At 47.3% G+C, this 59,746-nt stretch overlaps 2 protein-coding genes across 6 annotated transcripts; both read left to right on the top strand.

Annotated features, from left to right (window-relative positions):
• Positions 1–5,884: 5,884 nt before the first annotated feature.
• On the top strand, positions 5,885–17,128 carry LIN28A (lin-28 homolog A). The gene is made up of 4 exons (XM_045482386.1): positions 5,885–6,017; positions 6,109–6,293; positions 15,966–16,150; positions 16,834–17,128. Exons 1-4 carry the CDS (start codon positions 5,885–5,887, stop codon positions 17,051–17,053), a joined length of 723 nt encoding a protein of 240 aa, XP_045338342.1. The 3' UTR covers positions 17,054–17,128.
• A 4,342-nt stretch (positions 17,129–21,470) lies between these two features.
• DHDDS (dehydrodolichyl diphosphate synthase subunit) lies at positions 21,471–55,546 on the top strand. Of its 5 annotated transcripts, XM_045476189.1 has the most exons (15): positions 21,471–21,592; positions 22,088–22,205; positions 23,898–24,014; positions 26,835–26,977; positions 30,857–30,973; positions 31,891–31,992; positions 38,105–38,219; positions 40,201–40,308; positions 47,974–50,873; positions 51,490–51,612; positions 52,618–52,662; positions 52,864–52,893; positions 53,257–53,307; positions 54,165–54,260; positions 54,698–55,546. In XM_045476189.1, the coding sequence occupies exons 2-9, from the start codon at positions 22,143–22,145 to the stop codon at positions 48,211–48,213; spliced, it is 1,005 nt and encodes a 334-aa protein (XP_045332145.1). In that variant the 5' UTR covers positions 21,471–21,592; positions 22,088–22,142; the 3' UTR covers positions 48,214–50,873; positions 51,490–51,612; positions 52,618–52,662; positions 52,864–52,893; positions 53,257–53,307; positions 54,165–54,260; positions 54,698–55,546. The 5 variants fall into 5 exon arrangements, with proteins under 5 accessions (XP_045332145.1, XP_045332144.1, XP_045332148.1 ...); XM_045476188.1 differs by having other exon boundaries at positions 47,974–51,612; XM_045476192.1 differs by having other exon boundaries at positions 47,977–51,612.
• The last annotated feature ends 4,200 nt before the right edge of the window (positions 55,547–59,746 follow it).

Below are 59,746 nucleotides of genomic sequence, written 5' to 3' on the forward strand. Positions count from 1 at the left end.
AATACTTTTCTCAAATGCACACTACCATTCATGTTAGATGGTAAGGGCTTTAACTCCAACCATCCTGGCGGTGTCTGGTTGTCTCAGTTGACAGAGCATGAGACTTTTGATCTCAGGGTTGTAACTTCGAGCCCCACTTTGGGTATAGAGATTACTTATAGAGATTACTTAAAATCTTAAACACACACACACGCACACACACACAACCATCCTGGACCTTACCAGAGAATTCTCAAAACACCTCCGAAGTGGGAGTTGGATGTAGATGATTGCCCCGCTCTGGTCAGCTCTTTGATTTATAAAGCCAAGGAGTTTGGGGGAGGGTGATAACTACAAATGACAGATGAGCTGTGGCTCAGGGACAAGCTTGGGTCCTATTTACTAATCATATTGAATATGTAGTTTTGTTTCACAGCCTTTTTGCTTGTACATATCTTGTTCCTTATTGGTAAAATGGGGACAGTACCAGTCACAACTTTCTAGGACTGTGGAAAGAATGTGAGTTTTGGAGTCACGTATGTGAGTTAAATCTGCTTCTGCCATGTATTAGCTGAGCTACATTAGGCAGGTTATATTGATTCGTTGAGCTTCAGTTTCCTCTCCTACAAAGTGGGAATATTAATACCTATTACTCAGAGTTATTGACAGGCTTTAATGAGATAAGAAATGTGCTTTATTCTTTTTATTTATTTATTTTTTTTCAACGTTTATTTATTTTTTTGGGACAGAGAGAGACAGAGCATGAACGGGGGAGGGGCAGAGAGAGAGGGAGACACAGAATCGGAAACAGGCTCCAGGCTCTGAGCCATCAGCCCAGAGCCTGACGCGGGGCTCGAACTCACAGACCGCGAGATCGTGACCTGGCTGAAGTCGGACGCTTAACCGACTGCGCCACCCAGGCGCCCCGCTTTATTCTTTTTAAAAAATATTTTTGGCTTTCCAAGTTTTTATTTTAATTCCAGTTAGTTAACATACACTGTTATATGAGTTTCAGATGTACAATATAGTAAAGAAATGTGCCTGTATTCTTGACAAATAATAGCTCTTGTTATGATAAGGTGTCAGGATATAAGCTCCACAAAGGCAGCATTTTTGTTTGTATTGTTTACTGATGTATTTCCAACACTTAGAACAATGCCTGCCACATGGGAGTGCTCAATAAATATTTTTAAAATGTTGAATGAGTTATTACTAAGACCAATTTCGGCTCTTCCATTTATGAAGATATGTACCTACACAAGAGGAACTTGGTAAAATATTTTAAAGAGATATTCAAACAACAACAACAACAGATGTTTTGTGTTAATACTAGACCTTTGTCTAAAGACCCCTTTTTCTTCCCACCTAGATATTATTATTCCCAGAAATACACAAAAAATTGTAATACTTAGCTATATCAGGCCTTGTCTTCCTAACCAGACTGTAACTTTTGAGAAGGCAGGGAGTCTTTCTTTCTTTCTTTCTTTTTCTTTCTTTCTTTCTTTCTTTCTTTCTTTCCTTCTTTCTTTCTTTCTCTCTCTTTTTTTTTTTAAGTAAATTCTACCCCCAGCATGGGGCTCCAACTCATGAACCCAACATCAAGAGCCACATGCTCTACTGACTGAGTCAGCCAAGGCATGCACCTGGACATGTTTCTTCTTTACTTTTTGGGGGTACATTTTCAGTCATCATACTACCTAGTGCATAATACTTACCTGGTTCTTCCACCAAACTTGTGAGCTAACACATTAACTGGTTCGCAGTAGGAAACTAACAAGTTTTCACTGAGACAAGGACCCAGGAGAAGGTTTGGTCAGGAGTCCCCACCTCCCACATAGAATCAACCCACTGGGGATGCAGAGTCAGTTATATTGGGAGCCATATGCCCTTTCCTAAAGCAGCCTCTGTCTCTACATGTGCAACTTTATGGGGTCCTGAAACCCTCCTGGGTTTGTATTGTTTAGACCTGAGAGAGGCAGTGAGGAGAATAAATATTAAGACTATTATAACATTTTTATTATTTCAGTTAAAGGTTATTCTGGAGACTCTTCTTGAGTGCCTTCTATGGGCCAGGCACTGTGCTAGGTACTGGTAAGGATGTGGGAAAAGATGCAGAAAGAAACAATACATGAATGGCCCTAGTCCTAAGAAGCAAATGATCCAGCAGGTTCTGGTTCATAGAGACAATCACATTCACAATAGCTACACTAATAGTTATAGTTTACATTATTAAAAACTATTACAGGCACTATTTCAAAGGTTTTAAGTGTGTGATCTAACTTTGTTCATAATAAAACTCTGAGAGTTAAATATTCTCATTATCCCCATTGGACAGAGGAGGAAACTGAGACATAGAGAGGTTAAAGAATTGGCCCCCCCCCCCAAAAAAAAAGAATTTGCCCCAGATCGCTGTGTAAGTAGACCCAATATTCAAACATGGGCAAGCTGGCTCCAACACCTATGCTCCCATTTTCCCATTAATTAGGAAAATAACTTGAAAACAAAGATTAGTCTCTCTTCTACTCTGGTTTCCTTTGTGGTTTTTGTTTTTGTTGTTGTTATTGTTGTTGTTGGTGGTGGTTGGTTGGTTTGGGTTGTTGTTGTTTTGCTTTGTTTTGTTTTGTTTATAAAGTTTATTTATTTATTTTGAGGAGGGGGAGAGGCAGAGGGAAAAGGTACCAAGCAGACTCTGCCATCAATGCAGAGCCCTACATGAGAATCGATCCCACCAGCTGTGAGATCATTACTTGAGCCGAAATTAAGAGTTAGAAGCTCAACTGACTGAGCCACCCAGGCGCCCCCACATTTTTTAAGATCATATTTTTATTTGTATTTTTTTGGTATATTTTAAAATATTTGTTTATTTTTGTGAGGGGGGGAGAGAGAGAGAGAGAACAAGTGAGGGAGGGGCAGAGAGGGGGACAGAAGATCTGAAGCAGGCTCTGTGTTGATAGCAGAGAGCCTGATGTGGGGCTCGAACTCACGAACTGTGAGATCATGAACTGAGCTGAAATCGGACGGTGAATTAACCTATCCACTCGGGGGCCCCTAAGATTTTCTTTTTAAGTAATCTCTACACTCAATGTAGGGCTGGAACCCACAACCCCAAGATCAAGAGTCATATGTTCTATCAACTGAGCTAGCCAGGTGCCCCTACCCTGTTTTCCTTTGAATCAGAAAATATTATGTCCTCTTTCCTCACCCTTTGTGGCCAAATGAATACTTACATACAATTTTCTGAAGGGGAGCTTGAGATACTTGCACTGCTCTCACAGAATCATGTACTGCTGAATATTCCCTCTTTTTTTTTTTCTGGCATTCAAGAGAATCCCTTCACTTGTCTCAAGTGTGTCAGGGTCATTGACGGTTTGAGAAGAGAGGTTTTCTGGGAAGGACTTGGAGGTGGGAAATCAATAAGGCATTCTCAAAGCTGGGAGCGGGGAGCCAGGAGAGCGTGGCTTTATTCAGCACCGTGGACAGGGCTCCTGGAGTTCTCAGGACCCTGGACAGAGAGGCTGGTCACGCCTGCGGAGGGAACAATCCTTATTTGAGAGCGGACCAAGAGAGACCAAACCACCAAATTCCTTTTTCCCTCTCTTCAGCCAGACCTCAGTCACCTGCTCCTGAATCTTAAGAATAGAGATACAGGGAGTGAATATATTTTAAAGGCCCTAATACCGAGGGGAGATAAGACTTAGGTGGGGAGGATTATATAAACAAAAATGGGTTTGGCTGATGTACTTGGAAGAACTCTTGGAAGAACGAAATTAAGGTTCTCAACTGGGAGTGGGACATTACTAATGATATTTGTTTAATGATATATATTTTTTAGGCTGAGTAGTGAAGGGCCACATTTGTCCTCTTTATCACCCAAAGTCCTACCCCCTATCCCGTACACTCAAGTTTTCGTCTTTTGGAAAGCACTCTCCATGTAGGAAAGAGAAAAAAAATCTCTTCCACAACCCCTTGCTCTCCCCTCTTTCCCTTCCCTACCCCCACTCATTCTCTTTCTCTCTTAAATATACACGTGGGCGGGCGGGCGCGCGCGCGCACGCACACACAGACACACACACACGTTCAGGGTGAGAAGCGCGAGAGGTTCTACACACTTGGTGGAGAAGACTGAATTCAGAGCAAGCGGATGCCCCCGAAAGCAGGCTCTGTCTCTTTAAATGGGTTGTAGCAGTGGGGGAGGGGAACTGGCCGGAGCTGGCATTGTCCAGTTTGAACTGAGCACCGGAAGTGAAGGGGCAGGGCCAGGGCCGTGCACTGAGCCCCCGGCCATTGTCCATCTCCGACCAGGGCACTAGCCACCCCCCCTGACCAACCCTCTTTATCTCCCAGAAGGGGAGCTACCTCTTCAAGTAAGGAGATCGTCTACTCCAGTTCCCCCACCAACCCCACCATGGGGAGGGAAGCGCACTTTAGGATGGGACTCTGAAAGAAGGAAGGTCTGGCTACCCAAGAGTGTCCGGAGGACTGGAAGAAATGCCTCCACCCACCTACCCACTTCGTCCCTCTCCCAGCAACGGATAGGGATGGGATTGGGATAGGAACAGGATGAGGGCAGCTGGAGGAGAGAGGAACACACTTCAAGCCTCTTAGGTTTCCTTCTGCTCTCCCAGGAAGCACCACGTGGAGTCAATTTTAGACACAGATTTGGAAGGAAAAAAGGAAGGATTTTTTACACAGAATCAATTAGGAGCACTTTGAGAGATCTAAAAAACAGTCGGAAACTCAGGGAGGGAGAGACATTCAGTCAGAGACAGCGTCTTGAGAGGCAGCGCCTTGGTCAGGACTGGAGATCAGCCCGGCTGGGTCTCCAGCCACCCCCCCCCCCCCCCCCCCGACTTCCCCATCCCAGGCTTCCTAGTGTCCTGAACTCCAGGTCTATCTAAGCACACGGGGGTGGGGGGTGAGAGCGGGTCAGCTCCAAGCAGCCGGGTCAGCTCGGAGGCCTGAAGGGGAAGGGAGGGGGAGGGGCGCTCAAGAGCTGGGGGAGGGGGAGGGCTCATCCATTTCTCCCTTGACAGGTGGTTTGAGTCTCTGATTGGCCAGCGCTGCCAGGCTCACACCTCCCTCCCCCAACTCTCTGGAATGTATAATTATCTGCGCGGGGGGCGGGGGTGGTGTGTGAGTGTGTGTGGGAGCAGTCACATGGTTTTAAAACTACCCCCCCACAAGCCCCCCCACCTGTATGCTGCTTTGGGGACCCCCACTAAGTCCTTAAAGTACAGGATCCCAAATTCCAGGGTCCTCAAGACTTCTAGGGCTGACGGCCCTCATCTCCAGATGTGTGTGTGGGGAGGGGGTGTCAAACCTCAAGGTTCTGAGAAGGGACACCCCAGAGGTGTCAGAGACCACAGCGATGGGGGAGGGCCGGAGCTGGAGCCAGAAGGAAAGGGAGGGGAAAGAAGAGGGAGGGGAGGGGAGGGGAGGGGGCTGCCCGCGGGGGGTTGGGTCATTGTCTTTTAGAATTTGGGAGCCTTTGAAAAGCCGTGGGCCCTCCCACCGCTATTGTGCTGGGGAAGATGTAGCAGCCTCTTCTCCGAGCCACCCCTTTGCCTCCGGACTTCTCTGGGGCCAGCAGCCACCCGACCAGGGGCCCGGGGCCGCGGGCTCAGCCGACTACCATGGGCTCTGTGTCAAACCAGCAGTTCGCAGGTTCGAGCTCGGGACTTACTGGGGACACCTTAGGCTTCAGGGGCGCCCAGGAACCACATGAAAGGGAGGTTGGGAAATGTCCCCCAGCCTGGCCGAAGGACCCTAAGTCTGTGCGGCCTCCTGCTTCAGGGGCCATTTCTGGAGCAAGGAACCCTGGTGTCCCAGCGGCGTGCACGCCGAGGCTACGGGGGCGGGCGGACAGAAGAGGAGGGGCCTGTCCGGCCAGCTATCCCCGGGCAACATGTTGTGGGAAGAGGAGCAAAACTTTTGGGGCAACACTGGCTTCAGTGGAAGCTTGGGGAGCGCGGGAGGCGGCCAGGACAGGTCTTTCCTCGCCAGCTTCTTGGTAGCTACAGCCACCTGGGTGCACACCCGTGGGCTGGACACTCGGGTCTCCCTGCTGGGTCTCGAGAGGGCCCTCCCGATTCCGTGGCCCCCCCAGTTGAGTGCCCTCCCAACCTCCAGGTGGCTGCGCCAAGGCGCCGGAGGAGGCGCCGGAGGACGCCGCCCGGGCGGCCGAGGAGCCGCAGCTGCTGCACGGTGCCGGCATCTGTAAGTGGTTCAACGTGCGCATGGGGTTCGGCTTCCTGTCCATGACCGCCCGCGCCGGGGTCGCGCTTGACCCCCCAGTGGATGTCTTTGTGCACCAGGTGAGACCGATTCTGGCAACTTTGCCGGGGGAAGGGGATGTTGGCGCGCATATTCAAGGTTGGGCGGACGGACTCGGCTGTTGGATTGAGGGAAACCGTGGGATCTCATTGTGCGCTGGCACCCCAGTTCTGAGTCCCCATTAATTCCAACGGGATGGGGGGCGGGCAGAGCCGATTATCAGCACGCCCACCCCCTTCCCGGAACCCCTCTGGCTTACCACGTGTCTGTTACCTCTTTCCCCTGGGAAGGGGGCAGGGGGCAGGGAGGTGACCCCATGTGGCAGAAACTAAGGTTGTATTGTGCTTGCCGGTGGGGGGAGGGCCAGCAGGCCGGCCAGGGAAGCACATGCCGGTTCTGAGTAGGGCCCTGAGCGCCCAGCGTCTTTCACTAACATGTGAATGGAGCTCCCTGGCGGGAGAGAGGCAGGCAAACCACTCTAGGATCAAACGGGTAAAGCTGAAAAGTCAGCTAGGTTCCAGCACCCAGGTGGTCACCCAAAACTAAAGCCCTGAGGCCTGAGTGAGTTTGGCAGATCCTTGAAGAATCTGTTTGGGGGCCTGAAACCTCTTCAGAGTACCCGCCTCTGGCACACAGTTCACCTACTGGGCTTTTGCCGTCCACTTCTTCCAGGAAGGAAAACCTAAGGAGCCCAGGCCTTAGACTCCTGGTCCAGGCTGGGAGGGAGTTAGGTCACAACCCCAAGTTCTCAGTTAAAGCAAGGCAGCCCAGTGGGGGTGAAATTCAGTGTCGCAGGGCAGGGGGTGGAGGGAGGCTAGCCTCTGGACCTATTCTCTGCTTGGCATTTATGGCCCCAGACAGCCATTGATTGCTGTCCTAACATTCCGGCCTCGAACAAGGAGCCAGAGACTTCAGGTTTCCCTCCTCCCTGGCTGCCTCTTCCTCTCACCCTCTCCTAAATATCTTAGAAGTGTCCCAGAGGTCCTGGGACACCAGCCACCCATAACAACCACATAAAGGAAGTTGCTGCTGGTGTCCCTTCCACCTTTGGAGGTTTCAGGTTGGACCTGGGAAGGAGAAATTGATGATCTCAGGTCCAGTAGGTTGACACCCAGGCCGGGCAGGGAGGGGTTACTTCGGGGAGGTTGGCTTTAGGAGCTGAGGGGGAGGGGAAAGGAGGATGTGGGGATTAAGGGTTGGAGCCTGAGGGATGGTATTCTGGAGGGGGAGGGGTGAAGAAGGGAGATCCTGGGTGGACTGGTTGGTCCGAGGCAGCAGGGAAGTCTCCCGAGCCTGGCCTTCAATGAGGACACAGAGTGGGGGGAAACAAGGGAGTTATGGGATGCAGGGAGGCACTTAATGTTGGGTACCTTGGAGTCACAGGACTACTCGAACATCTGCTGGGAGGGTATACAGCAGGATGCTTAGCCACCTCCTTGCTGTGTCCTCGACCTCCCCCCCAGTCTTAACGCCCCCCCCCCCCATCAGACAACTAGTTCTGGCTAGTGGCTTTGCCCCCCTCCCTGTCTCATTTACATATGTGAATGATAACCCTCAGGAAGTAATTGTGGGAGAATGCAGGGAATTGGCCTCTTTAGATCTATTAAATCACTTTATTACAGGAACCAGCTTTGAATGGCCCTCCTCAGCGGGGTAGCCAGCTCTCCCACTCTTCCATTTATCTGATCACAAAGAGATTAAAATCTCTTGGTCTGGAGACGGACTGGACAGCTTCCCCAACTTTGGGAGGCTTGGAGTAAAAGAGACCCCAAATTTTGTTGCCTCCCTTCCCAAGGCTGCTGAATAGGATCTGGGAGGAATGTAGCCCCCCATCATCTGGGTTTCCTTGGTGATATCCAAATCCCAAGGAAGGTGTTCCCGAACAAATGAATCTGTGCCTCAGTCCACTTAACCTTAGGATCAAAAGCAAGTGGAAAATATTGGGTGGCATAGAGGAAAGCAGGGACCTTCAGGTTTTGGGGAGGGGAGCCTGCGCCATGCTCCTTCAGATGGGTTAGCTGGGAGATAACCTGGACTTGGGGATCTTGGAATGTCCAAGGACATTCCACAGTGGAATAAGTTATCAAGAGGGAGTGGGGCTGGGATAAGGACCCGAGAATTTAGTCCCCTAACACCCTCCACGAAACAGTCCTAGAAGGACAATGACTGGAAGTTCCCTGAGCCTATGGAGCAAGCGGCCGGAGCTTGGGGTGATCTCAAAACTCTATGGTAGCGGTTAGACTGGTGATTACAATCCCTGCACTTGAGGAATGTGAAATATCTCTTGGGGGCTCTACTGGAGAAGAATTCAGTAGATGAAGGATGATCCCTAAAAATTTTTCTAGGGAAGGAAAATGTTCCCAGTGTGTGCATGGGGGGTAAGGCACTCTCTTCAGCAAGAAAACCTCCCCTCCTTTGGCTGCTGGTGGTGGGTACCTCGGAGCCTGATGTGGTGAGAAGGATAATTGTCCTAAGATAAACATCTGCCAGGAGGGAGGATCGGGAAGCCCCTTTCTAAGAAAAGAGGAAGAAGGGGGGAAAGCAACTTAACATTTTCCTTTCCAAGGCTGGGCTTATTTGGTTCCCGACACACTCTTCTTTTTCGAATGCATTATGCACCCCCAGCAGTGGATAAGTAGGGAAGAAAACTTGCCCTTCGCCTTAAAGGGGAAAAAAAGAAAAAGGTGAAGAGATTTCTCTAAACAATCCTTTTATTCAGACACAGATTTTCAGATCTAGAACTCTCTGCTTGTCCCCAGGGTTAGGTGAGTTTATGAATCCTAATATTGGCAGATGGTCAGCCCTTAAACCGAGGTTTCTCAACCTCAACACTGTTGACATATTCTGAGAAGGATAACTCTTTGTTCAGAGCATCCCTCGGTTGTGACAACCCAAAATGTCTCCAGACATTGCCAAATGCCCCCTGGGAGGCAAAACCCCCCTCAATTGAGAAACGCAGTTCTACAGGGAACGGAGGTGCAAGAAAGCACTAAACTATTTTCCTAAGATTCACTAAGAATTTTGAAATCTTAATAGCCATTTTAAGAGTTTTGGTTTAACTCATGTTTCCTGTGGCTCAACTCCCAAACCCCCAAGACTTGTAGAAATTTGAAAACAAGAAAATTCCTCCCTGCTTCTACAGCTGCTCAGAACCCAAATATGTTTAAAATGGCTTTCCAGCTAAAATCCTGTATTGGAAGGCCTGGAGGCAAAAGAAGATCCCAAATCTGACCGAGGGACCGAGTTTGGGTCAGGAGAAAAAATTTCAATACAGAGAAACTGTGGAAACAGCTGAAGCCACGTGGCTTGCTTTTTCTGAAAAGGATGAGGGGGAGAGAGCGACCTCAGGCAGGATCTGGATTAGGAATCTTCTGGATGGGGTGGGGAGGGGAGAATGTAGAGGGAGCTTTCTTCCCACCTGGTTTATAACCTTGTTGGTGCCTCTGATTACTCACCTCATATCTAGTTAGTGATGTGCTGGTCTTATCTCTTCCTCTGACCTATAAGCTCTTTGAAGAAAGGGACTAGCTGTCTAGTTTCCTAGTATGGACTTGGTGGGCAGAAGGAACTAATATGAAGAAGTAAGGAGTTCCTGAATTGGGAGGACAAGTTTGGGGTCCTGGTCAGTAGAGGTCTTCCTCCAGAGAGAAAGACTGGACATGATAAGGGAGGGAATGTTATTGTTCTTTCTCTGAACTGAGGTCTAGAATAGGGCTGGGCTCTTCATGCAGCATGAACTGGAGTGAATGTCAAAAGTGTTGAGACCCAGATAGGACTCTCTAATTTTTGCTTATGGATGTGAAGCCACAGGTTTGGTGGTGATTTGTTAGTTTTTCATTTTCACCGTAATAGGAAAGAAATCAGACTAAAGTAAGTGAATCATTTTGATTTTCAGAAAGTTGGTAGAGTTTGAGCATTATGGAATCTTCTTGGGTCCTTGTCTTTCTGAAAAGCGATGCTTTCTTGACCGTGGCCCAAGTAAAGGCTGTGCCACCATCCTGAGCAAGTTTTCAATAGAAGAAACTTGGAACCTTTTTAGCTGGTGACACTGCCTTGCCCCGGAAGTGGTTTTTTAGTGACTTTCCCCAGGGCAGGGTTGTTTCTTGAACATTCCTAACCAAACTATCACCAGGTCCTCACCCTACTAGAATTCCCTGTTATATTTGGGGGAAACTGCTCTAGGCAAAACCACCACCCCTCCCTTCTTCCTGCAAGCTGGAGTAACAATTACTATCTATATTAAGTCTGGGGTCAGGAGGTATGGGAGAGGAAGAGAGAATTTTCAGGAACAGTATGAAATTTGTACAGATTCATTTTAAATTATCCCAGCTTGGAGTTAAATTAATTCAGACAGGAAATCAAAGTCCAAGAAGAGTTAGTGGCTTTTGTAAATGGCAGAGAACACAAGAACAATTGGGTTTCTGGCTTTAAAACTCCAGGACCCTTTCTTCTGCACCCTTCGAGTGGGTGGGGACCTGGTGAGAAGTCAGCGCCCTATCCTTGAAAGTTCAGTCCCCTTAACTGCTTCCTGAGGACCGAGGATGCCTGCCCTAAGAAGCTGGGGAGATAAATCTCTGGTTCACAGTTCAAAACCAAGCAACTCTCCTCTCCAGTCTCCCTCTGGCTGCCTTTATGCTGACAGCTGATGAGCAGCACCATCTGGTGGAGAACTCCAGGCAGTAACTGGTAGTCCTGGCTGTGTCTGAGCAGAGGTGACTGGTGGGGGTTGTCTCTGCTGGCAGCCTTTGGTTCCAGACAGATCTCTTTCCTCAACCCTCCCTGACATATCATCAAATAAACTGCTTCTGGTAGAACCGGTTGGTTTCCTAGCCCCTACCAAACCCTACCTTCAGGAATGAAGCCCAGGTAGGACTATGGGGACAATTCGGGACTGAGTCATTTCTTCCATCTGCTTCCTTTACTTCTATGTGGCTATCAGAAAGTTTTAATATCTACATCTAACATGTTTATTTACAAATATGACTTGCATTATACTGCGTAGCACTGGCTGTAGGGTCAGGCTGATGGCGATCAGTGCACTGAATTTGGAGAACGCTTTACTTCTCTGCTTCCATGACTTCAGCTGTAATATGGGGTCATAATGAGGCCTATCTGACAGACTTGATATGAAGGTTCAATGCATTACAACATGTGATGTGCTTAGAGCTCTCCTTAGCCTATAGTAAGCTTAGATGAATATCAGCAGTTTGGGGCGGTGGACAACTTGGTTTATTCCACAAATATTTGTGTATGGCTCGGCACTTGGAACTGAGTGGATAGACACTCACTCGACAGTCTGGAGCTGGAATGGGCCTGAGTGATGCAGAAAAACCGGGAATGCAACCTTTGATCGCTGGGACCAAAGCAAGTTTCCCCCAAATTCTGCCTGCCACTTCTGTAGAAAGGAGCCATGTGACTAAAACCGGGCAATGTTGGAGCTGGTTATCATGAAGTCTGATCCCCTGCTTTTGCAAATGATTAAAGAACCAGCATGTGTCTGACTTCCACAGAGCAAGTTGTGGGAAACTCGGGTTCCTGTGTGCTTTTCACAACACCATGTTCCCTAAGCTCCTTCGTATCAACTGCTGCTGAAGCCAGCGGTCGATGCTGGATGGAGTATCTGATACGGGAAAGGGTGGTGGAGGCCGTGGTGAGGTATTAAGGAAGCAGAAGGTCGAAGTATTTAACTGGCCTAAGTCCTTCCCTGCCATCCAAAAAAAGAAAGGTCTCCTTGCAACTGTTTTCTGTCTGATTAAATGCCATCCTCCCCTGCGGAGTGGGCTCCTTGTGGGCTGCCTGCCCTCCTGCCTTGAACAAATTGGGTGAGGAAGATAGGAAGGAAGCCTGCTTCCCCCACCAACCTTGAAAATAATTTACCTGCATAAATGGCCCTCATTCGGGTTCCCGCATAGAGGATTTGACCGAAGGTAACATAGAGGGGTTCCTGTGTCCTTCTATCCCTGGAAGCCTGGGATGGCAGGGCAGGGAGAAGTGAGGATGCCTGCTGGCGGTGACTTTGGCCGACCCAGCAGGCTTGACTGGAAGAAAGGTGTCTCTATCCATTTCTCTCAGTGACCATAACCCCATTATGGAGAGGAAGGAACTGATGAATGTGGGGTAGGGGGGAGCCGGGGGAGCCGGGGGAGCCGGGGGAGCCGGGGGAGCCGGGGGAGCCGGGGGAGCCGGGGGAGCTACAGCCTCTGGAACTCCAGGAATCTGACCACCAGAACCAACCAGTGTCAACTCTTTGTTTCCTGGGGCTGGGCTCTATTGGGGGAGCTCAAGTTTTGCCCCTCCCCCCCCCCCAGGCCTTTTCTTTTTTGGAGGGGATGGGGAGAGGGGCGGGGCCCTGCTTTGTGTGTGGTTGGGGGTGGGGTGGGGGTGGTAGCAAGAATTTCAGGCTCCTTTCTGATGCTGGCCCTGTGAGGCCAGCTCAGTGGGGCTGCACGGCGATTACCTATCTGATAAGAGAGGAATTCAAACTATGTGTTGTAGAAAGGGGCGGGGGGGGGGGGGGGGCAGGGAGCCACCCCTGCAGACCACCAGTCTAAATCTCGGACTGGCTGCGGTAAGGTCCCTGCAGGGTTACATTTTTAAATTTGACAGTCTTAAATAAACCTCAAATCCTCCAGTGATGGAGTGGGTGACCTGAGAGGACCAGTCAGTTTCGTATTGCCCCCACTGGTATTCTCTTGTTCTCACAGTGAGCCTAGGAGGTGTAGATGGGTATAAAAACCCATCTGAGTTTCCACAGTTAGCACTAAAAACCCTAGTTAAAATTTTGAGCCTCTTGACACTCCGTTCTCACTGTTACCCTGCCCTGATCCAGTCTGAAGAGGTTGATGATAATTGCCACTCACTGAGGATTTATGTGTGATAGGCTATGTGTTAACTACTCTTCATGCATAAAACCTCATAGGGCCACCATAAAATTAATACTTGCTCCATTTTATAGGTTAGCACGGAAAGGAGGAAACAGGCCTCAGACTCCAAACCCTTGTTCTTAATCACTTATCTGCTGAATCACAGCTGGAACTAGGAGTGTCCCGGCCTCCGAGTCCACTAGGCAAATGCGAGGACCTGGGATTGTACCTCCTGACAACTGGTTTATCCCAGCTGAATAAGAGACCAGGCATATCTGCCTTCAAATCAAGGTCGATTCTGTGCAACAGGAAAGGGGAAAGGGCCCTTCACCTTTCTGCCGTGTTTTTAGTTCCTGCCTTAATGCTCTGCCCCTTGCCTCACATCAGCGTTGGGGGAGGGGAGAGGTCATCACATCCCTGGCTGTTCCTAGGGGAATAAAAAGGAAGGGAAAGGATATTCCTATGGTGGAACTGGTGGACAAAAGCTACAGATAATACATGAAATATTTGCTGAGCACATTCCCGATGTTTCCATGCCCACATAATCTTCATTAGAGACCTAGATGGGTAACTTACTGTTACCCCAATTCTCTGAAGGATCTGAGGTCCAGACCTGCATGATTGACTAAGGTCATGCAGCCAAAAATTGGTACAACCAGCATTTCGTGAACTCTACGGTGTGTCTGGCACTCAGCCCTATGCTCTTTTATCCAATTACCTCCATGGAATCTTTGTCTTAAGCAATGCCATCTAAATTAAAACAACAACGTCCACGATTGAGAAAGTGGGGATCCAGGCTGGCTAAAGAGCACGTCTCACCTAAGTCCCAGTTTGAAATATTCCTCCTACCAACCACCACCTGCGTAATATGAGAGTGCTACCTATTCATGTTCCCTCACGTCAAGACTAGGTGCACAGTGATCCCTTTTGCTTCTCTGATCCCTATTCTCTACGACTACACCTTGTTGACATTTGACACACTCTTTGGATATTTTACTCTAACGGAGTAAGCTATAATGAAGTCTGTTCTGGGGAGAGGCTGTCACTTCCACTAATGTGTTGCTGTTGATGCATTAAGTGGCAAGGTAGAATGGACTGTGAGCTTTGAATCAGGACCCTGGCTTCTTCTGACCCGTTTATTGCCTCTCAACTAGCTATGTGATAACTCCCTATTTCGGGGAAGGCTGCCAGGCTCTCTGCAAGTGTTGATATTTTTAAATTTTTTTTTTTTTAAATTTTTTTTTTTCAACGTTTATTTATTTTTGGGACAGAGAGAGACAGAGCATGAACGGGGGAGGGGCAGAGAGAGAGGGAGACACAGAATCTGAAACAGGCTCCAGGCTCTGAGCCATCAGCCCAGAGCCTGACGCGGGGCTCGAACTCACGGGCCGCGAGATCGTGACCTGGCTGAAGTCGGACGCTTTACCGACTGCGCCACCCAGGCGCCCCAAATTTTGATACGAACATGTAGTCTATTAATGGGGTTGTTCCAAACATGCTAGATCTTTTTTCCTTCATCGGTATGACCCGGTCGTCTTTCCAAGTCAGGCAATTCAGATTTACCTCTTGGTTCATTAATTCATCCAAAAACGTATTAGGCATTATATTCTGTGATTCTTTTTTCCTTACTGATTTATAGTAGCTTTTTATAATTTTATCAGTCTATCTGTCTTGACTTGTACAGGTTGTTCCATACTTTAACATTTTGATATTTAATTTCTCTGGAATGTAGTTTGTATACAAGTGCTATAAAAGTGTAGAATTCTGGCTTGGTAGCTAAAACAGATAGGTAATTTTCTTGACGGTATTGAACTGTTGCCCTTCCCTGTTGTTTTCTCTACATATACTTGAACCTCCTAGTGGGCTTTCCCTTATAAACTTACTGATTCATCAGCTTTGGTCATACTGTCTTTTCCCTTTAACTTGCCAATAACATCGTGTCTTAATCATAGGTTACAGGTATCAAGCACCATTATCACTAAATATTTCAGTGTGTGTTTTTAAAACTCAGGTCATTGTCTTTCACAATCTCAGTGCAAAGATCAAAATCTGGGGGGGGGGCACCTGGGTGGCTGAGTCGGTTGAACGTCCAACTTCGGCTCACGTCATTATCTCACGGTTCGTGCATTCCAGCCCCGCACTGGCTCTGTGCTGACAGCTCAGAGCCTGGAGCCTGCTTTGGATTCTGTGTTTCCCTCTCTCTCTGCCCCTCCCCGCTCATGCGTGCTCTCTTTCTCTCTCTCTCTCTCTCAAAACAAAAACAAAAATTAAAAAAAAAAAGAGAGAGACAGAAAGACAGGGCGTGAGCCGGGGAGGAACAGAGAGAGAAGGAGACACAGAATACGAAGCAGGCTCCAGGCTCTGCACTGTCAGCACAGACCCCGACGCGGGGCTCGAATCCACGAACTGCGAGATCATGACCTGAGCCAAAGTCAGCCGCTCAGCCTTCTGAGCCACCTATCTTTTTTTTTTTTTTAACTCTACACCCAGCATGGGGCTTGAACTCACAACTCTGACATAAGAGTTGCATCCTCCACTGACCCAGCCAGCCAGGCGCCACTATTTGTTGATTTCTCATAAATGTTACGTTTAAGAATTTTCCATCTGTTCTACTTTTGTCTAAATGAGAAGAGCTACAAAAAAGTTATGGCATCTGTTTATGTAATGATTATTCTTTGTTAATGTAACATGGATCGCTTGTTCTTAATTGTGGTAGCTCTTTGAGTGGATAATTTCTTACTGATAACATGGAAATAGTATCACACTTGTACCTTAAAGAACGCGTGTATGCAGTTTTTTGGTGGAAGAATGGAGACTGACATTGAAATCTACCATGTTTCCCTTCTCCAGAGCAAGCTGCACATGGAGGGCTTCCGGAGCCTGAAGGAGGGTGAGGCCGTGGAGTTCACCTTTAAGAAGTCTGCTAAGGGCCTGGAATCTATCCGGGTCACGGGCCCCGGTGGGGTGTTCTGTATTGGGAGCGAGAGGCGGCCCAAAGGGAAGAACATGCAGAAGCGCAGATCAAAGGGAGACAGGTATGGACGGGAAGGTGGCTGGACTAGGGAGAGTTCTCCCAATCTAGCCCCTTTCTTGGGCCAGGATGCCAAAGACACAATGAAGCCTGCAGTCCCTGGCAACGTGTGGGTGTTTGGCGTTTCTGCCTTAGGGTATGGGAGATGAGGAAAGGTCTGTAGGTGAGAAAAAGGCACTTAATTATTTCAGAAGCAAAGAAGATCACAGATGGGAAAGTATAAGTGATGGGGACAAGATGGTGGATGTACCTGTTGCTTCTTCACTAGGTCTCCAAGTGGCTAGTTTCTTTTGTCTTTGCTCTGTGCTGGAGCAGGTCATATAGTTGCCTGACTCCTTTAATTTTCTCTCTTTTTAGTGAATGACCGGTACAGTTTCTTAAGCGTATGGTAGTGTCTTCCCTATCTCGTGAATTGTGGTTCCCAGTTGGGGTCCATGACTCCCGTCCTTGATTATTTCAGAATTTTCAAGTGGACATAAATCTGAAGATCCCATCTAGACAATTACAGATTTGGGAAGAACTTAGAGGTATCTAGTCCTAGTCCTAAGTCTTCCTTTTATAAGTGAGGAAATTGGTTTCCAGGGAGGAGAGTGAGTATAGTAACTGATCAGAGCCCAGGTGTCCTCACTCAGAGGAAGGCTTCTGCTCTCGCTCCTTTCTCAACTTTACCATCCTGCTTTGTACTAGGTGCTACAACTGTGGAGGTCTAGACCACCATGCCAAGGAATGCAAGCTGCCACCCCAGCCTAAGAAGTGCCACTTCTGCCAGAGCATCAGCCACATGGTGGCCTCGTGTCCACTGAAAGCCCAGCAGGCCCCCAGCTCACAGGGAAAGCCAGCCTACTTTCGGGAGGAAGAAGAAGAAGAAATCCATAGCCCTGCCCTGCTCCCAGAGGCCCAGAATTGAGCTACAGTGGGTGGGGGCTATGCTTTTGTGATCAGGAAGTTTTGAGGAGCAGGCATCAATCGGCAGAGTGGAGAAAGTGGGGACAGGGTGGGTAGGGGGCAGCTGGCGCTGCCATGTGTCTCAGGCCGGGGTCCACAGCATCACCCCCTCTTCCTTCTTGGCAGGGTAGGGGGAAGGGGTGAGGCAAATGAACTCCAACCATGCTCTATCCAAATGCTTGTGAGCGTGTTCTGGGGAAAATCTCTCCCCGTGTGCTTTAGCTGAGTCTCCGCCCCCCAGATCTCCAGCTTCTGAAAGTGGTCTGGATAGGGAAGTTGTTTTCCTTTCAAAGAAGGATATGTAGTAATAATTTTTCCCATGCCAGAATGTAAAGATCAAGCATGAGACCAGATTAATGGGCCCAACCCACGGAGCACTACTTTCTGTGGGAGGGAATCTCTCAAGGGTAAGGCAGGGTTTTTTCCACAACTTGTCCCCTACCCCGCTCTTGGGATAAGATGCTGAGAACTCTCCCGAGCAATGGGTTGTGACCGCAGGCAAAGGGATTGTTGGGGGAACAGCTGCAGACCTGCTGTTCCTAAGCTTACTCCCACCCCATTCTGGGCCGATAGAATTTTATTTATTTGCTCCCTTGGATGACCGCACCTTGGGCCCCACTTTCTCCAGGATGCCAACTGCACTAGCTGTGTGCGAATGACGTATCTTGTGCATTTTAACTTTTTTTTTTTTCGTAATATAAATGTTCTGGTTTTGTACTTTTGTGTATTTTAATCTTAAGGCCCTCGTTCCTGCACTGTGTTCTCAGGTACATGAGCGATCTCAGGGATAAGTCGGCAGCAGCTTCAGGTCTGCACGGCAGGAATACTGTTTGTTTTATCATCAGGGAGAACAATTATTTGGAGTGCATAGCCTATTGAACTACCTCATTTTTGCCAAATAGAACTGGCTTTTCTGCCATAGTGTCCTCTTAAAAACCCTTCCGCCTTCAATGTTCCATGGGAGACTAGGTTTTAGCTCAGTTGCCCCCATGACTTGATCTCTTTCTACCGGAAGACTGGAAATTGGTCCGAACAGGAAAAGGTGGTACAGGAAGGTTTGAAGAGGCTGCACCGAGCCAAAAGGTGCAGAGCCAAAGCCAAGGTTAGGAGAGGGCTGTCTATAAGTATAGTAAAGGATTTCTGTTCCAGACTTCTAATCCCAGGGCACGGGACTCACTTTACATACCAGATCCATCCTTCACTGGATTGGGCTAGGCCTACCATGCACAACAGGGTGTGTGTGTGTGTGTGTGTGAGAGAGAGAGAGAGAGTGTGTGTGTGTTTAAAAAAAAAAAAAAGTTGGTAAGAGTAGCTTTAAGAACAATACCTCTGTACCCATCTTGAGCTGCCCAGGGATGGGTGTATGAAGCAAAGGCTAAATTTCTCAACTTTTGTAAATTCTGGGCTTTTCTTATTGGCTTCCAGAGACCATAAGCCATGGCGTTGTGGTGCCCAGAGCCAGTGTCCTGCCCTGCTGTAGCAGTGATTAATGTCGTGGTAGCTAAAGGAGAAAAGGTTTCGTTTACATGCTGTGAGATCACCACAAACCTACCTCACTGTGTTGAAACGGGGCAAATGCAATAGAACGCATTGGGTGATGTGTGTCTGATCCTGGGTTCTTGTCTCCTCCAATCGCTGCTCCCCCCCCCCCCCACTGCTAGTTATATCGTATTTGTCTGGGTTTTGTAGGACTTCACGAATAGCTGATTGGGTGATTGCTAGGTGGTCTGGTTTGTGTAAATATAAAGTGTTGGTCTTCTCCATGTTCTTTTGGGGTTTTATTGTTTACAAACTTCTTTTTGTATTGAGAAAAATAGCCAAAGCATCTTTGACAAAAGGTTCTGCACCAGGAAGAGAATCTGGAACATAGCTTGGTGACCCCTCTTAAAGTGTGGTGGTCTTGAACCATCCTTTCTTTTGTGTTTCCTTCCCCTATTTCCTATTTTGGACCAGATCTTCTATTCTAAAAACTTGACTCCTACCCTATCCCCCTCCCCAAAACAGCCCCCCTCCCACATATACCTTTAAACCCTGAAAAAGCTATAAACACTCCATCCCTTGTTCCTAATATCTTGTGTCAAGACCATTCCTTCATGTGATTCATACCAATACACTTGTACTTGAATGGATCAACCCTACTTTAATCGCTAATCTTAGGGTAGAGAGAAGCAAAAGCAATGAGGGGGGCCTTCCATGTAGAAATAGGGTCTGGAGACCAAGAAAGGGAAGATGAATGTATAATCCAAGTCACTCAGGAATTTTTATGCAGGTGCAAGAAACTTATGTCAAAGCGGCCACAAGATTGTTTAATAGGAGACGAACGAATGTAACTCCATGTTTACTGCTAGAAACCAAAGCTTTGTGTGAAATCTTGAACTTACGGGGGTGGGTTGGGGTAGGAAAGCTTGTACCTATCTGTTCTTTCCCTGATCCCTTCCCCTCATTTCTTGAACTGCAGGAGACTGAGCCCCCTTGGGCTTTAGTGACTCCATCTCTGGGGGGTGTTTATGTGGTTGATTTTGCTGTGCCGGGTACTTCCTTTCCCCACCTGCTATTGTTTTGTAATACACATGCTGACCCTTTTCCCTTCTCTTTTTACCCTGGGAAAATCCAATGAATAAATAAAAAGTTATTGGTACTGAAACTGTCCTCTTGTTGGATATTTAGGGTGTTTTTCTTCCATAATTCCCACCTTCTTGGATTGGGACTCAGAAGTCACGAAGAACCATTAAGTTTCCTGTTCAGCCATTTTGTTAGAAATGAATCCTGAAAATTCAGTCCTCTTAGCACCTCATTACAGTGGATTTTTGTTTCTAGTTAAGGCCTCTTGTCCTTTTCCTTGGAAGCTGCCACATTCAAGAGGGGATTAGGAGCTTGGCATGCATAAGAATGGGGTTGCCTGTGCCACTGGCTGGGATGAAAGGATGGGGCCATGGCTTGGGGCATGAGACCCTAATACTTTCTCCCCTGCTCCTCAAAGCCTTTTACAAATCTTAATTAATTAACCCCCTGTAGCACCCCAGGGAGGGGAATATGTGGAACTAGGGAAATTGAGGCCAGAGGAAGTAACACTGATTAGCTATACAAAAACGTTAACATTTTATTGGAGTGCAAGTGTGCTAGCCTTCTAATGAACATTGTATTTTAAAACATCTAGTTCCCCCACCCCCAAGGGAAGGATTTAAGAAGAAAAAAACTTGCTTGGAGGCATGCCATTTATTACACAAAGTGCACAGAAACAGCAGAACAAGGCCAAGAAATTACATATCCACTCCAGAGATTTCACGCCCAAAAGTCAAAGCTGACCATGGAAGCTGCTAAAAGTAGCAAACTATTACAGGGCTTCAGTAAATGGTCTTTTGCAAAACTGAAGTAATCAGCGAGGCTGAAACTTAGCTCCCAGGATGCAAAGCAGGAAGGATGGAAAAGCTTAAGACTATTCATGGGTGGGTTACTCATCTCTAGGGCTTTCTTTGATCATGTGTGTTAAAAGTAACCCTTTCATCAGACACATGATGAACTGGGAGTTACCAGTGCAGTAACTCTTCCTTACCTTGTTCCTCGGATGAGATTACAAAGTGAGAAACTACAAGGTTCTTCGGAAATTGTAAAGTTGGGGTTTTTTTCCCCTGCTTTTCTAATTTTCAGAAAATTGAACTCAGTTCCTTTTGTGAGTGCTCAAATTCCTGCAACAGTTTTCCTTAAAGGTTTGGTACAGAGCTTAATGCCTATGATTTTTCTATTAAGGTTAATCGATGGCCTCTCAGTTATTTTATTAGTCATTCTTAGAGCAGAGCTTTCTGGCCTCAACCCCATTTTGAGTTGCTCTGGGTAGGTCCTGAGAATCTGAAAATCTTAAAATATGAGTGCACAAATCAGCACAAAATGGATTGATAGTAAGTGGGTCTGAGAGACTGACTAGAGCTAGGAATTTACCAAATGATTAAAATCCACTAAACAAAACTGCAAACAGTAAATACAGGATTTGAAAGACTTGGGCCAGGTCTCTAGGCCTTCCAGCGTCCGGGACACCGCCCAAACTCATTTCTCAGCAGTCCTAAACTGCCACCGGCGGTTGTAACGCCCTTGCGCTTCGGCATGGGGATCCCCGAATTCTCGCTCTTTAGGGGAGCCCGCCCGAGGCCTCCCGATCTGCGGAGAGATACAGACCTCTCCGCTTCCCGAGGCGATCTCGGCCCCGCCTTTCCCGGCCAGGTCCCCAAGCACGTGGCCCGGAACCCGCCCACCCCACTCGGTCACGTGAGCGCAGCTCTTCCCTGCCCCGCCTCCGGGAGTGCGACTTTTGGCCGGAACGTTAGCACCGCCCCTCCTCCAAGCCCGCAGGCGCAGGGCCCGACACCGCCCATTGGGTGGCGGGAGGGGGCGTGTTCCAGCGCCCGGCGATGACATATTCTTCCAGCGCCACGTCGTGAGGAAGTGTCGAGCCACTGGAGCAGTCGGAAGGTTCCGGGTGGAGTGGAGCAGGTGCTGGGTTTAAGCGGTGAGCGAGAGAGGAGAGAGGTGACTGGGCGGGATGGGGGGGGGGGGGGGCGGCTGTGGGAGAAACAAAGGGGCTAGTGGAGGAGATGATTGAGGGAATGATAATTGGGAGACCTCTGAGGTTGGAGGTGTCGGGTGCAACCCCTGAAGGGGTTGGTGTGTTGGAACGCAGAATGAGAAACGGTCTCTGGGAGGATGGAGAAGGAAGAAGCGGGGAAGGATCAGGATGCAGGCACTGTGGTGTGGCAGGAGGGCGACTTGGATGTCCGAGAAAAGTCGGTGCAGTTTCCAAGGAAAAGAGGATAGCAGCAACGTCCACCAAGCCAGAACTAGAGAAAGGCCTCTACCCCAAAGGTCTCATTCGCTATAAACTCTGGGTGGTGAAGAGTTATAGGCTTAGACCAGTGTCTTTGGACCCTAATGCTGGCTACTCTGCACAGTCATCTGAAGCTGTTTGCAAGCTTTGGTGATTTGTTCTCTTTCTTGTTTATCCAAGGTTACCGGGCTGGTGTCTTCTTGTTCTGGGCTCATCCTCTGCCAGGGCAGGAGCTATGTCATGGATCAAGGAAGGAGAGTTGTCACTTTGGGAGCGGTTCTGTGCCAACATCATAAAGGTGAGCACCAGTTGGCCTGCTGGTTAGTTGGGTAATCTTGTGTCAAAACCTGTTATTAACATGGAGTAGTAATCCATGATGTTAAGTGGAATTTAGCAATGGAACTGAAGAGTCTGAATTGCAAGGTAACTTCCAGGTCTGTGTTTCTGGCAGGTAATTGTCCTAATTTTCATGCTTTCAAGAACCCCGGGACCTCCCAATATCATAGACTGTTAGGTCTTCCTTACAGTTCAAAGTTTGTTACTTGGAACTTTGATCTATTTTTCCTTGTACTGTTCTCTGGATTTAGATAGAATAATCTTTCCTTGATGTGGCAGTAGAGAATGATGGTTAAGAGTTTGGGCTCTAGAGACAGACAAACAGACCAAAAGTCCCAGTGTATCATGTATTAACCCTGTGACTTTATATAGTTGTTTTGGATGAGAGGAAACATAACACCAAAAATAGCACTCTGTCTAGCAGTTCTTAATTACTGCTATTACTGGGGCTGTTTTCAGCCATTTGAGGACTATGATCATTCCAGTTTCTACACCCGCTTACTTCCCCAAATCTTGCCTCTGCTTCTTCTCTAGGAATCGCAACAGTGTTATATTTTGTCCATATAACAGGTTTGAGATTTAAGCCAGCCAGCCTGATTTTTGTCTTTCAACCACAGACTGTCAAGCAGTGGGTAGCAGTGAATTTAGGAGTCAGCAAAGCCTTATACTAACCTCCCCCCGCTCCCCTCCCCCCCACATACACACTCACACACATATGCCAAATGATCTCAAGCAGGCAAGCAAGTAGAAAGTATCTTTTTGAGGAACTACTGCAGTCATGTGTTGGGAAGAACAAACTACATGATTTGACTGGAAATTTTTTTTTTTTTTTTTTTTTTTTTTATTCTACAACTTGAGGACAAAAGCCAAAACTGTTGGAGAGGTGCAAAGGAAGCAGTCAGTGAAGAGGCCCTAAGGCCAGTGAAATTAGGCTAAGGAGTGAATTTTTGCTGTGATAGACAACTAAAGGCTGCTATACGCCAGATAAGAAGTTTTGTTGGCCCCCAAAATGTCTTTTTTGTTTGCTTTGAAATGGCTCCTGGCATTTACATTTTGATACAAGTCCTGATGCTTGGCTTCTCTTATGTAATTGGAAGATCAGTGACGTCGGGCCCCCATTCATGTGTGGCAGCGATTGGATCGAGTGGATTCCTCTTTTCTGTGGAGGATACCCTTGCACTGGACCACAGCCATCAATATCGTTCCTGTGCCTGCAGGTGGAGACACGAAACCAAAGTGGTGGTCAGGAGCATGTGGTTAAAAATGAGTTCTAAAAGCATACGGACCTCAGTGTGAATTCCCACTTTGCCTTTTCTTAGCTGTGTGACTTGTGGAAGTCACTTGACCTCTCTGAGACTTTTTTTTCCCACCTGTGAAATGAAGACACTGCTATTTACTTTATAGGTTTATATGAAAAAAAAAAAAAAAAAAAACTTAGATGAAGTATAAAAAGCCTAGCATAGTACTTGGCGTATAGTAAGTGCTCCATATAAATAAATACCTACATAAGTAAAAGTGCTTAATACCCATTTATTGAGCCAAAGCACAGAATACCCAGTTCCCTTCCTCAGGGGGCTTTTATCATAGAACTCAAGCCTATCAGCTTGGGGTTTTGTGGCTCTCTGTGCCGATCATTTGTCTTCTCACTTCCCAGGCAGGCCCAGTGCCCAAACACGTTGCCTTTATAATGGATGGAAACCGTCGCTACGCCAAGAAGTGCCAAGTAGAGCGGCAGGAAGGCCACTCACAGGGCTTCAACAAGCTGGCTGAGGTGAGTGTGGGTGGCAGGGAACGGTCTATGGAGAACTGGACTGTAGCTAGAAAATCAGGTGCTGAGTTTGCTGTGGTTTGAGAGTATTTTTTTTATAGCTCTTTATCACTTCCTTGCTTGTTATGGGTCTCATATCAACATTAACAGAAATCAAATTACAGAGTGAATCATCACAAAATATTAGAAACAAGAACAAAATTGACTTCCCTTACACCTTAGTGTATCAATAGTTTATAGTTTTCTGGGCCTCATCCCAGTCCTTGTAATATGTTCTAACATGACTTAACATTTATAAAAATGACATCTGTATCTTCAGTAACCTTGTTTTACACGAGATTTTGGCAAGTCCTTTTCTAGGTGTATATATACATAGGTTTTCTATCTATATGTTTTAAGCCTGTGGAATATTTTATCATAAGGATCTGACATAACTTGTTTAGCTACTCCACTATTACCAAACATTATAACAGTTCATTTTTTTTAATAATTTTTTTTTAAGCTTACTTGTTTTGACAGAGAAGGAGAGAGAGAGAATCCCAAACAGGCTCCACGCTGTCAGCGCAGAGCCCGATGCGGGGCTCGAACTCACGAACCGTGAGATCATGACCTGAGCCAAAACCAAGAGTCAGATGCTTAACTGACAGAGCCACCCAGGCGCCCCTTAAACAGTTCAATTTTAGAATAAATTTTTTGAAGTGACATTTCTGGAACAAAGGTAGGGTGACTATACCTATCCTGATTTGCCTGAGGCCTTTTAGTGCTTATGCTGGGAAAAGTGCCAGACAGCCCGAGTCATCACTCTAAGCAAAGGTCATGGGCATTTTACAGTTATGATTGTTTTTTGTTTTTTGTTTTTGAGCGAGCACAGCAGGGGAAGGGGAGAGAGAGAGGGAGAGAGGATCCTAAGTGGGCTCTGTGCTGACAGCAGCGAGCCCGATGTGGAGCTTGAACTCATGAACTGTGAGATCATGACCTGGACGGAAGTCGGTCGCTCAACCGACTGAGCCACGCACGTGCCCCGTTTTACAGTTTTAATACCTGTTGTAAATTGGAAAACGTTAAATTTAACAAGAAGAATGGAATATTGTCTGTTTTTGTGAAGCTGACTTTAAGAAGAATGGAAATATGGTCTGGACAGACCTCAGCTTCCCAGCACAAGAACATGGCCTGATGCCAGAGCATTGATATTTTTGGCCTTGAGTGAGTGGTTGTGGGGCTCCCTAACACGCTGAGGTGGTCTTCTGGTTTGTTGACCCCAGCTTCTCTTTTGTGACTAAGTAAGAGGCAGATTTGCCTAGCGCCGAGGAGCTTACGGTCTGGAGTCGCTCAGAGCTCATTGTAACCCTTGCTCTGCCGCTTCTGGGCGCTGCGGCCTGCAGCAGGTTACACAGCTTCCCTTTGCCTCAGTTTCTTCGTCAGTAAAATGAGAACAGCAATAATCTCTACCTCCAGAGATGATGCGAGGAATAAACAAAATGGCACAGTGAAAAGCACATAGCACAGGACTTAGCATAAAGGAAGCGCTCAAAAAGTTGAAGTTGTGATTATTAACAGCTATATTGACTCCAGTCAGTGGTAGGTTCTGATCCAGATGTGCCAGCCGAAGGGTGGCTTCCCTGTAAGGTGTGTAGAGCCTGAGCCTGTTCCGGTGTGAAGCTCTCACAGGTAATTTTCCCAAGGTGGCAACGAATTTCATGTATGTGTGTTAAGGGATTAGAAAGGCAGCTCTTCTGCTTTGTTTCTTCAAGTTCAGTTCTGATTGAATGTCTGTGTCCCCTGTGGAGACAGGCTCCCTGTCTCAACACTGCCGTTCTCAGCTCTAGTCCGCTCTCTGCCCTTAGTGGCTCTGGATTAGAGCAGCCCCAGGGGCCCGGCTTTACATAGGAGTTTCACTTCTCTTTTCACTGAAGTATAATTTCATCCGGTGAAATGCACAGAATGGGGGGTGGGGGGTGTGGTTGACAGTTGCATTTACCTGTCTAATCTGTACCCCTGTCAAGACAGAACATTTCCACCTCTCCAGAAAGTTCCCTTGTGCCCCTCCCTTCCCAGTCAAACCCTGTCCCACTTCCTTTTCCCCCCTTCAGGCAACCACTGTTCTGATTTCTGTCACTAGAGTTGAGGTCTTGCTGTTCTAGAACTTCACAGAACGGACTCGTATAGTAGAGCTGTGGCCTTCTGACACATTTCATCTACTGTCTGAGCCTCAGGTTTTCTCATCTATAAAGTAAGCATGAAAACAGTAATGACATTCTCAAGGGGCTGTTGGGAGAATCGAATGAAATAATGAAAGTGAAAACCCTTTGCAGACTTCACTGCTACACGGCTGTGCACTTGATGCCTGTATTCTTAGAACTCAATCAGCCTCTCAGTCTAATGGAATAATGAAGTTGTGCTGAGAATAATAAAACCTTGTGTTTTATATTGGTCTTCAGCCACCTTGCAAGGGATGCACTGTGCTCCTGTTTTACAGATAAGGAGACTGAGGCCCACAGAGGTTAAATGATTTGCCTACAGTCACATAGCAAGCGCATGGTGGAGTCTGAGACTAGAACCTAGAACTCTCTCAGTGAAGAGTTCTTTCCAGTAAACCAACAATACCAGCATAGCACTCCTCACCAAGTTCACATTTTTCATATTCTCAAGTGGTGGCTTTCTACTTACTTGGTTTGCTGTTCTGACAGAAACACTGGTGTTGTCCTAGCTTTGCCTGGTTTGGGGAGGAGAAGAGTCTGCCTCTCACCTCCAACACTGAGTCGGGGCGGAGGCATCTCTTATTTCCCTTCCTTGTATCCTAGCTCCTTGCCTTCTCCCTCTCAGACTCTGCGCTGGTGTTTGAACCTGGGCATCCTAGAGGTGACGGTCTACGCGTTCAGCATTGAGAACTTCAAACGCTCCAAGAGTGAGGTAGACGGGCTAATGGATCTGGCCCGGCAGAAGTTCAGCCGCTTGATGGAAGAACAGTAAGATGCCATGGGATGGGGGAGTGTGTTCCTACACCACCTCCAGCCCCACACTGACCCTCAACGCTCTTACCTGAGGCTTATTTAGGGACCTCTAAACCCTTTTAATGTTAGTCAGGTCTCTCTCTCTCTCTGTTTTTTTTTTTTATGTTCATTTATTTTATTTTGAGAGAGAAAGAGTGTGTAGAGGAGAGGCAGAGAGAGAGAGAGGGAGAGAGAATCTCCAAACATCTTCATGCTGTCAATGCAGAGCCTGATGTGGGGCTCGATCTCACAAACTACAAGATCAAGACCTAAGCTGAAACAAAGAGTCAGACGCTTAACTGACTGAGCCACCCAGGCACCCCAGTCAGGCCTCTTTGATGGCAAGCTAGTTTTTCTCCACCACCACCACCACCACCACCCCCTTTTTTTTTTTTTTTTTTTTTTAAATTTTTTTTTTTTCTTTTCAAGGTTTTATATATTTTTGGGACAGAGAGAGAAACAGAGCATGAACGGGGAGGGGCAGAGAGAGAGGGAGACACAGAATCGGAAACAGGCTCCAGGCTCTGAGCCATCAGCCCAGAGCCCGACGCGGGGCTCGAACTCACGGACCGCGAGATCGTGACCTGGCTGAAGTCGGACGCTCAACCGACTGCACCACCCAGGCGCCCCAACCACCCCCTTTTTTAAAGGGGGCATTTAATTATCTGAGGATATAGAGGTATTTCACAGAATGCAAGGATGAGTATAGCCAGCCTCAGGCAAAGCTGAAACCAGGAATTGAAATCCATTAGATAGCGCCTCTTCCTCTCTCTGCATTCCACCTTTCTCTGCTTCAAGACAGCAGCCCAGAATGAACTAAAGCCCTTAATTAATAGCCCACTTGCATCAGATTTCTACCCCATGACCGATAAACCGTGATCAGGGAGTAGCATGAGAGAAACATTGAAAAAGTCCTTTTCTGCCACGTAGTCATCCCTGAAAAGTTACTATATTGCTCTGCATGTTCTCTTGGAAGGGACAGATGATGTCTAAGAGGACTTTACGGGGAAGAGTCAGTACGATTCTTAGCTGTCATGAAGTTTAAGCTTACGTAGGGAGCAATGCCAGACAGGGGCAGAGAAGAAGTTTGATGGAGATTATCTGCTTGAAAGTGTGGAAGCCTTTCCAGCCAGGACTGTCCCAGAGTCTTCATAACAGCCCTTTTCTGCCCAGCTCCTCCCATACCAAGACCAGGGAGAGAATAGAGAAAATAGAGAGCCTAGAGGACCAGTGGAGCTGGGCCTAGAACAGTTTTGTCATCTCTGTCCTTGTCTGGGTCTGGTGGTGGGAGGGTGGCCAGGCTTCTCTGTCTATATTGGATAATGAGACTCAGCCAGAGACATTGCTTCCTGGTCCCCAGCAGAGCCCTGTGGCTCAGAGTTCCCACCCAAGGGGCTGGGGGTGGTTCAGATTCTTCTGTTATCCACACTAATTTCATCTTTAAAAAATTTTTTTTTGAGTTTATTCATTTTTGAGGGGGGAGAGAACAGAGCGTGAGCAGGGGAGGGGCAGAGAGAGAGGGAGACACAGAATCCAAAGCAGACTCCAGGCTCTGAGCTGTCAGTACAGAGCCTGGTGTAGGGCTCGATCTCACGGATCATGAGATCATGACCTGAGCCGAAGTTGGACGCGTAACCTACTGAGCCACATGGAATCGGGTGTCTCTAATTTCACCTTTTTAAAGTGCTTATACTACGTGCCAGGTCCTGAGCCTAACATGTATTCTCATTTCATATTCACATTATCCTATGAGACAAATATTATCATCCCAGTTGTAGCGAGGAGGAAAGTAAAACCGAGAGAAGCTCAGGTTTGCCTGCTGGGTCACACAGCTATTGGATAGGCGGAGCCAAGACAGACAAGATCTTTCCAACTCCAGAGCTGAGCTGTGGTCTACTACGCTGACGTCCGAAACACAGGAAGTAATCTTACAGTTCCTGAAAGATCAAAATACACAGAGGTAGAGGAGTTAACTGAGATCGCTGTCTTCATTCAGCAGTAGAGGAAACAGTCTTAGGTTCTAAAGTCCTGGACAGAACAAGAAGAAATTTTAACAGTGGCTTTCCAACAATGTGCCCCAGAACCTCAGAGTTCTGAGCAGTGGGTATACAAAGAAGCCAGAGGGAATAGGGCACAGGGTGCCGTTGGCATTTTACTTGTCGTATATATTGGGCTTCTGAGTAATACTTGTTATGAAGAAAGAGCTCTTAGCGAAAAGAAGGTTGGGAAAACCACTGACCTAATTCAGTTTCATCAGTTGGGAAACAACCCTAGAATGAACAGAAGTGAAAGACTTGCCCATGGTCACACAGCAACCTCATGGCAGAACCGGGTTGGGAACCCAGATCTCCTGGCTCCTTGCCAGGGCTTTTGCCTCTCCTTCCCTATAGATGTCACTCAAGTCACCTGTCTGTGTCTGAGAACGAGCATTTTCACATACTTTATCTTACTCAACACAAGCCAGTGTGGAGAGTATGGCAGGGATGGTTGTCACCGCCCCCCCAGTTCAAGGGGTAGGGGAAACTGAGGTTCAGAGAGGCTAATTGGTTATACAAGGTCCGCTTGTAAGTGCTGGCTCTAGGCCTGAATCTATCTGTTTTCATTCTGGTTTTGCTTTGATCTGAGTATACATTTGTCTACTGTGGCCGCTTCAGTGGATTCTCAAAAATAGGTGGTTAGGTCTTGCTTCACCCTCGAAGAAAAGTGATGAGGGTTATAGAGTGGATAAGCTGTTAAGGTGTGGCCTTGCACTCTGGATCAGGGTTCTCCAGGACATGCCTGATACCCCACCTTACAGTATACCTCTTGCTATTAAGTTCCCATTTTCCAAACGCTGGTCATTGAGTTTCTCCATAGCATCCCCAGGTGAGGGAAGCTGGTTGGGTAACTGAATTCATGCTCACTGTGCAGAGTTTGGGAATTACGGTATGGAGGCAGTGAAATGCCATGATGAAGAGGACAGGCCCTGGAACCAGACTCCCTAGGTTCAAATTCAGCTTTCCACCTACCAGCTGTCTGGGGTTGAGCAAATAACCTAACCTCCCTGTGCCTCAGTTTCCTCGTCAATAAAAGGGGAATGATAGTGGTCTCTGCCTCAAAGGTTGGTGTAAGGGTGGGATGTGTTGATGCGTGTGAAGCACTTAGACCAACATCTGGCACTTAGTAAACATAAACTTAATGTTAGATGTTGCTGTTATTAACATATTTCACCAGAAGGTACAGAAGTAATGAATAATACAGCTCCTCCCCTTGAGTTTATTCTCCTGTCAAAATGGGACTAAGTACATAAAATGCAACTTGCCCACAAGGACACATGAAACGGTGTAATGTGTGGTAAAGAATTTAGGTTCGGGTTCCCAAATCAGACAGACCTGGGTTTCTTTTCCAATTATTTTTTTAAGTTTATTTATATTTGTTTTGAGAGAGAGGGGCTGGGGGAAGAGAGAGAGACTCCCAAGCAGGCTCCGCACTGTCAGCGCAGAGCCCGACGCGGGGCTCAGATTCGCAAAATGGGAGATTATGACCTGAGCCGAAATGGAGTCAGACACTTAACCGACTGAGCCACCTGGGCACCCCAGACAGACTCAGTTCTTTCTGATACCGCGCTTGATGGCCGTTTGACCTTGGGCAGTCCCTGACTATCGTGCCTGAGCCTCAGTTTCCTGCTGGAGAATGGGGAATGTGCTGAACTCCTGTCAGAGTCGTGGAGGGGATGCAGTGAAATACTGCACAGAATACTGCATAGAACAGTGCTTGACACACACAGGAAAGCACTTAGAAACCGGGAGGTGAGTGTCGTTAGTTTTCCAGCTCCACAGGCTCTCTGTTCCAACCCCGCCTCCTTTTCCTGACCAGGGAGAAACTGCAGAAGCATGGGGTATGCATCCGGGTCCTGGGCGATCTGCATTTGTTGCCCTTGGATCTCCAGGAGCTGATTGCACAGGCGGTACAGGCCACCAAGAACTACAACAAGTAAGTGTTCAGATTTCCCCTGAGGGACCTGTATCAATCTTGGACTCCCTGCTAGCTTTAAGGAGACATGCTGGGTCTTTCTGGGTGTGCATTTGGTACAAGAGGCAAAGAGGGGTTTGAGATGCTTAGAGACTTCCTGCATCTGCTGCACAGCCCAGAGATGGTCCTTAATACCGTGTTAAATGTGCACATACTTACAGTTTTTCATTCTCTTCCTTCATGTGTCTATCCCCCCTCAAGATATACATATACATGTATGTTTACATATGCACATGTACATAATAATAATTATTATTTTACTTGTCAGAGGACAGGGCGGAAATGAGGGCTATAGAGTGGATGAGCTGTGGATATGGCCTTGAGCTCTGGATCAGGGTTCTTGAGGACCGGCCCGGACTTGCCAGGACCTGATACCCCACCTTTGTCTACACTGTATCTCTGTCTCTGAAGACAGATCCTTGAAGAAATTTTTTTCCTGTTCCACTCCTTTAACCCATGAATACGTTGATATTGGGAGGTCACGCAGGTGCAGAGGCGAAGAGAGTTCAATAATCCAGACTTCATTATGTGTGCCTTTGGATTATAATATGTGTTTGGCAGTGGATTAGTTTGCATGAGATTTGCCTCGTATTCTACTTTGCTTGTGCTAATATCACAGTAGATTACATCCTCTGAAAACTGGTTGGCAGTAGGAGGGAGACTCGTGTGTGTCATTTAGTGTTCACCCTGTTACAAAACTAATGACATGGTCATTCTAAGAAAACTTGGAAAACACAATTCATCATCTCACCTTTGAGTGATAGCCATGATTGCCATTTGGTATTTTTTGCTCTTGCGGGAAAGCGGTGCCCTGCAAGCAGTGACTCCAGTCCTTAGTCCCTGTCCTCTGCTAAATTATTCTCGTCTTCCTTTCTCAGGTGTTTCCTCAATGTCTGCTTTGCATACACGTCCCGTCATGAGATCAGTAATGCTGTGAGAGAGATGGCCTGGGGAGTGGAGCAAGGCCTGCTGGACCCCAGGTACCCTTAGTTGTTTAGCGTGGTAACTGGTAGGGAAACCAGGCGTGTACTTCCCGCGCCATGTACTTGGGCCAGGAGTCAAATCGGGGATACGTGTGGACAGATTTGGGGCATGATTCCCCTGCCCCCCCGCCCCCTCCATAGAGTTTAGGATTGGCTTGTTATAGCTCACTTCAGAATTTCTGTGTTCACCAAACACTAAGAAGCCCCAGAAAAATGGTATAACAGATAGCATGTCTGAGGCATTCACTAAAAAATGATGTTCTTACACCTGAAGCTAATATAACACTGTGTGTTAACTGTACTGGAATTAAAAAAAAAAAAAAAAATAGGCCTCCATGGGGCGCCTGGCTGGCTGACTTCATAGAGCATGAGACTCTTGATCTCAGGGTCGTGAGTTCAAGCCCCACATAGGTGTAGATATTACTTAAAAATAAAATCTTTAGAATAAAAAAAAAAGAAGAAGAAGAAAAAGACATCCTCCTGGCCCTTTGGCAGTGTTTTTCCTAGAATGATTTTTCAGGAACACAGCTTGTTGGGGGGTATAGTCCTTAGGCCTCTTCACATTACAGTTTCACGCAAGACTCAGGTATTTTTCGAAAAGAAAATTGTTCCTCATAAACAACATGTGAGATCCTAATTTCTAGAGCTGGAAGTCATCTAGCCACTTGGTCCCTCTCATGTTATTATTAGTGTAACCTTTGGTAATAATATTAATAAAGTAATAAGAGCAAGAATAAAATAACAGCATAAAGAACCCAGGCAGTGTGTAATGTGCTGTATTTCATTCAGTCATTAATCTCCTGTGTGAGAGCTTTGAGTGTTTGACTCCATTTTATAGATGAGAAAACTGAGCCGAGCATTAGAGTGACCTTCCCCCAGGCTAGTCTGCCGGTCAGCGCCAGAGGTGACTCCTTTCTAATGCTGTCTGATTCCAGAGTTCTTGTCCTTTACCTCTAGCATCTGGGATCTTGGGACCCAGGAAATTTCTGGATTCCCTTCTTGGGAATAATTTGATTTACCTGGGAAACTTAATTAAAAATCAAAAAGTTGCTCAGGGAGAATAGAATTAGAAGAAAAGGAGATCGGGTTTTTGTGGGGGCTTTTTGGTGTTTTTCTGTTTCTTGGTTTTTTTTTTTTAAATGTTTGTTTGTTTGTTTTGAGCAAGAGAGAGAGAGAGAATGAATGTGTGCAAGAGAGCAGGGAAGGGGCAGAGAGAGAGGGAGAGAGAGAATCCCAAGCAGGATCTGCACTGTCAGCACAGAGCCTGACTCAGGGCTTGATCTCATGAACCCATGAGATCATGACTTGAGCAAAAATCAAGTCAGACACTTAATAGACTGAGCCACCCAGGTGCCCCATAAGGAGACAGATTTTAACATTATTCTATATAAATCCTTTTCCTTTCCAACAGCTGGGTGGTCTTTCTGTGCCACATAGTTCATTCATTGAATCAGTCATTTATTCACTCAACAAACATTTTAAAAGTGCCACATAAAGGCCGAGCACATTGTTGTACAGAGGGAGTACAGTGGTAAGAATAAAAATACATATTTCCTGTTCTCAAGGAGCTCTGGTAAAGGAAACAGACAGTAATCTATTTTGCACATTCATATACAATTATAATGGTGATAAATGCTATATGAGCATTGGCGTATAGTACAAAAAGAATTTATAGCAAGAGGAATAGACCTGGTAGGAAAGGCTTTGCCAAGGAAATAAGTTGTGAAAGAAGGAAGGAAAAGCAGTAACTGGGGACAGAAGAGGTAATGTGAGGAGTTTGTCAGTTGCAGAAAGGTTGTTAGAATAATTCGGGTATAGATTACCCGGAATGGAACTGGGTGGGGGGTGGTGGAGGAGGAGGAGGAAGAGGTCGAATTGACTGCATGAAGTGTTATAGATAAAATCGAGAGGCCTTAATGGACCGGGTCTGGGGAAAGGATGTGTTATGAGTGACTGCAGGGTTTTTGACTTCTGGAACAGTGCAGAGTGGTGCCCTTCCTGTGCCACAGACCCCTGAGGGCGGATCCAGTATGAGGAGGAAGGTCAGCAGTGTGATTTGGGATATATGGTAGATGTAGAACATAGCTCTCAGATCGACAGTTGTGAGGAGGGATGGGGACTGGACATATCAGTGTGGAGGTCATCTGTGAGCAGTTGGTAACCGAAGCAAAGAGGGCATGAGTACATTGAGGAGAGTCTAGAGTGAGAAGGAGAGAGGGCTGAGAATGCAGTTTCGAGAAACTCTAAGCTCTGCTGTCTGGGTAGAGGAGAATGAGCCTTGAGGAGAAAAGAAGATGAGCCACCAGAAAGGCAGGAAGAAAACCAGGCAGTCAGTATTACAGAAGCCAACAGAAGAGGGAATTGGTTGGTGCAGGTTGGGAGGGTGGGAGCATTGGTGGGAGCAACAGGGTCGAATCCTGTAGAGAGGTCAATTAGGTCGTGGATTGAAAACGAACTGTTGGGGGGGAAAAAAATGAAAATGCTGGTTAAGTTGGCAGAGGGCAGGCAGGAAGATGAGATCTGTAAGAAGAAGAAGGATGTGTGAGTAGATGCACATGCATTGTAATTTTCTAATTCTTGACTTGTGGGGTGATTTCATAGTTGTTCACAGTATTATTGTGTTTTATAGTGAATGTTTCATTTAAAGAGACAAATGTTGAGGCACCTGGGTGACTCAGTCAGTTAAGCATCCGACTCTTGGTTTTGGCTCAGGTCATGATCTCGCAGTTCGTGAGTTCAAACCCCACTTTGGACTTTGTGCTGACAGCGCAGAGCCTGCTTGGGATTTTCTCTCTCTTTCTCTCTCCTCCCCTCCCCTGCTCGCTTGCATAGTCTCTCTCTCTCTCTCTCTCTCTCTGTCTCTCTCAAAATAAATAAACTTAAAAAACAAATAAAGAGACAGATGTTTACGCTGCAAAGAAAGAATGCTATTTAGCAAGTAGATTTGTATGTGTTCACGCCCCAAACTAGAGCCTGATCTTGCCTCCTAGTTCAGTGTATTGATACTCAGAACACATTGCTATAATCACTGACCTTTATCTTCTTCTTGCCCCGTAAGTTTTCCCGTATTTGTTTTCTTTGCCCTGCATGGCTTAGTAACTTACCTACATGGGATTAGTCAAGCAGACATGGCATGGGCTGGGCAGGGTCACCAGGGTAAGGAGGCTACAACCTTAGAAAGCTTGGTGTTCTACTCACACTGGGCCGATCAGAGCCCCGGTACACACATACTTTTGTAAAGGCCATACATGTTCAGAGATTTGCAAACTACTGGATATATAAAGGTGAAAATTTAGATCTTCCAGGATCCCACCCCAATGTTCCTGGCAATACTTTGATTTTAAATATATCTTTCTAGCTCTTCCTGTATGCTTAAGTATTTGTGTGTGAGTTTAATCAACGGAGTTGATTTTTCCCATCAAACTGTGATAATGTCTACTACTTATGAGGGGTTCTGGGGTGTTTGCAGGTACGTTGTAAAAAAAAAAAAGTTATTTTTAGTCTTTACTTTTAAAAATTTGTTTGATTTAAGTTTATTTACTTATTATTGAGAGAGAGAGGAAGCGCACAGGCTGAGGAGGGGCAGAGAGAGAGGAAGACCCAGAATCCAAAGCAGGCTCCAGGCTCTGAGCTGTCAGCACAGGGCCCAACGTAGGGCTCAAACTCCCCAGCTGTGAGATCATGACCTGAGCTGAAGTCAGAGGCTTAACTGACAGAGCCACCCAGGCGCCCGTCAAAAACTTTTAGCCTATAAGCTCCTCACATTCCGAAAACAGCATGTATTTATTTCTGAGATCTGTTTTCAGTGATTCATTCATTCATTTATTCAAACACGTATGGAGTCTCTGTCCCAAGAGGGTCCTGTTCTAGAAGAGCAAGAATACAGAGATGAGTGTGTCAAGGGGCTTGCCCTCAAGCAGCTCCACAGTGTGGTTCGTGTATACAAATGAGTAATCCACAGTGCTGTGTACCACAGTAATGGATGCACAGAAGTAGTGATCAGCTATGGTTGGAGGTTAAGCCAGAGTCATCTTTTTAAAACACAAATCTAGTAATGACATAAGTATTTATAACCAAAGAAATCACACTGAACACTTTGCAACCCGAATCATGCTTTGTTCACTTGATGTTGTAATATGAGCCCTTTTCCATGCCTGTTTGTTTTTTTAATGTTTATTTTTGAGAGAGAGGGATAGAGCATGAGCGGGGGAGGGGCAGAGAGAGAGGGAGACACAGAATCCCAAGAGGCTCCAGGCTCTGAGCTGTCAGCGCAGAACTCGACGCGGGGCTTGAACCTATAAGCCATGAGATCATGACCTGAGCCCAAGCTGGTCACTTAACTGACTAAGCCACCCAGGTGCCCCACGTGCCTCATGTTTTCAATAATTTTTCAAGTTATTTTTAATGGCCGCAGAATATATCTTGCTTTAATTTACTTAATCATTCTAGTTGTTGGTTATGTAGGATGTTTTTAATTTCTCCTTATTACAAATAAGGCTCCAACGAAATCTATAAACTTAATTCTTGTCAGCATTTTAGATGGCTTCTTCCAGATTTGGGTCTGGATGTGTCCATGTCACCTTATTCTTGTCAAGCTTTTTTTTTTTTTTTTAATGTGAACTGCTCTAATTTTATAGGTGAAAGTTGGTATTTTACTTTATTTAATAGAGATGACTTCTCGGGGAACCTGGCTAGCTCAGTCAGTTGAGCATGTGACTCGGGGTCGTGGGCTTGAGCCCCACATTGAGTCTAGAGATCACTTTTTAAAAAAATGTATTTCATTTCATTTGACCCTTAAAACAACCTATAAGTAGGTAGGACAGATTTGCCCATTTCAAAGATAAGGGAGTCGAGAAATTACATGGATTATACAGCGTCTCAAATTTCTTAATTAGAGGATTAAGACCATGCTGCTAAGACAGGACTATCAGATTATCAGGGAAATCTGAATTAGAGCCCTTCGTTTTGCAAGTCATAAGTGAGTATCGTTTCCCATGTGATGTTACCAAAAAAAAAAAAAAGCTCCCTCTGATTTGCAGCACTCTCTCTGAGAGATGAAATGACTTACCCAAAGGCACACTGCTGGTAGGTGTAGAGTCTTGTTTTACATACTCTGCCCAGATCTCTCTTTTTCACCCTGCTCCTGGAAGTATCTTCCCACTAAGAACTTTTACTTGCTAGACCCTTCCCAAGATACAAGTCTTACCACTTAGAGATTCCAAATTCTGCCTCATGGTGCTTGGCAAGGACCAGTAAACAGTGTTCTTGGACCCAGCAGACACCAGCCTTGCAAATACCCGCTTTCCACAGTGGCGGTCCCCATCCTGTCTCCATTCCGTCACCTTTCTAAATGTCTGTCTGCTTGAGAAAGTAGCTCTTAACAAACACAGGAGGGGTGGGCGTATTGCTGTTGTTTTAAACCCTAAGTAGTGTGGATTTTTTGCGGTGTTTCAGGGCCCATATGACTTAAAAGTTTTAAAAGATGTTCTTTATAATAAATTCCAACAATAACAAAAGTACATAAAGATAGTCTTTCCTTCTTATCCAACCTTCCAGAAGTGATCACTACTAATAATATGGTGTGTGTCTTTCTAAACTTTTTCTTTGTAGATACATAGATTCATATATGTGAGTATTTGAGTGTGTGCATATGTTTTCTGCATTGTGTATTTTCTGAGGCTTGCTTTTTTCAACGTTAGATCTGAGACATCTTTCCCAATCAGTGCATTTAGATTCATACTTATTAAAAATAGTTGTGTTAGTATTGCATCAAATTGCAGGATCAGATATGTGCATTTTAAAAAACAAGACGTTTTAAGTGAAGGATGTAGTCTCATAGGTGCATCCGATTTTAGGCCTGTAGTGAAATAACCTTGAGCAAGTTATTTATTTTTTCTTAGCCTCAGTTTCCCTATCTATAAAATGAAGATAGAAATACTTTGTGTAGTTGTGAGGATTCAAACCATGCATTCATTTGGATGTTAGGGTCCTTCTGCTTGTATTGGCTAATGGTGTTCTATAAACTGGGAAGCCTTTAGTATGAGTTCACCACGAGAATAATCCAGAAAGAGATGTGTGCTTATCTTTGTCTCTTCCTCACTCACCTTAGTGATATTTCTGAGTCTCTGCTTGATAAGTGCCTCTATACCAACCACTCCCCTCACCCTGACATCTTGATCCGGACTTCTGGGGAAGTGAGGCTCAGCGACTTCTTGCTCTGGCAGGTAAGTCGTTTGCAACCACCTTTGTGTTTATGTCAGTCTGAAAGCCATGACTGTGCCAACAGGGCGGATTAAGTGGGGCTCATCCCCACCCCAAGCTGTGCTAATACCAGAGAACCGGGGTTGTGGGGTTGGGGGAATCTGGAGAAGTGTATCCAGACTGTGCCTGGGAACATTTGCTGTCCCTTCCTCATCTGTCCCTGGCTTTGCCAGCCTGGGTGGTTCTTGCTGTCTAAAGAGCTTAGAGGAAAATCAAGGCTATCCAGCTGTGGTGCAGACCTCACTTGTGCCCCTGTTCAAAGCACTGGACTTCTGCCCTGTCCCTGAGCATAAGCTGCTGCCCTGGCAATCTAGCAGTTACTTCAGCGCCTCTGAGCTGGAACCTTGCGTTGGGTTCGAGCAGTTACTCATCTGTCTCCTTCAGACTAATGTGCGCGTCTATGTAAGCAGAGTCCACAAGGAATATAAACTCTATGCAGACTCTTTCTTAGGGGCCTGCTGTTGCCTCTCAGCTCCATTACCCCAGTGTAAGTGGTCCCCCTAAAGCTCACAGCCAAATCAGTTTGCGTTTGCTAGAAAATCCCCATCATCTGTTAACTTGGCCCCTAAGTGGCACATGACTGTAGGAAGTCCTTGTTCAAGGAGAAGTTGGAGGGACTCCACTTAGAAGCAAGTTCCAGAAATTTTAATGGACTATAGTCTTAAATGATTTAGCTACTGAAGATACTTTCAGCCTTTGGCTATATTGAAAGAAAGCATGTGCAGCTTACGTTTCTGTGGTCTACTCTGCTGGTCAGATCATGTCTGGAAAGTTTACTTCTGGGCACTGAGTTTTAAAAGACTGCATTGGTAAACTGGAGGACTTAACAGAGCCTGTCAACCTGGATGGCAAGGAATCTGGAACTCATGTCATATATAAGAAATGAGTGAAGGATAGTGGTCTGAAAAAGGGAGGCATGGTGACAGTTTATTCCCTCGGAAAAAAATAGAGTTCCTCCTTTGTGCTGGGAATATGGCAATGGCCACGTCAGAAATAATCCCTGCTGTCTTCAAATTTATAGTTGGCAAAGGCAAACTGAACAAGTCATTACAACCTTGAGGACAAATAACAGGCAGCTGTAATCTAGCCTTCAAATATTTGAAAGAATGTCGCTTTGAAGAAGAAACAAACTTGTTCCAGAGAAAAGACCGGAGACCTTGGTAGAAGTTCCAAGGAAGGTGACATTGGTTTTGCATAACAAGCTGTCTGACAACTCAAGTTGTCCCTCTTGAGGCACTGAATTCCTCACTACTGAGGGGATCAAGCAGTGGCTGTCAAGATGTTCCAAAAGGGATTCGTATATCAGTGATTATTATTAAAGTTCACCCAGCTCTGTAGTCTGTTTTACGTACATGATCTCGTTTAAGTTTCACAGTACTGTAAAAACCAGGTATTCTTATTACCCAGTTTTACAGTCAAGGAGACTGAGACCCAGAGAGGTTAAGTAACTTGCCTCAGGTCAAATGGATGGTAAATGGTGGAGCTAGGATCCAAAGCCAGGCAGTCTGGCCCCAGAGCCCACGATCTTAACCACTGTGCCCTGCGCTGCTACTTAAAAATAACAACAGCAGCTACCATTTGTTCGTTGCTGACTTTTATCAGACAACATGTCTCCCAGATGACCTCTAAGGGCCAAGAGCCAATAACATAATCCAGATGTTATTTCATCGTCCTAAAATTGGCTCTTAGAAAAATCCTGGTGGGAATGTTGATCTAGTCTTGCTTTAGTTCTGCCTCGCTGCGGGCAGGTGCCTCAGATGACCCCTCCCCACGAGTGAGGTAAATTGGGGCTGGCAGCGGAGGCAGCGGCAGTTCAAGGTGCCTGTGTCAGCTCATCTCCGGGCTCCTGGGTCATGCTCAGCCCGCTCCTTTGGAAGCCTGACCCAGAGGGTGTTCCAGCAACCTGCTACTAAACTATACTGTCTTCCTTCCCCCGCTTACCAGACCTCCCACTCCTGCTTGGTGTTCCAACCCGTTCTGTGGCCGGAATACACATTTTGGAACCTCTGTGAGGCCCTCCTGCAGTACCAGATGAACCATAGCATGCTCCAGGTAAGAGCTCAGGGCTGGTCTGACTGGATGTGAGAGAAGAAAAGGTTAGCATTGATTGACCACCTACTACTTAACACAAGGCACTTGCTACTAAGCATGTTAGTGATGATAGTAGCTACAACTTATTTACTGTGGTCAGGCACTGTGAACATTTTATAGGTACCATCTCGTTGAATGCCCCCAAGATCCCAATGACATAGGTATTATCAGCCCCACTCGTGCAAGTGAATACATCGAAATTATTTTGTTAAGGACACATAACCAATAAGAGACGGAACTGGGGTTCAACTTGCACATCTTTAGTCTCTTTGCCACAGAAACCCAGGAAAGTCTTCTCAGTGAGCTTGTCCGTTATTCCCTGACGGTATTAAGCTAATCAAAGATTGTAGAAGTGGGAGTATTCAAGCCTCTTCCAGAAGGGATTAAGGTCAAGATAGCACTGTCTTTCTATTATACAAAATTGTGTTCTGCCAAGAGTTGAAGTTCAGCTTTGATCACCAGATCTTGAAACAGGTTTTGTTCGGAGGCAGAGTGGCCGGCATCTGATGAGAGTTCTTAATAATCATAATGGGAGTGTGTGTGATGATGGCAGCTAACTTTGAGGGTCTCCTGAGGCACTTCGTTGTTTTCGCGGAAGTTTTCTCATTGAACCCTTCCAGCAATCCCACAGGTTTGGTGTCTTCATTTTCCAAGTATGGAAAGAGAGGGGCAGAGTAACTGTCTCCAGGCCACAGATTTTTGAACCCTTAGCTGGTGCTGGTGCTTGAGTCTAGAGAGATAATGGCCAGGAGGAAACAATGATGTTAAGTCAAGGCTTCTTAATCCTCTTGGAGAATCTGATGAAAACCGTAGACCATCTCCCTAGAAAAGTTGCATAGATCACACCCAACATGTGGCATTTTGCGTAGGATCCTACCTATCACTGAAACACTTAGTTCGCATAACCCCTAGAACCTGTCCGTGAATCCCAAGTCCAGAATTCCTGGAATAAGTCCGTCAAATCATGAAGCTTTGGTCATACGCTTCGTCAGTTTTCTCAGAATATGAGGAATTGAAAGAGGAAGTTCTGTTGAAGTAAAAGGAAAAACAACAGTCTCAATTATCCACCCTCAGTGGGGAAGGAGTATCAGAATTTTCTACATGACCAAAGCTCCTTTAAGAACCAAAACTTTTGTCTATCCTTTTTGTTTTGTTCTATCCTTCTTTGATGGGAAACTTTCTGAAATGTGTCTTGTACATAATCCTTGACACCTATATACCAGGCCCTTGCTAACAATGATGATGATTAGAATAATCACATTCTAGTGATGCTAATAATGATAATGGCAACTGCCGTCTTGAAGCACTTCCTTGGACAGCGATGCCCTTGATGGGGGGACTGTTTGCCCAAGCTACATGGTCCCCAAATACTTGGCTGTGGGATTTCTTGTATGCTTTTGAACATCTTCCATCTCCTTTTTTTTTTTTTTTTACCAGTCAAGAGGCTAATTTTGGCAGCATCCCCCCTTCTCTTCCTAGTTACTGATTTAAATCAGCCATAGGCAAGGAAACCAGTCAGTCAAGCTTGTTAGAAATATGTCTATGAAGTAAGAGTAAACGGTCTCTGAAGCCCAGAGAATTCTTGGTGCGTGAGCTTTTGTGTATGGGTATTCTTATCTCTGGTTTGGCTGTTCAGAAGCCTTTTATAGTAATTTCGGGTTTCTGAGATGCTTTCCCACATGGCTGTCAGAGGACTCAATTTCATTCATTGCATTCTTCTCTAGTGCCTAGTATAAGTCAGGTACTAGAGAGTCCCTACCTTCGTGGAGCTTATAATCTTACTTGAGGAAGATAATAACCTAGTAAACAAATATGTAAGATTATTTCAGATTGTGATAAAGCCACAAAGAAAGTAGAGTGGTGTGCTAGTAATGAAGAAAGCAAGAGATACTGAATGGAGCAGCCAAGGAAGTCCTTTCTGAGGAGGTGGTTTTTATGCCATGATATAAAAGACGAGAAGTAGCCAAACGTGTGAAAACCTGGGGGTAAGGAATTATTCTCTGCAAAAGGAACAGCAGTGCAAGGATACGGAGGTTATCAAGTTTGGGTCGTGGAAGAACAGACAGGCCAGCATGCGTGAGAGAGAAGGGTGTGGGGCAGGCTGGGAGGGAGTCAGGCCTCTGGTTATATAGAGCCTGTGGGCAGTGGCACCACATCTGAAGAATTTCGATCAAAGGACTGACAGGATCTGATTTACATTTTGCAAAAATCACTCAGGATTTTCAGGGAGGCAGGAGTCAAGGACCAAGCTCCTACAGTAGTCCAGGTGAGAGAATGTGCTTCGAGGCGGGGGGTGGGGGGGGGGGGGGGGAGTGATGTAGGGAGGGGGAGGGCTGAGTGGACTGAGATGGGGAAAAAGAAATGTGAAAACAGAAACAAATGTAAGTAACGCTAAGTCAATAATAGAACCCATAGAGAAAATAATTCAAGTTACCCAAACATAGTTCTCTACCGTACACCTTTAGGGGGATGTATTCTAAGGATAGTACAAACCAAAAGGAAATTTAAACATTATTTAAGAGGTTTTTGTTAGTGATCATGTTGATGATGTAAGTCTGAAACTCTTACGTATCCTGGAGGATAAAACAAATGAGTACAAATATGAATGTTACCAGGAACCAAGACATTTAGGCTTTGGCCTGGGCAGCTGGCGGGGGGACAGTTCTGCTGTTTTCTGGGGCGAGGGGGGACATGTTCGAGGATGACTATTAAGAGTTCTGTCATACACCTGTGAATCATAACCGCAAACATTTATTGAGTTCTTACCACGTCCGGCATCCTTGACATAGATTCTATGTAGTACAAGAAGGTAAGATACTAACGTTACTGGTGCAGTTTTTAAAGTGAGGAAACCAAAGTTCTAGCAGAAGTACTGACTGTCCTGACTCTTTAGCAGCCCCTTTGGGGATCCTGGCCGGGCTTTCTCTACCCAGGAGTCCTCAGAGCTCTGTTCCTAGAAATCTTAGCACCTCAGCAGAAGCTGAGGGTAGATTCCAAACTAAAACATCCTCGCCAGTCTGGCCTCAGACCAGGTTGCTGATCTTTCCAGTGTCTCCCTTCTGTGTACCCTGTATTGTATGACCAAACTGGATTCTTCTTCCCGGTTCCTTGTTCAGTTTTCTGCCTCCATGTCTGTGCTCCCGTCCCATCTCCCAAATTCCCGCTGTTAAAATCTGAGCCGCCGTAGCTCTAAGCCCAGCACGGTGTGTCTTTCTTTCTGCAGGAAGCCAGGGCAGAGGGCAGGAAAGTGGCTTCTAGACCTAGAGCAGCTCACTGGGATGAGCGTACCTGGTGCGTGTTAAGGGACGCAGGGACTCAGCTACAAGTTGTTTGGGGCCAGACCTTGGTATCTGAGGGGACCTTGGCAGTCTCCAGGTGATCACCCATCGGCCCTAGAGAATGGGGGCTGGCAGAAGGAGCAAATCTTGACTCAGATGCAGTAGGACAGGGAAAACATCAGCAGGGGAGGGGGGCTGGCAGTGCAGAGCCTCTGATCCTCAGTTACAAGCTGCATGGTTGGAAGGTCCATAAGGGGTCACTGAAGTGTTTGTTTCACCTAGTCTGTAAGAATGGTGTTGCAGAAGATACACGTTCCCACTAAACTTCCTTTTTTTTGTTTTAAGTTTATTCATTTTTGAAAGGGGGGAGGGGCAGAGGGAGAAGGAAGCACAGAATTGGAAGCAGGCTCCAGGCTCTGAGCTGTCAGCACAGAGCCCGATATGGGGCTCGAACCCACGAACCACAAGATCATGACCTGAGCCAAAGTTGGATGCTTAACCGACTGAGCCACCCAGGCATCCCTTCCACTGAACTTCCTTTGGTGCATTTGTCAGAGATTAAACACAAGGCTGAATCAGTCAACTATTTTATTTCTATTTTATTTTATTTTATTTATTCAGGTAGTCACTATCTTCTTCTTAGGAAAAGTTAAAAGCTTGAACTATCGTCTCAGACATTCCTGTCTTTGAATCATGGCGCTGCCTACTAGTTCTGTGACTGACTGTCACCCTTCAGAGTATCATTTTCCTCCTCTGTAAAACGAGAGGAGTAATGTTAATAATAATACCTGCCTCACTGGTTTGTGATAGGGTTCAGTAAGCTAATACACCTAAAGTACTGAGAGCAGAGCTGGAAAGGAGTTCCTTTTCAGAGAACGGTGGCCAACATCATTTCCCACGTGTGTCTCCGAGCTCTTCATCAGAGTTCTCCTGTCTCCAGAAAAGCCATAGACTCAGGGCACCCTGCTCATCCTGTCCCTGGTACAGTTCCCTAGGCAGGGAGCCCCTGGGGGTGCTTCAGTACATTGTATTTCTGGCAGGGGTAGCTGTCTCAGGCAGCCCTCAGTAATGCATCTCCCGTGCTACTGACCTGGGCATGTTGACTGCGGCAAGTGAGGACTTATGGGAGGACTTGTCATTGGCTAATGAATGTTTTGAAACCAAATGCCTGCAGCCCAGGCCCAGGCAATGTAGTGGAGGACTGAAGGCTTTATGTGCTGGGGGGCTATTACATCTTGTTCCCTCACTCTGCTGAGGAGAAAACAAGAGCAGAGAGGCTTAATGCCCAGGAGAGATTTAGATGAATAGGTTAGAATCCCATTTCTCAAAGCAAGCTCCATGGAGCTCTTGCACCAAGACAGCATAAGGTCTGTACAAAAAGTCTCTAAGGAAATTATTAATGCTCTGACTGGCCATTATACAGGGACAGTGGGCAGTATAGTCAGGGAGAGAGAAATTGACTATTAGGACTTCTTGATCCTGGATTTTCTGACACTGAGTACCTGAGAAGACTTAGAACACCTCTGAATTGTGCAGGTAGATCCAGAGCATTTGGAGGCTGGACAGACAGGCATCCATATGCAGGCCGCTGGTTCTCCACTCCACCCCTAGAAAGTGCAGCTTATCCAGAGGCACAACACACGTTTCCCATAGACCTCTCAAGAAGCTCCCGTAATGGAGAAACCAACAGAGGGAACTTTATCCCTCTGTGTAACCTAGGCCAAGTCCCTCCCCACTTTGGCCTCAGTGTCCTTGTCTGTACAGTGGGGAGGTGGGACAGAATGTCTTAAGGATCTCCCCTGGCTGTGTCATCTTAACAGTGAATCACTGATTCCTGGCAGTTAGGGGCCAGGCTCTCCCTTGACTGCAGTCTCTTCCTTCCCAGCGCTCAGTCTGGAGCTTGCCGTTCAGAAGAAGCCTGTGCCTCACACAGTGACTTTGCACACAGCATGTTTTCCTCCCTCTGTGGCCGGGTACTCCCCTCCTTTCTGGCCTGCCAGAACTTACCTACTTAGCTCTGGCTGCAAGCAGTGATAATGGAAGAGCAGCTAACCATCAATGCCAGCCGTGGGTCAGGCGTTCATTACCTCATCCTTCCTCAGATTGCCCATTGTGCAGAGGACTCACTCTGGCCTGGTCAAGCTCTTCAATCCATTCCGTGTGTCTTTGCCACTATTCTCACGGACCGATGCCCAACCCCCCCCCCCCCGGCCCCCGCGCCCCGGCACCATGCACCCCACCTTTATCCAAATCCTCCGCGTTGGTTCGTGTCCAGCTCAGATTCTGTCTGTCCATGAGGCGTCACTGTTCCTTGACCTCCATCAGCCACAGTGTCTCTCTTTGAGCTACATCGCCCTTTTTCTTGCTTTTCTGATGACCCTTACACATTCCACCTAGTATTATGGGACTTTGTATATAGATCTGTGTCCTCATCGGCCCACAAGCACGTGGATTGCTGAGACCGTATCTTGTACGTCACACACTAGTAAGGTCCTGTATGCAGGACCCAGGTTTCTTCCTGACCAAGGCCAGGAAGAAGCCCTTCCAGCAAGACGGGAGGCATTCACAGCGACTTCTCAAACCCATTTTAGTCTTTGTAGCTCCACATGTGAGTTCATCACCCTAACAGAAGAGTACCCTTGGATGCCTGGGTTCATGCAGGACCCTAGGGAGGGATTTTCCAGAATTTCCACTTGTCATCTTTATTCATGCAGTAAATCTTTATTGCTGAGAGACTCTAGCAAATCACTTCTCCACTCTGAACTTCCAGGTCCATCTCCAGCAGATAAAAAGTAGCTCCCGTGTTGGGGCGCCTGGGTGGCGCAGTCGGTTAAGCGTCCGACTTCAACCAGGTCACGATCTCGCGGTCCGTGAGTTCGAGCCCCGCATCAGGCTCTGGGCTGATGGCTCAGAGCCTGGAGCCTGTTTCCGATTCTGTGTTTCCCTCTCTCTCTGCCCCTCCCCCGTTCATGCTCTGTCTCTCTCTGTCCCAAAAATAAATAAACGTTCAAAAAAAAAAATTTTTTTTTTAAAAAAGTAGCTCCCGTGTGAGGGTCAAGTGCTTGTGCACATGTAAGATATTCTTTAAAGGGGGAAGACAGAGCAATCCAGGTTTACAGGCTGAGCAGGATACAGACAGGTACACAAATACTGTAATACAAGGTAGACTGTGGTAAGGGTCATCAGGGTATGAAATGCCAGGTCGGCAGCAAAGTCTAGTTTCTCACACATGGAATAGGTCTGGCAGAAGGAGCTCTGGTGCAAAGGCTCTGCGGCCGGTTAGGACAGCAGGAGCAGAGCCCATCAGTGAGGCACAGCAAGGCCTTGGTTCTGCTCCAAAGAGATTTTCCCCTCTCCAGGAGCATCTCCCCTGCCGTCCTGGGATCATATGGTCGGCCGATTAAGTATTTCACAAGTACAGGGCACCCAAGTGCCAGAGAGGAAAAGCCACATAGTCTCTGCCTTTTAGGAGTTTGTCTGAAGATACATAAACATATGAGAAGTGCTGCCAGGGAGCACGATCACCTGTGTGAGAGCTGGTTCCAGGAGTCCAGGGTGCTCTGCCGAGCCTTCAAGTGCTGAGTTTCTAACAAAAAATGGACTATGGACACTAAAACCTATTCTACTAGGCAGAAAACAGCAAGTGGCTTAAGAGAGCTGAACCCGTTTCTCACAGTGTGTTCATAGGAGGATCATTTGCTGTAAGAGTCAGGCCAGTCTCTATACAGGAGGCAAGTTTGGAGCCAAACTCTGAAAAACAGCTTAGGGAGCTGGGAGGATGGCACCTTTAGAGTGACCTGGGAAGCCAAAGGAAATGACCCAGCGGACCTGCCCCAGGCAGGAATAGAGCCTTCCCAGCAGCAGAGAATAGACAATAACTTGTGAAATTGCTGTTTCTGTTTGAGAGCCTGCTAATATGCTAGAGAGGATTTTGCATATATTATCGCTAATCCTTAAAACTCTTCAAGGTAGGCACATCCCCCACTTTATAGATGAAGAAATGAGGTTAGGAGAGGATTTGCCCAAAGCCACAAAGCTAGTTTGTGGGGGAACCAGAAGTCAGACTCATATTTGCCTGGTTCCCTTCCAAGTGTGAACCTGAGAAGAATTTCAGGAAATACAGAGGCTCCCACCCAAAATAAACCAAGATGGACCCAGAACCCCCACTGCCGTGCTTATACATCATGGGCACCACCTCTGCACACCTACTCCCAAGCTTTTCCAAATCTGGTACAAACTCCCCATTGTTCCACTTAGCTTGGCCCGCCTGGTGCCCCACCCCCTACCTCCTCCATCCCAGTTCACTCACACCTAAAAAATGATCTCCCAATCCCTGCTTTTCCTCTAGCAGAAGGCCCGAGACATGTATGCAGAGGAGCGGAAGAGGCAGCAGCTGGAGAGGGACCAGGCCGCAGTGACAGAGCAGCTGCTGCAAGAGGGGCTCCAGGCCAGTGGGGACGCCCAGCTCCGACGGACACGCTTGCACAAACTCTCAGCCAGACGGGAAGAGCGGGTCCAAGGCTTCCTGCAGGCCTTGGAACTCAAGCGGGCTGACTGGCTGGCACGTCTGGGCACTGCATCAGCCTGAGTGGGGCTGGCCTCCTGCCACTTTGCCCTGCCCTCTGCCTCCAGGGCCCCACTCCCCTTTCTTTTCTTGGTGAAAGGCACCTCCTTCCTAAGGATGAACTGTGTTTCCTTTACTTTGCAAGGGAGCCCCAGAGGCCAGGTCTGCTGGCCAGAGATACACCTTTTGGGCCGCCCGGGACAGTGGCCCCTGGGGAGGACTGAGGGGATGGTCTCCCACAAGTACACTAAACCCAGCTCTGGTCACCTGTAGCTTTGGAGAGCAGGGAGCCCCAGTTCTTCGCTGCCCTCTCCTTCTGCCTCTGCCACCTCTACCACCTCTACCTGTGTTCTAGATGCATTTCACTTTTCCACCAGCACATCCTTCAACATAACAGAATTTCAGGGAGGAGGTCTCCCCAAAACCCTGGCCGTTTACCCATCCATCTTAGCCTTCCACCCGACTTTCACAAAAGATTTGGCCCCACCTTGGATCTGCTGGTAAATAGCTAATAGGCAGCCAGCGTTATTTGGGCAAGGGAGGGGAGGGAGAGACAGAAAGAAAATTTGCCCATCTGCTGCTCCTCCCCCTGGGCTCTCCACCTGGGATTTGCTATTGAATCTCTACCCCCTCCCACCACACAGTGCTGATTGCTCACTGAAAGGCTCAGCGCCCCCAATGGCGCGCAGAAGCCAGGCGGGTGATTACAATCCAATTACCTATTGTCGACTCAGCCCACACAAGCTTTTCTCCTCCTCTTGCAGGGCACGGGGCCAGGCTCCACGCCCCTGTGCGACCAGCCCCCTTCATGGCCACAGGGTAACAGGAGGGCCTCTAGGCCCTGGTGAATCTAATCCACCACAGGTCTCCTTCCCCGGAACACCTCACAGGACCCGGAGCAAAGGAACAAGCACTTCTCCCAACTGACTGACGCCTGTCCTCACCATCTCAGACTCTGCTTCCCACCGCCTCAGCCTTTGAGGCTTCTCTGTTTTGGACCTGGCCCCTTAAGTCCCCCCGAGATGATTTATTCTCCGCATGGCAGAGTCTCAGCTTGTTAGGGCCAGGGCTGCCCAGCAGGGAGAAGGCCAAGTCAAGGGCTGTGTCCTCTCCCTGCCAGGCCTTGCTTCGGAGCTGCTGAGAGGATTAGTGCCTTGGAAGAGCTGTCTGCCTGAGCAACTCTGCTTCAGGTGCCTGGAGCAGCAAGCACCAGCCTTTAACACCGACCAAACACCACTCCGTTTAGCCTTCCCATTTCACTTTCTGCGAACTGTTTCCCCAGCACCTCCCTCTAGGGGAGAGGTGGGGTCTTGCAAGCAGTGCTCAGAGCATAGTCTTTAACCCCCCCCCCCCCCCGCTGCCCTGTATTCCAGTCTCCTCTTCCCCTTCCTGTGCCAGTATACCTGGCACAAGAGACCCCTTGGCCATCATCCCTGCTCCCAGAATCAAACAAATGCCAGACACTGCGATTGAGAAGCCAATCAATGCACCCTTTGGCAAGCCCCCCACACACACCTGGCATTCCCCACAACCAATCCCTGGCACAGGGTTCCCAGAGAGCAGGTGCTGTACATTTTCCAGCTTTACAATGGGGCTGTTGACAGCCTTAATTAGGGAGGCATGAATTATGCGGCTATAATGCAGAGCCCTACAATTAAGGCGGGAATGAGGGGCTGGAGGCAACAAACGGAATCTGCCCAGTGAGCATGGCTATTGAGTCCTGTCTCCTTTCTGTGTCTGACTTGCCCCAATATGAATGGGGTACAGATGATTAACGGAGCTGGTATCTCTTTGGCCTTAGGTCCTGTATTCTGAGAAAGATACACAGAGTGGGATGGGTAGGGGTGGAGGGATCACCACTGCCAAGGAGCAGGGGCTGCAAACAGTTGATATGAACTCATTGTGATTGTTTTCTACCGGTAGGATTTGTACAAACCGGCTCATCCTTTGCCTCAAGAAACTAAGTGGGACCTATTTAAATGTCTCACCTGTGAGCCAATCCCCCACTTGAGGATATTTATTATGTTCTCGTGTTCTCCTGGGTTTCAAATAGAATTTTAAAAATTCTTAGATGTATAACTTGTTTACAAATAGTACAGCAGAGGGAACACCTTGTTTTGCGGCTGCAATGGCCTGCCCTCTCGCAGGTGCGCTTGGCGACCTCCAGAATCCTCAGCTTTGGGGGCGCGTGGGGTGGGGGAGCCAGTGGAAGAGCCCTTTGCCATCGCAACACCTGTTCCTCTACTTGTTTCCTAATCCCCGGACTCTCTCCTCCACCCTCCTTGTCCTCGCGCAAGTGAGAGGAAGCCAGCCTGCCAGTGTGGAAGGAGGGATTTCGCCAGCTGCGTTTGCAGCGCCCAGGCTTGGTGGCCGCGTCGGGTGGGGGCAGCTGAGCTTGATGTCTCCGGAGCGGGTGGAGCATAGGGGGAGGGGAGTGCTGGTAGGCCTAGGCGGCTGCTTTCCGTCATTCTGTGGCGGGGTCTTGAGGTCCGCGAACACAGTGACCTAAGGGAGCCACCCGACAGGCTTTGGGGTGGGGGGGCTTCCTTGGCATTTGGGGAGGCGGCTGAGAAACGGGTGCTGAAAGGACAGCTCCTACCTGCCCCACTGCGCCCGAAAGGGACCTCGGCGTGTCAAGTCTCCCCCTCGGACCCCCACCCCACCTCGAGTGGACCGCCTTCCAGGTGAGGAGCACGAAGGGATTCCTTGGAGTGGCAGCTTGGAAGGATGCACGTCCGGCTGCGCCAAGCTGGCTTCCCCGCTCTTTCCCCACTTCAGCGTCAGCCTTGGCCCTGGGAATTGCAGCCTGTGCCTCCAAGCCGCGCGCTTCCTCCCGCCTCCGGCGGAGAAGGGTGGTGCGGCCAGGCCTCGAAAACCCTTCTTCTGGGGCCCCCAGCGGGAACAGGAAGGAAAGCGGCCGAGATGCGCCCTAAGTGTCGCATGGCTTGGAGAAGTGGGTAGCTTGGTTGCATAAGGTGGAAGGAACTTGGTAGTTTGCAAGAGCCAGCTCTTGGCGGGAGCCGAAACGCAGAGCCCGCCGACTCGCACACACTCCCCCCCTCCTCGTTTATTGCCTTCGACGCGCGCCTCCCCCACTGCGCCCCCACCCCCTAGGCGCGCCGCCGTCTCGCGCGCCCTCCCCCCCCCCCGTACCCCCCTCCTCACTCCCTCCAGAGGAGGTGAGTTTAAACCCCGCCCACGTGACCCCAGCTGGGCCAATGAGCGGCGGCGGGAGGTGAAATCCGGTTCTAACCGGTCCGGGGCTCCCAGCGCTATAAAAACTTTATAAACCCCCCGGAGCCCGAGCAGTGTGAAGAAGAGGAGGCGAGAACGACCCCCGGACCGGCCAAAGCCCGCGCGCCGCTGCATCCCCGCGTCCAGCGCCTACGTCCCGCCGCCGTCGCCACCATGCCCAAGAGAAAGGTACGTGGCGCGAGGGCCCTCAGGCGCTGGGCCGCCACTGCCGCCGCCACCACCGCTGCTGCCGCCGCTGCCGCTTCCCCGGCTTTGGGGCGCGAGGATCAGCACCGGGCCGGGACAGGCTCAGGCGCCCTACACAGGAGCTCGAGACGGTGTCAGGCTGCCCCGGGCTAACCCTGCGCGGCTCGGCTGCCCGCGGGCGCCAGAGGCCATATTGGAGGAGCGGCGGCCGCGGCGGGAGGAGCCATGTTGGCGGCTGTTTATCCCACTCCCCTCGGGCTCGACGTGCCCGCCCCGCGCCCCCTCCCCCATCGCCATGCCCCCTCCCCTCCCCGCGGGCGGGCAATTCAAACCCGAAAGGGCGGGAAGGCGGCACTCGGGTTTGGCGGGCGGGGGAGCGCGCTGCCGCCAAAAAACCGCCGCCGTGAGGGGGCGGGGCCCGTGTCCCTTGGGGCGGGGCTTCGCAGTGTGGCCCCGCCTCCGCCCACGGCCCCGGCGCACGAGACTCGCGCCGGTGCGCGCCGCTGCCGCCCACGAGTTCCCCCGGCTGCGCGCGCCTCCAGTCTCCCGCCCTCGACGGCTGCTATGGTAACGGCGCCCGGGCCCCGCCTCCGGAGGGGTTTGTTTGCACCATCTGCAGCTGTTGCTTCTCCCTGGCGCGGCGGCGCGGGCCGCGCTGCTCCGCGCTTCTCGCTCCAGTTTAGCGCGCGCCGCCCGGGGCGGCTCGACGGAGACTCTGGGCAGGCTGGGGCCCGGGTACCCGCTGTCCCTGCGCTCTCTGGGCCACTTCGGGCGCGACGCTTACACAGAAGAGCAGTCTGCTCTCCGAGCACTTCGGGCATCGTCACGGGAGCCGGGGATGCTAAAACCGGGAGATTTGCGTGTCCTAGAGAAGTTGTGCGCAAGGCTTTCCCTTCAGTTCTTTCCCTTGGGATAATTAAGCTTAGTGAGTCCTTAAGAATGGCCTCAGAAGCTACAACTTTCTTAGGTCTTGTTTGTTTTTTATAGGCTGAAGGGGATGCTAAAGGAGATAAAGCCAAGGTGAAGGATGAGGTAAGTCTTTCTTCGTCTCTTTTCTGGAGTCTTAACAAAGCCTTTGGGCTCCTTTGCTTAACCAGACCCCTAGTGCTGAATTCCCCTAAGGTCCCTCCGCTTCTGTCATCTAGAACAAACGGATTTTTAAATTTTAATAATTTTTCTTGAGTGGTTCAACTGCCCTATTTCTAATTTTTTTTATTTTCGTTATCTTAATAGCCACAGAGAAGATCTGCAAGGTTATCTGCTGTAAGTGTCTGCTATTAAATTATCGTGTTTATCCCTGAAACTAAAAAAGCACTAAGAACAGTCTCCTTTTGTGTCCCATGGGTTTGGGTCAGTGGCTGGTTGTGAATGATCCGCTCTATTGTGGACGCTCACCCATTTGATACATTTGCTGGTTCTGAAATGCTGATGGCTGTAGCGAGAGCGGGACACTTGCGTGTGTCAGTTAAGTGGGTTTCTGAAGACCGGATATTCCAACTGAAAGCCAGCCTGAAAAACTTAACGAAATAGGAGAAACTTTTGTGCCAGTGGTACCGTGGTTTGGGGATGGGTTGTCTCTTTGGTCCACCATACTAATAGTGTCGTCTTCTTTTTCTGAAATAAAAGAAACCTGCTCCTCCAAAGCCAGAGCCCAAACCTAAAAAGGCCCCTGCAAAGGTGAGTGGAGTGGAGACACCAGATGCTTCTAGGTGTTGCAGAACGCTGTGCAGTTTCCCATGTTGCTGACAGGAGTACTGCTGTAGAACAGCATCCCCTTTGGCACAAACCTGAGCTGTGAGAAAGTTAATTTGGACGGGGCATTAAAATTATGTTGGGGGGTGGTCTCGGTGGCTCAGTCGGTTCAGCGCCTGACTCTTGATTTCAGCTCAGGTCACTATCTCACAGTCACGAGATGGAGCCCCGCGTCAGGCTCTGCGCTGACAGTGTGGAGCCTGCTTGGGATTCTGTCTGTCTGTCTCTCCCCACTCTCCCTTTCTCGTGATCTCTTCCGCTCTCAAAATTTTTTTTTTTAATAAAAAACGTTGGAATTGATCATTTTCACCAAGTGAGGTCTGTCCTTCAGTGTCTTAATTCAGCATAATGGTGACACCCCATTAATGGATCTTGTAAATTGTTTGGCTAGCTTGCCTTATTCCTGACATTTGTAATGTTTTTTAATCAAGAACTCTTATCAGAATAAAAATACGTGAACAACAAGAGTCAGGGAGAATGTCCTCCCTTTAGAAGAAATTGTACATTTGAAACCCAAGTATTTTTATTTGCTTAGTTATCTTTTACATCCACATAAAGACACATATACTTAAAGACCACAATAAATGATAGATAATTTGGCCTTACCAGTGCGGAGGGGTTTATAGGGTGTGTGTGTGTGTGTGTGTGTGTGTGTGTGTGTGTGTGTGTGTGTTGTCTTTTGATAAATAATCCTACTTCTTAACAGAACTTTACAGACAGTACCCTGCTAATATGAAGTTAGAAGAAACTGCTTTTTTTTTTTTTCTCCCTCCCCTTTTTAGAAGGGAGAGAAGGTACCCAAAGGGAAAAAGGGGAAAGCTGATGCTGGCAAGGATGGGAATAACCCAGCAGAGAATGGAGATGCCAAAACAGACCAGGTACGACTGCCGTTTCACTTTTTGTTAAGTCTGCTCTGAATCCGTTAATGATCCCAAAAGCTTTTATTGCCTTTCTTCTGTGTCTCTCACTTGAAGTATGCTTTTCAGTCCAGAGTTCGCTTGTGGTTTTTCTCTTAACTTAAATTCTGGATTCTTAAAACCTTTGCGGTCCAATAAAGGGCACTGTAGTGTGAGATCCTTGTCCTAAGCTCCTGCTACACTGTAGGGTTTTCAAGCTGGGAATAAACTCCAGTCTTCTAATGTGCCCCCTTTCCCAATTTTAAAGTAAGGTCCAGAAGGAAAGTTACCTACCAAGGTAACCAAGGATCTAAACCCCACTTTGGGCCTGGGAGCAAAGTGATGCTAGGGATGGAATGTGAACGCAACTAGTTTTGCAATCTACAGGTGGTAATGTTGTATTAATCTTTTTCTTCCAGGCACAGAAAGCTGAAGGTGCCGGAGACGCCAAGTGAAGTGTGTGCATTTTTGATAACTGTGTACTTCTGGTGACTGTACAGTTTGAAATACTATTTTTTATCAAGTTTTATAAAAATGCAGAATTTTGTTTTACTTTTTTTTTAAGCTATGTTGTTAGCACACAGAACACTTCATTGTTGTTTTGGGGGAAGGGCATATGTCACTAATAGAATATCTCCGAAGCTAGATTGATTCAAGGGGAAAAACACCATTCCCTTCTAGTTGTGAGAAACTTCCTCTTGGTTCCCAGGAGGAGCAATTCTTTGATGTTGACACACATTAGCCACCTTGGCACAAACGCCTTGTAGGGTGGAAAATCTAAAATTCATTTTTTATGTCCTTTTCTCCCTCTGCCTTCAACATAGACTTGACTCCCTTAAACCCAGAGACCTGTTGGAACCTGACCCCAAGAAATGGTTCCCAGTATGTCAGGCAATCTGGACTTTACAGTGTCACCATGGAGATGGCATCCCTCAAAAGAGTTCCTTTTTTAGCTTGTGGAGCTTCAGATTGATAATTCTGCCATTTTCATTTCATTTCCTGAAAGTCAGGGTCGGCTTGTGAAAAGTTGTTAAACAACATGCTAAATGTGAAATGTCAACCCTCACTCTAAACTTTCCCTGTTCAGAGCATCTAATGAAGATTTCATTGGGTTTTATAGTGGCTTTCTGATTTTGGTAGTCCATTGAAGAAGGGAGTTTGAAAGTTGTTGTATACTGTTAACGATTGTCTGCCCATGTCCTGCCTGAAATACCATGATTGTTTATGAAAAGTATCTTTAATAAAGCTGGATACAGTTTGGCTTGGAATGCTGCCTCTAATCTTTTCCCAGGAGTGGGGGAGCCTGGTTTCTCCAGGTCTCTCGGGACAGGATGCATTCTGGTGTGAGGTGTGGAGGTTTCAGGGATGGCCATTTCTGGTTTTGAGTCCGTCTGTAGGTGGAGAGCAGCACAGTGTTAGGTGGAGTTAGGAAAACTCCCTGCAGTGGACTGGGGGTGAGTGGCTGGGAGCAGAGGAGTGATTTCTGTACTTGCTTCTGAAGCGTATTTTTAAAGGCAGAGTTTTGGATAGAGTGGAGGTTGTGGCCTGGTAGCTGACAGAAGAGCCTTTCCACTTCATTCACATTTAAAGTCTCTAGAATGAGAAAATGAATAGGTCCGGCTCTAGTCCTTGTGTCAGGGAAAAGTGCTTCTGTGTCTATACACAGCTGGCCATTGGGTGTGTAAGACCGATCATGACCCTCTGTTCGTAAACGGACCTGCAAGTCTTCTGGGACTTCTTAAATTCGTGTCCTTGCTGGTGAACTGCTCTAGCTCCAAAAACAGATGTTAATGAGGACTTTTCTGATTGCTTCAGCTTAGCGACCCTGCTGAGAACCCCTTTCCTCTTGGTGACCTAGCAAGAAGATAAATTGTTGCTTGCAGTTTGAATTCACTTTCACAGGTCACCTCTATCGTTTGGGGGAAATAAAGTAAATTGGAGACTGTAAAAAAATATCTTAGATTGCTTTGTGTATCCCCTTAGTCGAAAGAGTAGAGCTATCCTATTAAGCTCTTCCTTGGTAAATTTTTTGTGTACTACCTCCAGTCGTCGGTCTCGGGATGCTTGTGTAATGCAAGTGTTAACACTCTTTTTATGAGTGAGGAAATGAGCTCGGGTGAAGAAACTTGTTCAGGGTTCTGTGTACATAGAGCGAGTAGCCAAAATCTGGATTCAACCCCCCAGCTTTATTTAAAAATAACTTCTGGCTTCTTTTTGGAGGCATCTTTTGGATAAAGTAAAATTTGTCCACCTGGGCAATTTGCAGCCACTTGCTTTCTTTATTGCTGAAATAGTTCTAGGTTATAGATTCCTAATTCTTACTCGGGAGGTGTTGTCTTCCAGGGTGAAACGTGACTACTATTAGGGGTACAACAGCTTGGTCTTTGAGTAGAAGTTGCAGAATTTGAGAAAGCCACAATTGGGGTTCCTCTAATCAATATTTGTAGGATTTCATATTCAATAAAATGTGTTGAGCTATAGACCATGCTAGGAGCTCAGCCAGATACTCTTACTCAACAGTCTTTGTGTTAATCTTGTATAGGTCTTAACCCCCATCTTCTAGTTAAAACATGTGGAGTGACTGGCTGAAGTTAAACCCAGTAGTAACCCTCTATTTTTGCTACCTAGAAATTAGGATGAGTAGAGCGAGCTTGAGCTTTATTTTTACTTCATGGGATACACTTGGCTGACTCGACTCGACTAGCTATGGACCGTGAGAGTACTTGGGCTTAGAAACCAAGACACCAGGCTTGGAAACATGGTAAGGATATTTTAGACCGCCACAATACCATGCTCAGTGCCAGCCTTGACCTGAACTAAGTTTGATCATAGTGCGATAATAAGAAGGCCACATCTCCCTCTGGCCCCATCCCCAAGCTTTTATCCCATCGGTGGGGAACAGTCACCATAACCTGTATTAGGATAGATGCTTTGGACTTTTAAGTAAAATAAAATGACTTCCAACTGGAGGAAGATCTGTCTCCCTATGAGAAGTCTTGAGGTAGGGTGGTTCTAAGGACCCAGCTGGTTATTTCCAATTTTTCTGCCCTGTTGCCCTCAGTACATTGTCCAACCACCTCACCTCCCAAGGCAGCTGCTCTGGGCCTCAACTTGACACTCCAGTATCCAGAGGCAGAAGACCTGTTTGTCCTGAAAATCATGAATTATTTCCCAGAAGCCCCTCGGCAACCTGAGTTTCTTTGGGCAGAACTGGATGGCCTGCCTACTCCCAAACCAATCATGGCAAGAAAGATGAAGCCACAATCTGTTTAGGATTCAGCCAGTCCCTGGACTTAAATAGGGGAGGGGTAGAGGGTGGAAGAGGGCAGGTGCAGTGAGTGAGTGGACAGCCGCTGCTGTGCTGGGGTCCCACGGTCTCCAAGCACCCCCTGGCCTGGCTTCACTGCAGCATCTGCTGAGCACAAGTCCAAAGTGGAGATAGAATCCACATTAAAAACTCACCACTTTAAAGCACACAATTCAGGGGTTTTTAGGATATTCACAAGGCTGTGCAACAATCAGCACTAATTTCAGAATATTCATCACTTGAAAAAGAAACCCGTGCTTCGCAGTCACTCCCCATTCCCCCTTCTGGACCTTTCTCCTACAGGGAATCCTAGAATGTGTCATCCTGTGACAGGTGTCCTAGCATGGGGTAGTTAAGGTTCATGTGAGCTACAGAGTGCTCTTCGTTCTACTTGTCAGATAACCTTACTTTACGGATCTATCTCCCACTTTTTAAAAGTTCACAGTATGCCACTTTGCTTTCACAAAAGACCTAAAAAGAAAGGCAAAACGTGGAAATACAGTGTTCGCTGTTGGTTTTGTCATGAGCACATCTCCAGGCAGCACTCACCCGGAGCAGCCGGGGTGGCCCTGCAAGGCCCCTTCCCCAGGATTTACACTCTGCATCAAACCACTGTACTAAGCTTTAAACTGTGTGTGTATCTCTGCTTTACCTCCATTTATCCTGTGTTTTCCATTACTGAGCCTGACATTTTTTGGGTCTGGGAAAGCTCAAAAATGTTTCCCTAATAATTCATGTTAATTGCTTCATTTTGTACCATTTGGCTTAGGAAAGGTTTCACTGGAATGCTCTACTTTTGGGTAGCGGGGAAAACCTGTCCCATATTTCATACATTCGTTGATCAGTTGACAAACATTTGGGTTGTTTCCACATTAGGGCTATTATGAATACTACTGTATTGTGTACAGATTTTCGTGTGGACATGTGTTTTCAGTTCTTTCAGGCTTATACCTTGGAGTAGAAATGCTGGGTTGAATCTCTAATTTTTTGAGGAATGGCCAGACCACTTTCGCATAGCAGCTTTACCATTTTACATTCCCACCGGCAATGTAGGAGGGTTCCAATTTCTCCACATCCTCATCACATATTTTCCCATCTTTTTTTAATTATAGGCATCAGGGTGGGTATGAAGTGATATTTTGGTGTGGCATTGATTTGCATTTTCCTTTTTTTAAAAAAAAAGTTTATTCCATGAAAGATAGAGATATGGTACAAGTAGGGGAGGGAGAGAAAATCCCAAGCGGACTCTGTGCTGCCAGAGCAGAGCCCAATGTGGAGCTCAAACTCCCAAAACTGTGAGATCATAACCCGAGCTGAAACCCAAGAGTCAGATGCTTAACTGAGCCACCCAGGCACCTCTTGATTTTTATCTTCCTAATCGTAAGATGTTGGGCATTTTCCCATGTTTATTGGACATTTGTTAACTTTAAGTGTTCAAATCCTCTGCCTTTTTTTTTTTTTTTTTCCTAAATGTGTATTTATGTTAAGAGAGCATGTGCACATGAGCTGGGGAGAGGCAGAGAGGGAGGGAGAATCCCAAGCAGGTTCTGTGCTGTCAGTGCAGAGCCCAGCATGGGGCTCGATCTCATGAACTGTAGCCAAGAAATCATGACCTGAACCGAGATCAAGAGTCAGACACTTAACCAACTGAGCCACCCAGGTGCCCATGCCCCCCACCCCCACCTTTTTTTTTAAGTAAACTTTACGCCTAGCATGGGGCTTGAACTCATGATCCCATGATTGAGAGGCACACGCTCTACGAATTGAGCCAGCCGGGAGCCCCTTTATATACTCTGGATACTAGATTCTTCTTACCAGAGTCACAATTGACAAGTGTTTTCTCCCATTCTGTGCGTTTTCTTCACTTACTTGATAGTGTTATTTGACACAAAGCAGTTTTTAGTTTTGGTGAAGTCCAGTTTACTTAAATTTTTATTGCTTGTGCTTTGATGTGCTATCTAAATCTGTTGCCCAGTCCAGGGTCATAAAGACTATTTAAACCTGTGTCTTCTAAGAGTTTTAAATAATTTTAGCTCTTCTATTGAAGTCTTAAAACATTTTGAGTTCATTTTTGTATACAGCGTGAGGTAAGACTCTATTCCCTTCTTTTAAAAGCTGTTCAACTTGAGAAACTTAACAGAAGACCATGGGAGAAGGGAAG

The sequence above is a fragment of the Leopardus geoffroyi genome, chromosome C1, assembly GCF_018350155.1.
Source record: "Leopardus geoffroyi isolate Oge1 chromosome C1, O.geoffroyi_Oge1_pat1.0, whole genome shotgun sequence".
In the NCBI taxonomy this organism is placed as follows: domain Eukaryota; kingdom Metazoa; phylum Chordata; class Mammalia; order Carnivora; family Felidae; genus Leopardus; species Leopardus geoffroyi.

Coding starts and splice junctions, on each gene's coding strand:
- LIN28A (XM_045482386.1), top strand. CDS start 5,885: ATGTTGTGGGAAGAGGAGCAAAACTTTTGGGGCAACACTGGCTTCAGT. Junction 6,294..15,965: donor TGGATGTCTTTGTGCACCAG/GTGAGACCGATT, acceptor TCCCTTCTCCAG/AGCAAGCTGCACATGGAGGG. Junction 16,151..16,833: donor CGCAGATCAAAGGGAGACAG/GTATGGACGGGA, acceptor GCTTTGTACTAG/GTGCTACAACTGTGGAGGTC.
- DHDDS (XM_045476188.1), top strand. CDS start 22,143: ATGTCATGGATCAAGGAAGGAGAGTTGTCACTTTGGGAGCGGTTCTGT. Junction 26,978..30,856: donor AGCCGCTTGATGGAAGAACA/GTAAGATGCCAT, acceptor TTTCCTGACCAG/GGAGAAACTGCAGAAGCATG. Junction 38,220..40,200: donor GCGACTTCTTGCTCTGGCAG/GTAAGTCGTTTG, acceptor CCCGCTTACCAG/ACCTCCCACTCCTGCTTGGT.